This window comes from Protopterus annectens, chromosome 9.part0, assembly GCF_019279795.1.
Source record: "Protopterus annectens isolate FY-2018-M chromosome 9.part0, PAN1.0, whole genome shotgun sequence".
NCBI lineage: Eukaryota > Metazoa > Chordata > Ceratodontiformes > Protopteridae > Protopterus > Protopterus annectens.
In genome coordinates, this window is record NC_056743.1 from 534022851 (window position 1) to 534094939 (window position 72089).

Genomic DNA, 72089 nt, shown 5'->3' on the forward strand with positions numbered 1-72089 from the left:
GGCATTATACTATGCCATTATTTAAGAAAAGTAATAGTTTCTTTTCTTAAATAATGTCATAGTATAATAGCAATAACCCACTTCTGGGTGTGGGTAATGCTGTATTTACCCACAGTTGGCTTTGTTTGGTCCCGAGGGCGAACCACGCCAACTGTGGGTAAATCCAGCATTACCCACACCCAGGCGTGGGTTATTGCTATAGTAAATAAGACTTGAAAATGTATTCATTTACTTAAAGAGGTACTACTTCATCAACAGATGATCCATGGAAGATTGTATGGATAAACAGACAGGACAGGTTACATCTAACAACATATGGACTAAGATTTATGACAGCAGAGAAGATTGTGAGCGGATCACAAATTTTAACCATGGTATTGTGTGTTTGCAGCATGGGTGCCAAGAAATTCACCTTAAGAGCGATGCTTAAGAGGTGAATCTTGACAGCCATGTTGAGAGCACACAATATGTAGTTATGACCAGAGGCCCAATTATAATTTTCTGGAGTGCATGGAGCTTCTTCTGCGCCATGTACCACTACCTACAGAAAAAAAGTACTAATCGAGTTTTACCAGCTTTCATTACAGTGTGATGTGTCTTGTTACAGAAAGAAAGACGGGGAAGATTATTAGCAAAGACAGCAGGCAAGAATAAATCTGTTTTTAATTCTGACACTGTCATTTGCTGGCCACTACTGTCAGGCTTTAATACCCAGTGCATTACTCAGTTTTAACTACTGAAGCAGGGGGTGCTCAACATTTTTTAACAGAGTCTAGTGCTACAGAAGTGCTTAACTGGTTTGTCTTTTTTGCAGTATCAGAGTGCAGTTTCAGGCACTCCATGCTTTACAAAAATATAAGCACATTTTTTTTAATCAATTGTTTGGCAGCCTTTACAGAACGAAGGCAGTACAAATCCCTAAGTCACAGGTGCCTGTCCTATGGTCCATCTTAGTCATAGCAAGGAAAGCAGTTACAAAAAATCAGAAATGTAAAACTGTGTTACCTTTTCCTGAATTCATATATCTGGCTAAAGATGTTTGTAAGAAAGAATTAACAACATTAAAAATGAAAACATCTAATATCACTCATAAAATAAATATTGGCAAAAGTTAAATGACTTACTAAAGAAATATTAATGGCTTTGCATTTTCCATCTAGTTTTGCTATGGACATTTGTAAGTAGTTTTATTTGGGCCTTTTATTTTATGATTAGTTGACCTTGTACAGTTTTGATGTTAAAATTTAATAAAAAACATTTTAAAAAAGTAATCTATGCATATATTAACTTATAAGAGCATGGTCACAGCAGTTCAAATATTGACACATTTAGAAAAAGTAGATCTTGGGATCTTGAGTAAGCTGGACTGGTAAGAATGGATGTCTTATCAGAGGTTTGAGACTCAGTAGTATGAGCCCCAAAAATTTGTTTGAGGGTGATTCTGCAGATAAATAAGCAAAGTGCAAAACTCACTGTTGCCTATTTTTTTCAGAGTCAAGTCCACATGCAATTGCATTTTGGTGGGTTGTATTCCACACAACCCTGCTCCTTACATATGCTAACTCCAAGACCACAGCATCTTGGAGAAAGGGGAATTCTCCAAGATGCCGTAATTGCATACTTTTGTCCCCCCCCCCCCCCAAGTCCAGAAAATCCCTCAGTTCTTCAGAGTTCAAGAACTAACACTATTGGATCTCTTAAAAATAGAACAAGAATATACAAGAATGAGAACAGGTACAAAAGGAAGGAGCTGTAATGATTCCTAAAACTGCAAAGAGGAGAAGTGGTAAAGGTTTTAACAGTAAATAAAAAATGGCAGATGTTTAAAACTAACAAGCTACTCTCAAAAGATTAGAACAAACAAACAGTGGAGGAAAACGGCGCCCAAACGAACACACTCAAGTGTAATAAATCAACATATGCAGCAAAAGAGCAAATGATGTGGATATACTACAAAAGGGCCTTACAGAAACAGATGCCTGGTGCCAGAGCCATGGGCTCAAGCTAAATGCCAAAAAAATGTATAGTTGTCCCCTTTGGGGAAAAAAACGTGCATCTGTGAACTACAACATAGGTGGCAGTACACTAAACCGAACGTGTGATGAGACCTAGGGACACAGGTGGACAGTGGTCTCACCTTTGATAACCACATAGCCATAACAGTTAGAAAATCCCTCTACGTGGCACACCTCATCACTAAGGGTTTTTCATCCAGAAAAAAGGAGGTCATTGTCCCTCTGTACTCATCCCTCATTAGACCCATTATAGAATACCAATGCCTCATTTGGTATGTACCTCACAAGACATCTGCAACAACTAGAAAGGCCGCAGAAATACCTCACAAAAAGAATCACAGGCCTAAAGCAGATGCCTTATGCTGACCATCTAAAGAAACTCCAGCCATACTCTGTCATATATTGCCTACTCGGAGACAATCTCTACCCAATGTACAAGGCCATGTCATACCCAGAGTTGTTGGACATGCTACACTTAAAGTAATCCCAAACCCTCCAAGCCACACGCTCAAGGGATCTCAACCTTGTCATCATAATGAATAGAACATGCTGGAGGAATAAGTTCCTGACCCATAGACTCCCCATACTCTGGAATGGGCTGCCCATACATGTCAGGCAGAGTGCCTCAATGGCCCACTTCAAGAGGAACGCTGACGATTGGAAGGGAGATAGGACATTCACCCTGGGGATCACATCAGTGGCCCTGCTAGACAGGGGTCCAGGAAAGTAAATATTTGTGGGAAGAAATAGCCAGTGAATCATTATGGCTAGGCTTGTATAGGCCCTAGGGCCGACAGCCTAGTACCAACATATGAACCTATGAAGCACCAGACATCAAGAGGTAAAAACCCACTGACTTTATTAACGCTTATCTAGATCATCGTATTTTCATCCTCTTTAAAAGGACTTCATCAGACTTGTTGGTTTATTAGTCTCAAAAGATTGCAAATGCAACTGTAATGTAAGATAGGCACTGACATCAAAAGAATTTAAAATGTATGACATATACAAGTAATGAAATATATGCAGTGAAGATATGGCATCTTCTCCGTATATGTAATATTATGCTGTCAATGTAAATTCTTCTTTTGTGTTATTTTATTCTTCAAAGCATTGACTGGAACACAAAACCAAAAATGTAGCAGGTAACATAGGTTCCCTGAAAAGAATAATTAACTAATAGAACTTAAAAATACAAAGTCTTCCACACAATATGTGACACTATTCGTTATTTGGTTTCTAGTAGCATAGCCAGTGAAACATAACTATCTCAAAGCAGGTAGAAACCATCACGTAATAAAATAAAAACTCATTTAACAATATACTTAAAGTAAAACAACTGGGCATTAATGGGAGTCAGACACGAAATAAAACGCACAACCAAAAATTTAAGAGAAATCACAGTTACAATGCAGTCAGGTTGTACAGATTTTAACAAGATCTTTAATGATGTCATGGCAACAATAATGAATGGTTTCCTATCAGTCGATGTAACAGACACATTCAGTCTGCGGATCTAATGGTTATGTCGCACTCCAGGTGGTGAACTCTTAGGTCCCACCGTCAAGGAAGCCCCTATTTAATTCTCAGTGGTGGTCAAGCAAGGATAATTTTCAGTGGTTACTCAGACATTCCCATCTATTTAGTTGCTACCCCTCAGTCAGTTGTAAGTATTTTGTTTTATAGAATTGAATCAATATTTGTATGGCTTACCTGTGTATTTTAATTTCTTGTCACGACACTCTTCCGCTGCTAGATAATTACACTGTTGGTTTTCTTTTTACATTTTTAAGGATGTTTTGGATTGTTTTATGCCTTAAACCCCAAGTATGCTTTTTCTTTATTTTGTCTGTTACGCTTAAATGGGTCCCGCGCCTCACCTCTTTTTTTTTTACTTTGTTTTCGTAAGACTGGCTGCGTGCAGTACTTTCCCGAGAATTTTTATCGGTTAAACTTCCCAACTGCTCGGCATATACATGGATTTCCCTTCTCGTTCGATAGTCTAGTCTTAAGTTTTTGGCTCTTTTCCTCTGGATTCTGTGTGTTTTTTAATATATAAAAAAGTGTACGTATGGTAAATATTTATTAGTATTATTTATCTGGTAATGTTTTCAGCCACTGGTGCAGCCTACTGTTGTTTATACTCCTGACAAGCTGTTAGTTACAAAAAAAAAAAAAAATTCCCGCCTGAAAGTTAACAGCTGAGGGAAGCTTCCTGACTGAGTTTTCTCCTGCGCGTGTTAACAGGTACCGATCCCGCCCCTGATTTGGCGCGTAACAATTCATATTAATACTACTACTGAAAAGCTTATAATAAAGTTTGTTACGTTTTTTTATGATTGGTTTCTGAACACCTCCTCCACATAGCTCTCAACCTCAATTTAAAAAATGGTGATAAAGCCCTAAAAATAGGGACACATTTTTCATACCTTTCAAGTGTACCTCATTACGAGGAACGTACATTATTTGGCGTCTTAAAAAGTTCATGTTCCTCGAAGTTCCTCAAAGTTCCACATTGAAAGACTCTGTCACACATTCAGTGTTAGGAATTTTTTTTAAGTGAAGTCCATTGTAAATAGAAATGAATCATATTAATTCATTAAAATATCTTCTTTATAATTAAAACCAGCATATTTTAACCATCCTGTGACCTTCCTAGTTGAAGTCGTTAGTAAGCCATTAATGTGTGTTCCACATTATGAGGGCTAGTGTTCCTCATTTTGGACATGGAAGGTTGAGAACTATGTTTTAAATATTGCTCTTATAAACTTAGAACGTTGCTAAAGTCGTATGTTACCATGCATTTTCTAAGAGATATGAAGTCTGAAACTCATACATATTATTTAGCGGATTCAATAATCACTGATTTGTCTTAAAAAATCCAGAAAAAAATCACAGATTTTATGAGGAACAGACAAAATGATAGGAGGCAAAAATCTGGACATTTGAGTTATGATCCTCCACAGTTTCTTTTAATATATAAATAGCTGTTACATCCAAAGCATTTAATCTAAAAACTAACAAAGAAATTAAGATGCTGTTATTCCATTCCATCAGCTCTTACTACTGAGCACATAAATGATTTTACTTTGTTTAAATTAAATTAATTCCCCTAATCCTTACTAAAACGGTGCGCATGCTCTCTCTCTCTCTCTCTATATATATATATATATATATATATATTATGTTTACGTGCATCTATATGTATATTAGTAGTATACTTTTTTGTACTCAACATGCCTCACATTTAGACAGTGCCCAGGTTTGCCAAGTTATTGGTTCGTATGGGCTATGGTGTGATTTTTTTTTTTTTTGGGGGGGGGGGGGGGTAATTCTAAGTTTAATGTTTTTTTTTTATTTAAGTATTTCTCTCTGTTTGTAGAAATTATTGCCAGGAACTTACTGTTTAATAAAAAGTTTATTTAACGGATCTTCTATTTAACTTGGGTGTTCACTTTCATTTCAGTTTCTAGCTAAAAAAAATAGCAACAGAATTAACAGTTTTAAGTACCTAATCATCATCTACAACATAAACAGGACATGTTGGAGGGATGGGTGTAGGTCTCAAAGATTAACCCTTCTCCGGAACAGACTTATCATGTAAAGCAGAGCTCACCCCTAACTCTATTCAAATGTACTTTAAACCAATGGATCACCATAAGGTTTTTCAGCTATATGGCAGTTCTGAATGCCCATGACTTTTTTCCCCTTTTTGTCTATTATGGACAAATTCGACACAGCTAGTGGGGGTTGGCTTTATTGGCCTGAATTTGTCCATAACAGACTTGAAAAGGAAAAAAAAAGTCATGGGCATTCATAACTTTATTATTTACTTATAAATAAATTTATAAACCAATTATTTGCATATATCCTATGTTAACTCTTAATACAAGAGGTTTTAAGGAATTACAAATTGGAAAATCTAGCTTGGTTAGGTTTTTCTTGTAGTTTTTAAATATCGCACACTCCCTCAAAGAGAGGAGGAGTATACCCTTCCCAAATATTTCCTGAAACAAAGTTAGAAGGGATTTTTCAGTGCTTCTCTTAAAATTTATATGTATTGATTGTTTGGCCAGCTGGGGTCTGACACAAATTCCAGATACAGCATTCAAAGCATTTGTAATTTCCTCAAGGAATACAGCATGAAATCCATCACTAGAAGTTGGCAAGTCCTGATGCACACTAGCATAAGAAGTTCTCACAAGAGTCACAAAGTGTTAACAGTTACATCTTTGTGAGAGTTTTGATTTAGAATATGAGATTTTGGTTCCGTTTATATTGTTTTGAAAACTCGTAACATTCCTGGAATTCCTTGCATTGCCCACAACCATAGGGAGGTTTTCTTTATATGTATGCTTGCCTTTCTTGCACATCTGCAGCCATTTCTGCCTTAGTATTCCAATATGCTCTACCGGATTGCCTACTTTAAAACTCGTACTTTTCACACTTAGCCAACAAATGATCACTTAAATTTCCAGCCTTTGTATCCTTTCAGCAACTGTTTCCAAGTATCGTTCTATAGATGCTGCAAGATGAACTTAACTCCAGTTTGCAGCTATGTTACCATAGGTATACAGGCATTCTAGTCATAACACCGCTCATACAACACACGGGCACAGAAAATATCCACCCTAAAAGGGCAATTGGCAAGTTCAGTGAACAACTTTCTTTGTAGTTGCCTGAAATTGAGGTAGAGCAGTGATTTTCCCCACTGTGGTGCAATCTTGCTTTCCCCCCCATTGTGATTCAGTCTTGAAGTTAAATGCAATTAGCACTGAGTGTTGCCTCCTGCATAAAGCATGTATTGTCTTTTTAGTTTTGCTCTTTTGCACATTGACCATTTCAGGTTGGTGCTTTGCATGATGGATCTTATGAATGAAACATGTATAAAGGAATGCTGTATAGGGCAATCTCTGCAACACATCTGTTCAACTCCTGCTTTATAAAAGAAAATGAATCAGATCTATTCATTACCAGTGGGACTACTGTCCAGTGCCTCTGACCCTTGGCAGAAATTTTACTAGGGGATAAGCAGAACTAAACACTACTGTGGTCAGATGAAAAATAGGGATGCATCACTGTTGTATTTACTGCCTAGAAAAGTTATGTAGGCAATAAACAGTGGCCCATTCTCCTGAGGCACTCCCCACTAGGTGTGGGAAAGTATATCTAAGGCTACATTATTAAATACTCTTCCATACAGATATAGACCATTTCTGGTCTCACTCACAAACCACTGAATTCTAACCTGCCACTAAGTTTTAGGCTCTGATCTGACTGTTGTATATTAAATAGGAAAACTAAAATCTCCCCTTACTAAAACTGATTCATTTTCTTTGCTGCACATACTAAAGTCCTGCAAAAAGGTAAAAAGAAAAGTTGGCACATCTACAATAAGTCTACATATTGTACCTAATAATAAAGGGCCATGGGTTGCAGTAACTGTAATTAAGACACATATGCTAGCTCAATCTCATCTGATAGTTAAAGCTGTCCACTGTAACTTGCTGCTAATGAACATTGCTATCCCCTTCTTAGATGATTTAGCCAGACTGCATAAACAACAACACTGCTGCCCTCTTTTTACATGATTGACCCAATCTTCATACTGTGGGTTTACCTATAAGAAATGTAGATACCTAACTTGTTTCTTTAAAGCAGAAAATGAGTATAATCACATTTAGATTTAATTTAATATTAACATAGACACACATAACCCACAAGGCACACACTGATCCAGCCCTGATGAAAATGTTACATATTCGCAAGAAATATTATACAAGGCTAACACATTCCATGGACCTGAACCTTATTTCTGACTCTAACAGAACTTGCTGGAGAGACGGAGTCTTATCTCAAAGCCTGCCTTGTCTATGGAATAAATTTCCTATCTTCTTAGAACAAAATACGACCCTCACTCCAAAAATAATTTGTATAAATGGATGGAGAACCGTAAATTCACACCTGGGGTACTGCCCATGTCCCATGACTTGGGGATCCATCACCCAAAGACCCACTCCCCTGATGCTACCCCATCCCATATCTGGGGGATTAAGATATAATACTGTCATATCCTGGTTATTTGCTAGGCTTATAAAGACTCTTGTGCCATTAGCCTAGTAATCATCTATGAACCTATAATTTAAGTCCAACAACAGAGATGAATGCATGTGTATCACTCTCTCTCTCATATATGTATATGCATATATATAGTTTCACTTTATAATCCCGAAATACTGAAATATCAAATTTCAGTATCTCGAGACTATAAAGCCGCAAACTCTAAAACCCGAAACCACAAAAGTGCGAAATTCAACATCGCGACTTTTCACATACACACACTACCACACAAACAAGCACACATAAACCTTCCTCCTGACACTAAAGCAAACCAAGAAAACACACAGAGACACAACAAACTAAACACACGTGACTACCTTACTTATAAGCAGGGGGGCAAGCCCCACTGCATCCCCACCCCACTACTTTATTTATTTATATATATATATATATATATATATATATATATATATATATATATCACACACATATATATAGTCTAGGACTCTTGCACAAATGCACTTTTCACCGAATCACTAATGGGCGGGCATACTTGCATGAAAATGCTTTTCACCTAAGCAGTATTTTCCCCTAAGTATGCCTGTTGTGCTGGTCATACTACGGTGTGGATAAGGGAAAATAGTAGTGTGATCTCTGAGTGAGAATATTAAAGTAGGGGGTTTGTGGGGGTGCACGCGGGCTTGCCCCCTGCGTAAAAGTAGATTTAATGTTTTTTTTTTTTAACACAATTTAGCAAAAGTACTTTTTTGGTGAAAGTGCTTTCATTAATGTGTGTTCGGTGATAGTGGATTCAGACTGTTGAAGTTTCATTCAACAGTCCTACATCCATATATACTGAATATGAAGGTTATACTAGATCATTCCAGAGCTCCAGGGATGCAATGATTTGAATCTGCCAAGTGCAAGCTTTTCTACTTCTTAAATATTCCAGGTTAGCTGCTTTTTGTTGCAGTAATATAATTGAGGAGTGGTATTTGAGTGGAACTAGGAGTTTCCTGTTTCTGAATGGCATGCAGCAAGGTTGCAGTTTTCAGAAATACCAGTTTGGCTTCTGTGCCTCAGAGGTTTCACTGTTCTCATTTGCCAAGAACTGCATCTTTTGGTGTATCTTCCAAAACTTTCCTAATAAATGAAGTTAAGTTTTCTAAATCGATACTCTCCGTGTCTTCTCAGTACTACTGCTCATGCAGTCCCTGCCACATACTCTCCTGAATGAGGACAGCTTATCTAAGGATCTATTATCCTTTACTACTATGTTCTAGAGTTGCAATTGATGCCAGACTATCAGATAACAAATCTGCTGCTAAAGCCCACATGATACCATCCAGCTTTAATTCAACCAAATAACTATGTAATGAGATGTCAAATTTTAACACAGCCTTGGGTATGAAGCAAGATAATTAAGCAACCACCATCTTTCTTTTTTTGACTCCCCTGTGTCGGTGTTAGTAAAGTGTGAACAGGCTGCTAGTATTGGAGTTAACAGCTATGACAGTTTTATATTTGTACATGTCTGGCACAAACTTACCACTCAACACTAACCTAATCTGCCTAAACTCACACAGATGTTCCTAGCACCAATGCCAAAACCTTTACAATATCCAAGTGTTTTTGGCTCTACATTTCCAAGCCTACACTTACCTAACCTGGCAAACATTCTATATTCTGTTCATCCAAAATCTTAAAATTTTGATAAGTGAAACAGCTGACTGCATTTCACTGTCATTTACACTGTATATCAACAACTGATTTGGATAATACAATGGCACCCATATACAGTTTAGGTGCAGGGCCAAATATAGACCAGTTGGAGGAATTTGGGCCAAGTTTCCCTCAGGGAACCCCACATTAGGCTTTGACAGGAGTCTTATACTTTGCATAACCCAGAGATTTGCGTAAGAAATACTACAGCAAAGTGCAATGCATTTTCCTACTGTAGCCATGTGCCTATAATACCTGGAAGTCCAGTAGCATTAGGTACCCTATTATTAGTAACTGCAGCTTCATGCCTCATGTATGGCTCACAGTGTCAGCTGCTTTCACTCCCAAAATAGTAATTTGCTGTGGATAAGTGCTCAACAGGGTTTTCAATCCAAAATTAGTTGGACTCACTGTCTGGTTTTGTGTACCACTCAAGTTTCTTTATCAGAAAATAAGACCAGGCTTATTTTGAAAACTGATAGACACTTTTTTATTTAGCTTCTCTTGCCGATATAGGGATTACAAATAGTTTTTATTGAATAGTTTCAAGGGATAACTTTGGGAATAGTCGGTCTCATAGGGCATGAAAACAAGCACCAGTAAGCGTAAACAATACAGATACTGTGGTTGTGAAGTAGTGTCTCATCACTAAAAATGCCACCGAGACCAAATGGCCAAATACCCAGACGTGCACGTACAGAGTCTGGGATTGCCATTTCCTTAAATATACCCTTTTCTCTGAGGTACAGTGATCTTGGTGTTGGAATTTATAAGTTCTGGGGAAGTGTGGGACTTACACCCCCCTCACAAAAATGTTCAAGATTTGCTATTCTCCTGGAGTTTCACTCTTTTGTTTCCAGTGTGTCATCACTTGGCATTTCAAAATCGAGCACTGGTATATGTACAATTGTCAGAAGTGATGTGAAGGAACATAAACATGAGTCAAATGAGGGCAAAACAAGAAAGGTAAAAGACAGAAAAATAAACAAGTAAATAAAACAAAAAAAGAATGGGGGGGGGGGGGGCAAAGAGGAAGCCATCTCCTATCAAGGTTCAGGATATCCTGGCAGGACTGCAGAAATGGAAAACGTGTACTGGTAAACCAGAGTGTACCCATCTAGTGACACACTATGTAAACCCAGGAACTCAGTGACCCATCGATCAGGGTACCTGAGTGAGATGAGCAGAACCAAAGAGAGGAAGCACATGAAACAGTGGATCATGGGTAATGCAGGAGTCCAGTGGTTTACTTCTGTTTTAACACGTTTTTATGACAAAGTATAAACTAATAAATGTGTTTTATTTTAATATACACTAACACACATTCCTGAAGTCTAATACAAAATAGTCTTAAGTTCAAGAAGCCAGCAAGAGGGAGAATTGTATTGAAAGATTGGGGGCAGATGAACGCCTTTAAAACTGTCCAAATTGGAGCCCTAAATTGCTAAAGCTGGCCCTATTTATTGGGTGTGTCCTCATACTGGGGGTATATTGGGGTTTACCTGCTGGAAAAAAAAAAAAATATATATATATATATATATATATATATATATATATATATATATATTTTATAGGGTCTATGTTAAATCAGAAAATGCTTAAAACAGTGAATGCTAATTTATCGACCCTTTAAGAGTGAAAGCTGACAATCTTGAAGACATGGAACAGCTGTTCTACAAAAAAAATGTTCAAAACACATAATAAAGTGGGGGCTGTGCCCCCCACACCCCCCTACTTAAATATACCAACTCCGAGATCGCACCACAGTGGAGGAAATGGCAAAGTCCTGAAAACGGCCCAGCGATTTTTTTTCCCCTGGGAAAAAAAAATTGCTGTTCCGTGTCTTCGAGATTGTCCGCTTCTGCTCTTAAAGGGTCAATAAATCAGTGTTCGCTGATTTAATATAAACCCTGTGTGTGTGTGTGTGTGTGTGTGTGTGTGTGTGTGTGTGTGTGTGTGATATATATATATCACACTGTGTTTTCCATTACCTTTGGTTTTGCTGTTTTTACTAGCGACCTATCAGATTTTAGAATTTTTGTGTTTAAATTATCCAGTTTTGATTAAATGAGATGCGACTGAAACCTAGTTTGAAAAAACAAATAATTTGAGCAATAATTCCACATTACTGGTTCTATCAAAAGGTACATTTTTTCACATCAACATTCCATGCATGAAAATTGTTACAATATAATACACACTGAGAATTCTTTAGAAAGGGATCTGGCACTGTTAATAATTGAACGTGTGTTTATCATCTGGGTAGCATACCCATTTGAAGACATCCCAACATACTGTCTACTGTAACAGCTTATAAACAGATAAATCTTGTGAAAAAAAAATGACAGTTTACAAGCTATGATTACGAGACTGCTATTGGGATCAGATACAGACTGCTTGTAAACTGTTCACCTGTTTTAATACCTTGTAAAGTTAGTTCTCAACTAATTGAGCATGATTGGGATCACTTAACTGCTTAATTGCCAGCTTGTTTTTTAAAATATTCACCATCCCATACAAATGGGAATTTAGGGCAGGTACCCCCAAGTCAGCCTACCATACTTATGGTGTTGTCCTTAATCCACCGAACTGCTGATTTTTAAAGAGAATAAGAAGTTTAAGTAACCAATTTTACAAATTATACTGTTACATGACAGGGTATGGCCACCTAAGCACCAATCTTAGCTCTGACACTCAACCTGAATGACATTACAAACAATCATGTGTGTAACTGCAGTAAAGTGTTCTCAACGCTGTTACATTTATAGGAATATTATGATTCTAAACAGCATGTATTTAATTTTACATCTTAGCTAGCACACACTGTAGAAATATATATATATTTGCTCTCAACTCCTCCTGCAATATATAAGGGCATGTAATTAGCTTTAGAAAACTTAATGTTACAAAATAGGTTTTATAACTAATATAAGCGACAGCTTGCTATGAGACCAAGTCTCTGTGTTATCAAAACCAACACTAATGTGGCAATTTGAAAAAATCTACCTAGGATTAATGTTCACTCTTTCAAAAGTTTTGACTACTTATTTTATTTGATAATTGTTACTTTTATTTTAAAAGTGGTTGAGAGGAGATACTTGGTTATAGAAATCATGACCTCTTGATATTGGTAGACAAGATAAATCAGTTTGTTTCCTTAAAGCCATTTCACAGTTCAGAATATCCTTTTACATGGCTCTTGTCACACGCTCCCCTCTCGTATTATTATTATTTTTTTTTGTTCTTTTTGAAGTTTTAAGAGGTCTTAGCTAGTTAGAAAAGAATTCAGTGAATAACATCCAGCTAACTAGTGGGAGGAGCTGAGAAACATCTTTCCTCGATGAACTACAAATATTTATAGACATCTTTATTTAGCTGCAGTGCTGTGCTTGTTTGATTTGCTATTCTCGGTCTGCATTTGATTTTTCCCACCCACACACCATGCTGCTGTTGTACTTTTAAACTTGGTGGCTTTAGAGTTGCCCACCCCTATCATAAATCTGATTTTGATCACTCCTCCGAGTCTCATCTCACCAGATCATTCTACTGAGCACGGTGAGATCAGCTAGGAAGGCCCTCCACCTTAGTCTCTTAAAGATGAATTATCTAATGTTTCATACCTTCTTTATTCAGCTGCTTTTACTGTATTTTTCCTTCTTCCTGCTTTATTTAGCTTTTTGCTGCATGTTCTTAAAATGTTCAGTTGCATTTAATCTGCTGCATTTATTACTGCTTGCTAGTAGCCTGGTTATACTGTAACTGTTATTCTAAGCCTCAACGATTTGATTTAAGCTAGTTATCTTACATAAGGAAGGTTTGTGTTCTCCACTCTTGTGGCAGGACAGGATAGTCTGCACCCTTCTGAGCTGAGAATTGATGATTGAAGGCTTATTGTGTTTATTATTCTAAAAGTGTCTTAGCTGTGGTTTAAGCACTCGGGCTCCAAACCAGTTATTTTATATTAGGAAGGTTTGTGGTCAACACTTTTGTGGCATTGCTGTCTAAACAGATGATGTTATGTGATCCTATCTCGCCTACATTCTGAATGATGGGTTCGGAGCCGATCCCTCGGCTCCGACTCGGCACGCTTATGCCAAAGAGCGAAGTCTCTTATTGGCTGAGCTTACTATATCCCAGGATGCACCACTACCAGTCCCCCAGATCTCGTTTGCCGCTTCCCTGCGAAGACGTGGTCTCGAGCTGGCTGGGCTGAGTAGTTTTTATTAACTAACTTTTCTGTCAGTTTTTTGCTGTTTTTGCTCACAAAAGCTGTTTTAACGGCTATCGCTCATTTGTGTACGATTTGGATTGTAAAATTGTTGTGTGTGATTGGGTTGAGTTTGTTTTCGCCCTCCATCCAGGGCCTTCCCGGACTGTCAACCTTTAATACTTTACAGGGTCTCTAGTAATTCTATAGTTGGTTTAGAGTTCCCTGTCCTTTTACAGGAAGTGTTTGCATTAAGCTATAACTGTAAGCTTAGCTTTATCATCAGTAAGAATTTAGTTGTTTACTTTCCTGTCAAAGTGACTAGAATTGTGTAACATCATGTCTCAAACCCCTAGGCCTTCGGGCTTTAAAAAATGTTCGAAATGCGGGTTTAAAATGTCTATCACAGATGATCATTCGCTCTGTGTATATTGTCTCGGGGCAAAGCACTTGCAGGAGTCATGCAGCGTATGTCACGCTTTTTCCTCAAGGGTCCTCCAGGAGAGGAAAAATAAATTGATTCTTAAGGGGTTAGTTAAACCTTCCTTTGAAGAAGCCTTGGCATCCTCTCCTGCTCCGGCCAAAAAGAAAAGGGTTTCGGTTCCGACCAGTCCGTCGGATCCGACTGCCAAGAAACTTAGGCAGGCCTCTCCTTCGGCTCCAAAGACTTCGGAGCCGAGGTTGGAACGGTCTGCCTCGATGCCACCAGTATCGACTCCTCTGGCTTCGAGCCGATGGCTGGGGCATCGAGAGGCGGGACACCTTCGTCGGCTCCGCTGCTCCGGGAGCCGACAAGGGTCGCCCGCTCAGACACTTCCTCCTCGGCGCCGAAGTCTACCTCGGCACCGATGGAATCTGCTGTGAGTATTCCTCGGCGCCGATACTCATCGAGTCGCCTCGAGCCGGTCCCCTAGCCCTTTGGGGCCGATGGAGAGGCCTTCGAACCCGTTCTGTTTCCTCTCGGTCTTCGAGAATGTCGGATTCTGATATAGACAGGGTGCTCCAAAGACTGTTCCAGTCCCCAGTCTTCCAAAATTTGTTTCGGTTCCGACCCAGTTGGTTTGAGCCGATGACCTTGGCCCACCCATTGCCATTCCTCCTCCGACTGCTTCGGCTCTGTCGGAGCAGGTTCTGTTGGAGCCGGTGGAGATCTCAGGGTCGGCTCCGACCCTTACTCCAACCAGGCCTCGGGTCCGAGTTTGGTACGCGGACTTCTTCGGCTGGACCCGGGGTGATGTTTGGGACCTATGCTTTCGGTTCCGAGCCTCCCCTCGGTGCTTGACTGCGGGACTTCCGTCGGCTATCACGGCTCGAGTCCGGACACTCCCAGGATTCTGGGGGTCCGGCTTTCAGGGCCATGAGGAGTGCCTTGGCCAAGTCCTCTTCGGCCATCTCTCCGGTTTTACCAGCACCTTCCCTGGGCGTGGAGACTGGGTCTTTGGCAGTTACTCTGTCTGTAGCCAGCGGAGCCCGAGGCCTGAGGTTACCCCAGTGGGGTTCCCCTCCTCCTGAGGGTTCTTCGGAGTTGTCTTCAGAGGAACCCCCAAGGAAGAGATCGTGCAAGAGGAAGCACGTGGACTCCCCCGAGTCTATTACATCGGACACTGATATGGATGATGCAGAGGGGTCCCCGAAGTCGTCCTCGGATGATGTCTCATTTGCAGACATCTTAGAGATCCTCAAACAATGAGGCGGCTGGATATCCAAACCCCCCTCTGCTGACGAGTCAGTGCTCCTCAAGGCCTTTGGGGCTCAGCCCTCCGCCTCCTGGGTGTCTCCGCCCTTCGACGAGCTTCTGGATTTAGTTTGTCGAAGGGCGTGGGAACATCCAGATACCGTGGAACCAGTCCCTTCTCGTCCAAATAAATTTTTGTCTGCCCCCCCCGAGAAGGAGTTCCTTACTAAAGGCATGGCTGTAGATGCCATGGTGGTGGCATCTGCTACACAACAGGACGTGGCAGAGGCTTCAACGTCCGTCCATCCTCCTAATAAGGAGTCTAGGAGTATGGATAGGTATGGGAAGCGCACCCTGACTTCAGCGGCCTTTACCTTAAGGTCTCTGAATTATTTGGCACATTTTACCAGGCTTCAGAGGGATCTGGTCAAGGAGTTGTCAGATTCCCTCTCGGGTAACCTACCTGAGCAGCTAGCCCAGTCGGTTAGCTCTCAGTTGGCTATCCTTACGTCAATTTCTAACTCGTCCATGAGGCTCATTTCCTATGCGGCCGAAGGCGGGTAGAGCGGCAGGCACAGGCGTGGCTCTCGAGACAAGCCTGACTCCGCTTGTGTCAGTTTGCGGAGGCCTTCAAGTCTTCCTTCGCCGACGCTCCCTTTGATGGGTCCTCATTGTTTGGACCCAAGGTGAAAGACACCCTTACCGCTGTGAGCAAGAGGGAAAACGTTATCTGCCGTAGGTGCCCGTTATTCCACTCCCTTTCAGCCTTACCCCAAGGCTAAAGGAGGGGAAAATGTGGTTCCATAAATCTGCAAGTTTTTCTCCCAACAGCAGGAAGATTCCCGTCCAGAGGCAGAGGCGGGAAATTTTTCAGGGAGACGCCGTCCCAGAGGCGGCAGAGGGCCCCGCAATTCTGGAGACCGCGAGTCCTTTCGTGGCTCTTCAGCCTCCCACACGTCATGAGGGATTGCCCGGCTGTGCTGCTCGAGCCAGTCGGGTGTCGTTTGCCAAGCACCTAAAAGCCTGGGAGTCAATCACTCAGGACAGATGGGTGCTTCGGATCATTGCCGGAGGTTACACCATCCCATTCAAATACTCACCCCCACCGTCCAAGAGAATCCCGGACCCACCACCCAGTCAAAGGGAAATAGCAGCCGCAGAAGCTTTAAAGCTGCTAGAAAAAGGAGTCATCCAACCGGTCCCCACAGACCAGATCGGATCAGGAAATTACTCCAGGTTCTTTTAGTGCCAAAAGACAGGGGACCTGAGACCAATATTGGATCTCAGCAGACTGAACCAATCCGTCCACGAAATCCAAATTCGAATGGTCACGTTACAATCCATTCTCCCGTTGTTGGAGAAGGATGTTTGGATGTGCTCCATAGACCTCAAGGACGCCTATTATCACATACCGATACATCAGGCGTCCAGAAGGTATCTGCGCTTCAGCCTGGGAGTCAGTCATTACCAATTTTGTGCTCTGCCCTTTGGTCTCACCACAGCCCCAGGGTGTTCACCAAGTGTTTGGCAGTAGTGACGGCTCACCTGAGAAGTCTTGGATTCCAAGTGTTTCCCTATCTCGACGACTGGCTCCTTACTGCCACCACCAGGCATCTACTAATGGACAACCTCAAAGCCACCATCTCCTGGGTGTTTCCTGGGGATTACATTCAATTGGTCAAAGTCTGTCTTGCTGCCCTCTCAGCATAAAGTTTATAGGAGCAGAGATAGACTCAAGATTGATGCGTCTTTCTTCCTGCCGAAAGGATCCGAACTTTACAGGGCCAAGTTCAAGCTCTGATCTCGAGATCCAAAGCCCCAGCCAGGATGGTCCTACAGGTTTTAGGCTCAATGTCTGCCACGGTTCTTTTAGTTCCTCTAGCAAGATTACACATGAGGATTCTTCAGTGGCTCTTGTCAACTCAATGGTCCTTTCAGGATCTTCCCTCAATCATCACATCATGATTACGGAAATATGCAAAAGGGACCTTCGCTGGTGGCTTCAGACATCCAACTTGGATCAGGGAAAACCCTTTGTTCTCCCCTCTCCAGTGGTTACCCTGACGACAGATGCCTCCCAGATAGGGTGGGGGCATTGTCTGGGCAGGCTAGTTCAGGGCTCCTGGCTTCCGGACGAAGCTCTTCTCCACATCAGCGTGTTGGAGATGAGGGCTGTACTTCTATCCCTACAGGCCTTACACAAGTTTCTTCCTCAGGGCATCATCGCCATCCACACAGACAACATGTCGGTGGTTTGGTATCTGAACAAACAAGGAGGGACCAGATCGTATCCCCTTTGCAGAGAGGCCATGAGAGTGTGGGAATGGGCTGTAGCTACCAACCGCTTCTTGGTAGCGACCCACATCCCGGAAAGTCAAATGTATTGGCGGACAAATTAAGCAGGACAATTCTCTCTCCTCACGAATGGTCTCTAAACCGCACAGTAGCAGCCCAGGTTTTCAAGAGATGGGGGACGCCGTGCTGCGACCTATTTGCAACTCCACAAAACACCAAGTGCCAAAGGTTCTTCTCCTTGATTCCACATCAGGAAGTACCAGCCATGGATGCTCTAGCACAACCTTGGCCAACAGGGCTACTTTATGCCTTTCCTCCAATTCCACTCCTTCCCAAAGTTATTCAAAAGCTTCTCAATTGGGGTCTTCAATGATTCTGATTGCCCCATACTGGCCTCGTCAGATATGGTTTCCTTACCTGAAAAAGCATGCAGTGGACGATCCGTGGACCTTAGACCTGATCCCGGACTTGCTAATCCATCAGTCGGGACATTGGCATCAGTCCCTTCAATCTTTGAAATTGACAGCTTGGCTCCTCCACTTCCAACCTTAGTTAGAAGGCACACACTAGACCCGGAAGTTGTTCACATTTTATCTTGCCCACAAACCCACCACTAACAAATTGTACCTCAGTAAGTGGAAGAGGTTTGCTATCTGGAGCTCAACTCAAGGGCTTAGACCCTATCACTGCTCCTGTCCCAGAGGTTTTGAAATTCTTAACATCCCTGTTTAATCAGGGATCTTCTGTCTCAACTATTAAAGTCCAACTAGCGGCTATCTCTAAATTCCACGAATCCACGGATCCTCCTTTGATGAGCAGCAGACTATGCAAAACGTTCATTAAAGGTGCGAGTCTGTTAAGACCACCAGTTTTTCATCCTGCACCTCCGTGGGATCTTGATTTGGTGCTTCGCGCATTAACATCTCCCCCTTTTGAACCGGCTGCTACATGCGAATTAAAATATCTGTCTTGGAAAACGGCATTCTTAGTGGCTATTACTTCTGCAAGAAGAGTCTCAGAGCTTCAAGCCCTGTCTATTAAACCACCGTACTTGATTTTCCACAAGGATAGAGTATCACTTAGGCCTAATCCATCCTTTGTCCCAAAGGTCTGTTCTAGTTTCTGTCTTCAACAATCTCTAGAGCTACCAGTTTTCTTTCCAAAATTCTCTAATGAAGCAGAATACACTCTCCATAAATTGGATGTTCACAGGCAATTACGCTTCTATTTAGACAGGACTCAGCAACTTCGTAAGTCAGACCAGTTGTTTGTGTCCTTCTCAGATAATAAATTGGGCCAAACCATCACAAAAGCTACAATTTCAAAATGGATCAGAGATTGCATAACTCAGGCCTATTCTTCTTGAATAAACAACTTACATCATCTATCAAAGCTCATTCTACCAGAGCTATGGCTACTTCTATAGCCTTTCATTCCAAGCTCGCTATATCGGAAATTTGTGCTGCGGCTACTTGGTCCAACCCGCACACTTTCATTTCCCACTACAAATTGGATGTGGCATCTAAAGGACGAGCATCATTTGGTTCCACGGTACTCAGGAGTGTTTTCCAGTGAGCCACCCAGGATTCAGGTGCTAGGGACGCTGTCCCATCATTCAGAATGTAGGCGAGATAGGATCACATAACATCTTTTAGTTATGTACTCACCATAACTTCAGATGTTTGGGATCCATCTCGCCTACATTCCTGATACCCACCCTCCTTCCCCTGCCTTGCAGATCAGAAGAGATTGAACGGTTTTGAGTTCAACTGTTTTTATCTTGTTACATCTGACGATGTTATATAAGCAGGGTATGCGTGTGTGCATGTATGCGGACAAACTAGATCTGGGGGACTGGTAGTGGTGCATCCTGGGATATAGTAAGCTCAGCCAATAAGAGACTTCGCTCTTTGGCATAAGCGTGCAGTCGAGCCGAGGATCGGCTCCGAACCCATCATTCAGAATGTAGGCGAGATGGATCCCAAACATCTGAAGTTATGGTGAGTACATAACTAAAAGTTTTTAACTACTAGAGCAACTAGTACGCATATAGCTGAGTATTGCTCATCAAGTTGATTGTCTTACTGACCTACTCAATATTTAAATTTCCCTTACTCTTGCCTAGTAGAGCAGTAACCATGGATATGCACTTCCCAACTCTCTCTGTGGCCAGTATGGTTGAAATGGGTATTCTGAGGCATTGCAGCAATTGTGTCATGTACACACATACCACATATTCCTAATAAACCAGATAAAGTATGCAAGAGGTGTAAATACACTAAATTTGAAGGCAAAACTCTCTCATAGAACCAAAACGAATCCTATAAAAGTTGTCAGTGACATTTGCACCCCGCCTACTGCACAGGGTAAAGACCTACATATTAAACTACTTGTACTTAAAAACTAACAGGTAAACCATCCTAAAACACTAAGACCTCCTGCACAGTACAATCAAAGAAAGGGTCCTCAGCCATCATGAAAACACTCCATTAAAATACCATCCACAGCTACACACAGTAGCACTGTATCCAATGCCACTACCTCTAAGCGCTTAAGGCAAACAAGCACACAGCCAAATTTTGTGGTCATTGGTGATTCTATAGTGAAACAGACCAATGTCCAACTAACCAGACTGGTTAAGGTCAGACTCATGGTTAGATGCCTTTCCATGTCCAGGATTCAAGTCTCACAGGCACCCAGGTCATTTTATACCACAGGTACCAGTCATAGTTCATGTGGGTGTTAATGACCTGAGACATACCTCCCACAATCTACTACTAGCTTACTGGTAAATTAGCTTCAACAGAAAATACCCTTTCCCCAATTTACTGCAACCACACAGTTGGTATATATAATTAGCAGGAAGTGGGAAGGTCACAACCCCTACAACAGAAGGATTTGCTGAACAAGGAACATTACTTATGTTTGGACTTTGCCCCCTGTGCCCCTCACAACCCCCCCCCCCTGCTAATTATATATATACCAACTCAGAGGTCTCACTAAATTGGGGAAAGGGCAAGTTCTGTTAAAGCTAAGTTACCAGTAAGCTAATAATAGATCATGGTCCCTTTATGTTGGCCAACTATGGCCATTCATTGACTATTTTTGATGACATCCAGGTTCATTAAAAGAGCTCTTCATTGATAAACGTTCAATGTACAGCTGTTCAATTTAATACTTTTTCGATCGCTGAACATAGACCAGTTCTGAAAGCCCCCTGTCCAATCTTAACAGGCAGCTAAGGGGGTTAATTAATACTTCAAAGGCTAAATTTGAAGAAAAAATAGCTTCAAAAGCAAAAGACAACTGCAAAGCTTTCAACAGCTATCTCCATACCCTCAGGAGTAATACACAACAATGAGCAGAACTTACTGTAAATGGCATCACCCAATCAACCACACCGAAACAGAGGCCATTGTCAACCTTTTGGCTGACAGGTTCAGCTGAAATTTCTCCCCTCATTCGCCCCCTATAGTCAAAAGGAAATACTGCATACCACAATTCCTCAACCATTACTAGGGGCAGGTCATCAATGCACTTTCCAAGGCCAAATAACATCTCAGGATGTTTAATTAATAGCATGAAACATGACCTCTCTAGTCCACTTGAATCACTTTTCAAATGAAGCCTACAGTCAGGTTTTGTGCCCAAGGTATGGAAGATGGCTACAGTCATTCCCCCTTGCACAAAGGAGATCCAGCCACTGATCTGGGTAACTGCATGCCCATAAGTCTTACCAGCCTCATATGTCAGGACATGGAAAGAATCATCATGGACATAATAAATGAGGTCATTGTTAACCTGCAAACACTGGAACCATCACAGTTCAGCTTTGTTAAAGGAAGATCATACCTATTAAATCTGCTTGACTTTTTTGAGAGAGTCATCAAAGCACTGGATGAAGGTAAGACTGTGCACACAGCTTAACCTGACCTGGTCAAAGCTTTTGATACAATACCCCACTCAGGCATTATAGAAAGACTCACTAATTTAGGTATACACCATTTTATCATCCTGTTGGACAGCAGACTACTCCAGAGATCTTAACCTAGATTCTGACATGATCAGGTCATACTGGAGAAATAGATACATCTCCTAGAGACTGCTAGTTGTTTGGAACAAACTTCTAATGCACATGAAACAAACCCCTCCCTGACTCTTCAAACATAAGCTAGATCAAGGGATGGGTGATGGCCAATTCACTCCTGGTGTGGTGCATATGTCCCTGCTCGACAGAGGAAGTTAGTATTAACTAACGCAGACACGTACCTCTGTGAACTTCACTCATCTAACCACTGACAATTAGGGAAACTGAAGATAAATATAGCTAGGCTTGTAAAGGCTCTAGGGCCATTAGCCTGGTAATCTCTTATGAACCTATAACAGGACCTAGGAGGTCAAAAGAAGTGAGGCCACCTCCACCAAGAGGCCAGTTACTAGTAGAGTACCCCAGGGCTTGGTAATGGGTCCACTCCTTTTTGTCACCTATTTCCCTGAAATGGAAACAAATGCTAAAGGTTTATGGCTCACTAAATTTGCAGATTATTGCAGGCTGGAGGTTATCATCAACTCCCCTGCAGACACTAGCAGTCTTCAAGAAGGTCCATCTCTGACTAACAAATGATGCCAAAGCCATGGTCCTAAACTCAATGCTAAGAAATGCATAATTGTACCCTTTGGGAAGTACACCACCCCAGCTAATTTTTATGTTGATAATATACCCCTAAGAATTGATCCAGTGGTTCCAGATCTGTGTATGCACATAGACAGTAGCCTTACCTTCGACCACCATGTGGCCACAGTGGTGAGAGAATCATTTTGTTTTGAGCAACTTATAAGTAAAGGCATGGCATATAGATCCAAAGAGATCATTACCCCACTGTACTCCACCTTTATCAGATCAGAGTATAATGCTCCCTTTGATAAGTACCTGACCAGGCATAAGCAGCAAGTAGAGTGATCTCAGAAGTTCCTTACAAAAAGACACAAGGCATAACAAACCTGCCTTATGCAGAGCACCTTAATACCCTTTCCCTCTACTCAGTCTCCTATAGATTGCTGACAGATGATCAATCCTGGCTTACAAGCCATCCACAAGCCCCATACTTACAAATCTCATATATATTTGTAAGTCAATGAGTAACAGAAATACAAGGTCTGGGGACCCACTTTTTGTCTGTGACTTGAACAGAATATGCTGGAAAGAGATATGCATCCCAGAGACTGACCCCTCCCTTCCATTTGAAATCGAGTTAATCTATTACCCAGTTTAAGTGCAACCTAGACCACTGCATAGGGGATAGAAAATTTATACTGGGCCTGGCACCCATGTCCTTTATGGACAGAGGTGGCTTATAAATGTCTGGTTTCACTGTCCTATTTGGATACAACACATCATTATTCTTATAGGCTTACAAAAGCGCCCCCCCCCCCAGGTCATTAGACTAATAATCTATGAATCCATATACTTTTTACTTCACTTGTCTGTTTTCCCTCTTTCGGACCAAGATGTACAAACATTCCCATAGGCTTGAAGTCACTATAGTTTCATTATCAAAGACTCTTAAGATCAGTATGTACAAAAGCAATCTCCTAAGTGTAATATCATATCTCTACAAAACTAAAATGCATCATAACATCTAAAAAAAACAGGTGCCCATTGCATGTCTATAAAAAGAAATGAGCAACAAAAAGAATTCAGTTGTTTAATTCATAGATACTACAGAAAAAGTAGCTTAATTACAATAACTTGGCCTTTTGCAGATTCCAGGGACTTTCGGCCTAGTCCTGAAACCTTGACAAAATAAATAAATACAGATATTATTTATATGTTGGTTTGTGCTCAACAAAGAGTGGTTTAGTGTACCAATATATTAATTGCATGACGTCCATTTAAGTTTAAAATTTGCCTGACCTTTCCACCACTGCAATTTTATTCCACAAATGATTTTCAGTGTCTCTACTAGGACTTAAGAGTATGTGTGGTATCATGAGATGTGTCCATTATTGTTCAATGAAGTGTATGCTTCTTAAAGTGGGGAAAAAGGAAAGGTAAAAATGGTGGTGTCCTATTACTTAAAAGAAACCAGTATTTACATTGAACAAGCAGGAGAACATTTGGAAATGGTGAAGCAAGTTGGGTACGAAAGGATATTAACTAGCTCTAGAAGATTCCCAAGAATAGGTCAAAGGGGAGCTCCTTACCAGTCTGACATTCTGGGAAGTGACATACTTCTGGGGAGTTGTGTTTCTTTGTAGCCACATTCTCTAATACTATATCTTACAGCTCCTCTGAGATCAAATAGTTGGTCCATTGGATGAAACAAACTTTATTAGCAAGTTATACTGACATTCTGGAGAAGTTTGCCTTTCCCTGACTTGACCTTCTCAGGTACTAACTCTGTTTTCTACAGTAGTCCACTTGGATTATTTTAAGTCTCAAGAAACCTTCTACTCAGCCACAAATGCATTTCAAAAAATGCTGAAATGAGAACATTCATGTTTTTTATTTTTTTGAGATTAACGAGTAGGTACCAATATTATTTTGATGTTGTTTTCTTCTCAGCATTTCCAATCAGTACAAAATTACGTTTAACTGTTATGATTTATAAGCGGCAATACTAACAATCATGCTTTATGCAAAACTCTGTACTAATTCAACATAAATTAGAAACTGTAGTAATTTATCTTACAGTGATGTGATGCAGGAAGTACATTGATTAGATGCATAGTTATTCAGCTTGCTGTTAATTTACAATCTGCAATCCATACAAACTGATGCCATTTGACTAGTTTATCTGAGATTATTGATTTACAGCTGAATAATTTGCTATCAAAGCTAAGAAAAAGCTATACTTCTAACAATATGGCCAATCATACCTAATCACAGACATTCAGTTAAACATGAAATTTTAGTGACTATATCAGTCTTTGCATCTTATGTAGTCCTTTAAAATAATACTTTTTTTAGACCCCCTAAATTACTGCAATTATGCTAGCATGTGTTAAGAAAGAAACCATGAAAATTGTTTTTCAATATTTGATGCTTATAAATAGTATGCATTTCACAGTGTTACTGGATCACAATCTACACAGACAATGCTGAAAAGCAAAATGTAAAAATAAATAAAATCTACAAATTCACTCAAAAGATGTAAACACATTATATACCTTTTGGGTTCTTAAAACAAACATTAGGTGACAAGTATACAAATAAGTTTACACATACGCACACACATACACACACAAACATGCCCATCATATGCCTTTGATGTCAAAGGAAAACATTTTGAAAATAATTTTGTATTAGAAATTCAACTAAGGAAATGGAAATGAAAGGTGCTAGAGGAAAGGTGATGTGAAGATCTTTGGCTGCCCTAAAATTAATAGAGGATTAAAATTAAATATTAGTACATTAATGTCAACTGAGTGCATAGCCTACAGGCAACACTTTTCAAAAATATATATATACAGTGAAGACCAAATAAGATAAAAATGTGTGTAAAGAATTTAACAAGTTTACGTGAGACAGAAAAATTCAGCGACTCGATATTTCTATATCAGATAAGCCACTTGTCTGATTCTAGGCATGGGAAAGGAGACAGAGGCCTTTCAGGGTGGAGAACTATGATACCATAAGTTGCTGTTAAGTATTATTATACAGTCATGAGTTTAATTATTTCAATATACTTATGCAAAGTGAGAGACTGACACCATAAGCAGACAAATTCCCCTAGGTCATCCCTGAATATAAGCATTTGCATGTAGTGAGCATATTTGGTTAGCAAATGAATAGAAGTAACCATGAATTGGCAACATGTAAAGATGGGGAATCTTGGGTTGTCATTCTGTTTATTTAACAGATTCACTTTTTTCCAATCCTAGAAATTAATGGAAATGTCTAGCTTCTATACTAAAACAGTATTAATAACTTACAACCTAAAAGAAATATCATTAACATGAGAATGGCACATTTAAATGTAATTTCCCTTCAAATATTGGCATTTCACAGTACTTCTAAAATGCAATCATTTCATGTTATGCAATGAATGGACAGAAAAAGCAGCAGATACTTTAGTTATAAAATAATAAACACATTTATGTTTTGTTTTTTTAAGAAATTAATTGTTTGAACCAATACCTGACAACATAAAAATGAATAAATTGAAAGGTTTTTCAATCCATATACTAATTCTGGAAAAAATGAATTTCTTGTATTTGTCCAAGTCCTTTGAATATGACTTGTAGTGCTGACCAAGAGTGGAAAGAAGCCATTTTAAAAGTTCCCTTGAAAGCAAATACTTTTATTTTATTTATATCTATGGTAGTGCAAAAGAAGTCTGCAGCACAATCAAATTAGATTTACAGGTTCATAGGTAAGTACTAGGATAACTGCCCTTATGAGCCATTTTAAACCTAGACAATTTCTCACCTGGTGCTTGAATTAACATATCCTGTTTGTTTTTAAATTGGCCATACCCATCTCATTGTTGATAATTATATATTGTTCCTACTGAGAATTAGTGGAAACATACCACAGATAATTTCAGTGGAACCATGGGTGGAATAAAATCATTTAGGAGCTGTCTCTATTCTTAGTACTGCAAGAGGAAGTCCTTGGGTAAATTTTCTATTATCCATCCATCCATCCATCCCAATTGCAATTAAATATGGACAGGGATGAGTTTTGTTTTACATGAATCTGAAGTCTATTCCAGTGCAGTGATGTTGCAGAAGAGGCTTTGATCCCTGGAACAAGTATTTTTGATGCCAATGACTTGTATTAGGTTCATCAGTACTGGGTTACAGAATACCTTGTATGTCAGACACAGATCACCTCTTAGCAATCTGTAGGATTCCGAGTATAGTGAAAGGACCTTGTGGTGGTCTGTGCTGGAGATACTGTTTAGACCTTATATCATTTTATTAAGTTATCTCATGTGTATTCCTACTGTTGAAAATGTCTGGACCGATATGTGCAAGAGACGGCATTATACTCAATGACCAGCCTAATGATGGCTGAATAGAGGAGGACAATGACCCTTCTAGATCTAGTTGCAATCTCTTTGTTTATAAGCTGTGCAATACAGAAGGATTTTCTTATGGTAGTGGACACATTATGTAGACAGTGACCCAGCTATCAACCAATTTCCTAAATCCCAAACACCTTGGTCATCTCTCAGGAACATATTGTCAATGTGGTAGTATCTATGGGTAGATGAATTTTCCAAAGGATACAATAATGCATATTTTTGCATTTCTTTTTAGTCCATGATTCTGGCACCAGTTACTTGTCTGGGACAAAACTTCCTGCTGGACGGCCAAGTCATTGCAGACTCAGTAACTGCTCCTAGCTAACTACCAGATGGCTGCACGATCAACAACAGTTTAATTTCAGCTCTCCCGTTGTGAATAAGGAAAATGAGAAGTAAGCGCTAGTAACTCCACCAGCTTGAGAAAAATTCAGTTACTGGCCAGCAAGTACACTGAATGCCAACAAAGAATAAATTTAGAAAACCTAAAAGAAAATCAACTAGAAAAGGTGAAGACAAAACACTAGAAATAATCCCCAAGTGTTCAGTAAAAATGAATTCAAACTTTTGCTCTGGTGCAAGAGATGGCTTCCAGTAAGTTAGAGGAAAAATAAATCAAATGTACTCAGAGGTGATTAGAACAAACTAAACGCTTAAGGAGCATGCCAGTTCATGTAACAAAAGGCTGAAAAAACAGAAGCTTTAACCAACTACTTAGAAGAACTAGTAAAACTGCAAAAATATGAGGATGAAATAAAATAAAGCCTTGAAGAATATGATACTTCTCAAGAAGAAATGTTTCAAAAAAATGGTAGATTTAGAAGACAGAGTATGCAAAGAAACCTAAGATTTTCTGCTTTACCAGAGAAACTGGAAAGAACAGACTATTACGTTTATGAAGCACAAATAAGGAAGTGGACTGGTATTCTACAGCAGGATTTATTAATTGAAATGGCACAAAGTGAAGCTCCAAAATTGGCCATGAGAAAGTAGTTAAGACCTGTATTAATAAAGGTGCAATGATACTAGCAGACAGAGTTGATCCTAAAAAAAAAAAAAAAAAAAAAAAAAAACACTGTGGCATAATGGAAAATACTGGAGACAGCAATGTGTTTGTAAAAATGATTATTTACTGTAAGCCAGGCAGAAGAAAAGTATATTTATCACAGTAATCAGGGAATGTTGAGAGGCAGGTGTTAGATTCTAGCTGTTGTATCCAACTGTCTAAGATATTTGTTCCTGAAGAATCCATTTTTTAATGCAGAACGGCCTAAAGAAGAAATAAAAAAAGTTTGTCTAACAAAAAGAGAGCCATCAAACAAGATGGGACTCTGCTTTGCATTCTTCTTACAATAAAGCTCCTTGAGAGACTTTGCCAGTAAAACCTTTTCCAACGTTCCAAAGAAAAACACTTTAGACAGAGAAAAAAACATAGGAGTTAACTGGAAGAATCAGGAGTACCTTCAACTTGAACCAGAGTCTGGTGTTGGGAGATGGAAATAAACAGGAAGACCAACAACTCTAAGATTAATGAATCAATGCAAGATAATAAAGTACTGATCACATTTGTGAAATGTGGCTTTGCAAGAAAAAGTGACTGAGAAAAATTGGATTTTTGTTGACTCTGTCAAACTTGTGCATGGATTGTAAAGCATGTACCTCACATTATGTCATTAATGTTTAGAATGACACTCAAAGGTAAAAAAAGTAAGCAGAGCAGTTTCTATTCTTAATAGTATTTTTACAAAACATTTCATTGTATAAACTGCATTATATAGTAAAGTAGTTTTGTGTAGTAGGTCATCAAGAATATTATAAATGTGGGGGTGGGAACTCTTTTCAGTTATTGTTGTATGTGATAAAGATATTAAAGGAAACCACATACATTTTCAATTATAAGAAATACAGGCTTTATAATATAATTAGAGAAGAAAGGCTGGACAAAAGCAAATTTAAGTTAATATGCTGTGATCTCAGGATGCTAGGGTTGAGCTGGGGTGAAAAAGTGAAATGATTAATAGTTTATGTAGAGCTGAGATGTTTTCTTTTATTTTTTGCATGGCAGAGGTCTGGATTAATGCCCTCAGTTTGATCTACGAACAAGTATTTTAACTTGTTCTTCCTTGAAAGTAGTCTAACTCTCAACTGTTTTCCCTTGAAAGTAGTCTAACTCTCAACCTAAGCACTTAAAAAGCATCCTACAGTCCAGCACTTGCTCAGACCTAATAGCAAGCACTAATATACCACGACACTTGATTGCCAAGCAGGGCAAGGCTCATTATTCACCCCTCACCAACCAAGCGACTAAGCAGCTCACCCTACTATTCAGGCATGACCAAAGGGATATTTCAGGTATACTCTCCAGTCCAGTTGGTGAACCTGGGTATCCTGAGGCAATGTTACAACTGCCTCATGTACACAGACAACGCTCTCCTCCTTCCACAAAACATTAACATATGCAAGAGATGCAATTATATAGCTAAATTGGAGGCTAAGCTCTCCACCAAAGACTGGAGCAGGCAGTCAAGAGGAGAAGGTTAACACTTGCGCCATACCTCCAGCCTCACATAGACATAATGAACCAGCACTGGCAAAAAAATACACATAAATACATGAAATCATACTCACAGGCTCTAAATAAAAACCTGCAAAAGCATCAGAGACCTCCAAAGCAGACACCCAGAAAACCTGCACCTCCCATCACAAACCAGACAACACATAAAACACAATATCAGTGTGCCGCACAATTACACACCTTAAGGTGAAATAACATACCTAACACATTAGTAATAGGTGACTCTATAGTCAGGCACACTGATGTCCCACTCACTAGGCAGAACAAGGAGAAGGTTACTGTTAGCTGAGCCAGAATCCGCCACATAACACAAGCACTCGGGTCACTCCAGAACAAGTACAAATATGACTCTGTCATTGTTCATGTTGGTGTGAATGACCTGACAGTACTTCCCTAGACTACATGACATGGAAGAGCTCTCTGATCATGTAGCCCAGGCGTGTATGACGCTGACCCTGAGTAGCATCCTGCCCTCACCAAGAATGATACCGCAGTATAAAGAAAAAATGATCAATTTTAACAATTAGCTAAGCTTCTGGTGTCATTCAAAGGGGATCCAGTGTCTGTCAGCCTGGGACAACATGCTCGACAAGCCTCATTGCTTCACAAGAGACGGCTTGCACCTGTCACCCCTAGGCTTTTGAATACTGGCCAAGGCTCTTGCTACCCCCATAGTGCCTTTTTTAGGCAAGGCTCAAAAGCCAAATCCACCTCCGTAAACATCACAAATAAAAGAAATGAGGGTTATGCTACTCAACGACAGGAGTTTAAATCTCAAAATGCACATGCTCAAAGCACTCCTCCGTACAGAGGATGTCAACATCTGTGCAGTAACTGAAACCTGGTTCAAGGTTTAGAGCACCCCAGCACTACCAGGCTAGAACTCGTACCACATATTTTGACCACATAACATGGACCGAAACACAAAAAGAGGGGGCGTATCCATATTCATCAAGGATACCTACACCTCCAGGTTAGTGGCACAGCATGATACCTCTGAGATCATCTATGTGCAACTAACATCAGGCAAATCTGCAATGCAAATTGTGGTCTGTTATAGATCACCCTCCATGACCCAGGATCACCACTCCGCCTTTCTGGAGACAATGGAAAACATGAAGGTCCTACCAAACATCCTGATATTGGGCAATTTCAATTACCCTACCATTAACTGGGAAAACTACTCAAGTACAAACTCCCAGGTCCAGCGCTTCCTGGAATTTATCAATTCAAATGCCCTGGATCACCTGGTAAACTCCCCTACCAGAGGTGAAAACATATTGGACCAGTTCACCACCAACATGGGTGACAGGTGCTCCGCACCAGATGCCAACCCATCACTGGTTAGATCAGACCATAAACTAATCATTCTGGATGTCCTCACCACACCACCACTCCCAACCACAGTGAAAAACTTTTCTATAGCAAACTTCACCTTACTTAAGACAAAGGTGGAAAGTTTCACAGCCCCCACGCTAAAGGATAACAGTGTCCAAGATGCAAAAACCTTTACAAATGCACTCTATGAGCACCTGCAAGGATGCATGGATTGTGCCATCCTTAGCAAAACCAAGACTCACCTCACCCCCAAAGAGAAGGAGACCAGTCTCGGGGACCCCTGCCATAAACAGGCTATACAATAGGAGGAGGAAACTAGTTAAGAAAAAAAAGCAAATCCCTCATAAAATCATCCAAGGCTAACTTCGAAAGAAAAATAGCCAAGGATTCAAAAGATAACCACAAAGCCTTCTTTAGCTATGTCAAGAATCTAAGTGGCAAATCACAGATATGCTCTGAGCTAGTGCAAAATAGCACAAAATATACTGAACCTACTGATATTGCCAACATCCTGGCAGATAGATTCAGTACAAACTTCACCCCCCTCTCACCCCCAAAAGGGCCCACAACAGTACCAGAAAAGTGTAGTGTCCCAGAAATCACAGACGCACAGGTGAAAACAGCCCTTTCAAAAGCCAAATGCACAGCGTCAATGAGGCCCAGATGGTGTCCCAGGCTGCATCTTGCACAAACTACAGAACAAACCAACCCCCCACCTGAACACACTGTTCAAACTCAGCCTCTCCACAGGCTACGTGCCAATAGAATGGCAGACAGCAACGGTTATTCCGCTCCACAAAGGAAGGGCCACAGCTGACCCTGGTAACTATCACCACATAAGCCTGACTAGCCTGGTCTGCAAGGCTATGGACCGCATCATCATGGAACTCATTAACAAAGACATTGGGAACCTCCATACACTTGACCTGACCCAGTTTGGCTTTCAGGGCAGATCATGCCTACTAAACCTGGTTGACTTCTTCGAGACAGTCACCAAGGCCATAGATGAGGGGAAGGTGGTTCACACAGCCTACCTTGACCTCGCCAAGGCTTTTGGCACCATTTCCCACTTGGGAATTATAGAAAAACTCACCAGCCTGAACTTAAACTCCTACATCATGAGATGGGTTGCCAACTGGCTTATAGACAGAACTCACACGGTAAGAATAGCGGGCTCCAGGTCTGACTCTATACCCCATCACAAGTAGTGTCCCACAAGGCTCTGTCCTGGGACCCCTACTGTCCGGCATATACTTCTCAGAAGTGCAGGCAAACACAGGAGGACTATGGCTAACCAAGTTCGCCGATGACTGCAAACTGGGAGTCATAATTAACTGTCCGGCTGACAAGGACAGTCTCCAAAAGGGCCTTACTGAGATGGACACCTGGTGTCAAAGTCGTGGTCTCAAGATAAATGCCAAAAAATGCATAGTCATCCCATTTGGGAAAAACAAAACAGACATGAATTACTACATAGGTGGCAGCCCCCTTAATACAGAAGAGGTAATAAGAGATCTGGGGACCCAGGTAGATAGTAATCTCTGCTTTGACAATAATATTGCCAAAGTAGTTAGGAAATCCTTCTATGTAGCCCATCTAATTACTAAAGGGTTTGCATCTAGAAATAAAGAGGTTATAGTGCCCTTCTACTCATCACTCATCAGACCCATCATAGAGTACAATGCCCCATTTGGGTTGTACCTCACAAGACACTTCCAACAGCTGGAAAGACCACAAAAGTACCTCACCAAGAGAGTTACTGGCCTCAAACATATGTCCTATGCAGCCCGACTGGAAAAACTCCAGCTGTACTCATTGGCATATCGCTTACTCAGAGGTGATCTGTGCCTGACTTACAAAGCCATGTCCAACTCAGAATTGATGGACATGCTCCACCTAAAGAAATCCAAGTTACTGGGAGCCACTCTAGTGAGCTAAACCTTACCACAACAATAAATAGAACATGCTGGAGGGATAGATTCCTGTCACAGAGACTCCCCATGCTTTGGAACAAAATTCCTAACTACATTAGGCAGAGCCCCTCACTAACACTCTTCAAGAGAAACCTTGATGAGTGGATGGGTAACAGAAAATACACCCCTGGGATCACTTCATTGGCTCTTCTTGACAGAGGCTCAGTTAATTAATCAATGGGGCAGTGAAAGTTAACACACACTGGCTAGGCTTGTAAATGCCCTCAGGCAGATAACCTAGTACCTACCTACGAATCTATAAAAATATAAGTTTAAAAAATTAGACAAAATGCTGAAAGCCATGAGACCTGCTATTTTGCTTGCAGATATAATGATATGCACTTGTTTTTCTCCATTAACAAATGTTTGGTAAGAGTCAGGAAGTCTGCAGCTGAACGCAGTTGTACATTCTTTTCTCTGCTAAGAGAAATTGACAATAATTCCTTCATGCATCTGCAGAGTTGTTTGCTGTTTTATCATTGCTGACTATGTTTCCATGTAGATGAGTGGTCTGCATGTGAAAGCAATTAAGCTTGCAAGTTGCAAGCACTCTTTGCTGAGGGAAAGGGAAAACTTACATGTACAAGTGACAAGCAGTTCAGTGAAAAATAAAGTTCAAAATTTTCAACCGAATAAGAGATAGCAGCTTCCCTGGGAGTCCTAATTCTTTAATGCATTTAATAGAACAGTGCATAATTTAGTTTTAAGGATAGCCAGTGAACTTTTTCAAACGGTTAAAAGTTAATAAAATGTGAATGCTTAAAAGTCACTTTTCACATCTGAGAGGGAATAGAAATAAGAAAAGAACAGAGACTAATCGGTGTAAATGAGAGGATGGGCTATAACATGCATTTTAGCATGAATAACCTTAATTTCAGGTTATGTAATGCCTGCATGTGCAGCTGTTGATTTGAGGCAACTGTTCCTATCCAGAAGGTAAATCTTAATTTTTTTAAGATGTTCAAAGTTTTTTGTGTTTGTTCTAAGTCAATAGGTTATGGGGGTGTTCTGAAAAAAATATATATATATACGTTACATATATACACACACGTGTGTGTGTGTGTGTGTGTGTGTGTGTGTGTATTAGTTTGAGGTTTTTCTTGAAAACAGTCTTGAAAATGTTACCTACATTCAAATGGAGATGACAAGAAATAACTGTATGAAAGTTCAGCTTGCCAAACATCAGTGTGTGCATGCAATACAAAAGTTGGAAATACTAGTTCAAAACATTTGTCATGTATAACAGATGGGAACAATAACTTTTCATCAAAAATGGCTTCACTATCCATATTATTTTGGAATGTAATTGGTAATATAGGTATAGACAAAAAGGAAACAGTATTGAGTTATATTAAGAAATGCAGACTGCAAATAATTATTTGGCAGGAGACATATTTGGAAAGAAATGAGCACACGAATTTGATAAAGAAAAGGGATTTCAGGAGGGATATTCAGCAGAATACTAGGGATGAAGAAAAAGGGTAGTAATCATACTAATTGCTAGATGAACTCCAATAGTGATACAAGACGTGAAAACATAATAATTGTAGATTTGTTGTAGTAAGGGCTATTGATAAGGGAGGAGGATTACGCTGGTAAGCATTTATACTCCTCCAAAAACTGCTGTTACAGAGATTTAGAAAATGTTGAAAGAACTAATCAGCTTACAGCAGAGAATATTACTTTTAAGTGGAGAATGCAACAGTAGTGTGTTTCTGTGGGACTTAGAAGGGATAATATAATAAAAGAGGTTTAATTTATGAAGAAATATATGTAACTCTTGGTATGGGAGATACGAATTCAGTAACAGGAACTCCGAGAGAATTTATAGATTATTCCCCAAGTTATATTTCACAGAACACATGCATTTAACTGAAAGCTTTGTCACACATCCTATAACTATTTCACATCATGCTATAAGACTAAGAAAAAGGCAGGGTAAAGAAGCAAAACAGAGACTGCTGCTTTCCCACTTACCTGTTAAAAAGAGAGGAATTAATTTATCTATCTATCAGGAAATTCCAGTGGGACACAAGTCCTTTTTCAGTGGAGCCCCGGGGAGAAAAGCTGTACAGAACAATAAATGAGAAGCAGAGTACATGAAGAACAATTGAATATACATAAAATAGCAAATAATACATACTGCAGTAAACATTAGCTATACATACATTATGAAACATAGTAATGAATAGATATACCAATATCTAGCTAAAGGCTAGGAATAAAGGTAGGATGTATATACAGATGGTACTAAGCTCAAATGGTACTGTTCTAAACTCATATACCTAAATCTTATATACAAATATTGCAATAAACTCAAGCAGATATAAAGCAGAAGCTCCACACGAAGGTGGAACAAGCTAGAAGGGCTAATGGGATGGAAGGGAAAGATAGAGGAGTAAGAGAGGAGACAGAGTGAGTAGTATACGTGGCAGTGAAAGGAAGTTAGGTGCAAGTCAGTTTTATATGTATTTGGAGTTGAGATGAAGTCAGGTAGTTAAGCATGTTATAACATGTCTGAGAGATTGTGTGAGGAGGGAAGGGGAGGGTAAAGGGTGAGCCAGAGCCTGCAGATCAAGGAATGCAATGATCAGACGGTGTGAGGCAGAGTGGCAAGGGGAGAGGAAGGGGAAGTAAAAGGAGGGTTACTAGTCGGGATTGGTGCATGAGCATAACCAGAAACTTTTTAACTCAGCTTTTAGTGCAGTCTTGAAGTAATTGCAAGATGGTAGTGTAGTTATGGGGGGGGGGGGATTGTTCCATAATTTGGATATGACACAGGAGAATAGTGCTTCTCCCTCCAAGTACTTGGATTAGTTCACTAGAAGTACATTTTTGCTGCTGGAGCACAGTGGTCTAGTGGAGCAGTAGGGCTGGAGAAGGTTTTGAAGGGATGGGTCTTTAAGAGGATGGTTTACTAATTTGTGGGTGAGAGATAGTTGATTCAGGTGAAGAAGTGGAGGGAGTTTAAGCCAGTCAAGTTCTCTAAGTGAGATACAGTTGTGTTTGCAATAAGATGCACCAGTGGCAGACTTAGCAATTTTATTGTAGGAAGCCCTGAGCTTGTTTAGGTCTGTTTGTCTAAGGTAGGTATGAATACGAGAGGCATAGAGTAAAGTGGGGATTAGGTGGTAATTGGCAACAGGAATTCTGGCTATCTTGATGAGGAATTGTTTGTTTTTGTACAATGCACCTAGCTTTTTGTGAACCTTTTTTATGGTAAAAGAAATGTGAGTGTCAAATCTGAGATTATCAATCTCAACACCAAGTAGTTTGGTGTGTTCTGTTGGGGAGATGACGGTACTGTCTTTGGCTAGAATATTAAAGTGGGGGATAATTAGGTTAGATTTAGTGGGTTGGAAGATAAGGAGTTTAGTCTTGGTTGAGTTGAGTAATAACTGGGCATTAGATACCCAGTTTTCTACAGATGAAAAGGCTTCCTGTATGATCTTGTGAAGGTCAGGTATAGTTGAGGACAGGCTGAGCAGATGAGGGTGGAGTCATCTGCATACTGTATAAGAGAAGCATGCTTGGTGGCTGTGAATAGATCATTGGTGAACAGTGAGAATAGTAGGGGACCAAGGATGGAGCCTTGGGGAACACAGAGTGTTACAGGAAGTCGAGGAGATAGGTCATTATGCCAGACAACTGATTGTTGGTGGCCATTTAGATACCAGAAATATGGCAGAGGAGAGCAGGCCATATTTTTATGATGAAGGATAGCATTAGTGAAAGAGAGCAAGGCAGTAGTAGTGCTGTGATATGGCCTTGAAGCCATGCTGAGTGCTGGAGAGGAGGTTATTAGCTAAGAGGTAGTCTAAGACTTGAGGATGGATGCATTTCTCAAGTAACTTGGAAAGTGGAGAAAGGATGGCTATGTGGCAGAAATTGGAAAGTTCAGTTGAAGAGCCACCTTTATGGAGGGGAACAATGTGGAGCAAGCTAGAAGGGCTAATGGGATGGAAGGGGAAGTTAGAGGAGTAAGAGAGGAGACTTATCCAAAGTGTGGGGACATAGCTTTCTGATAAGGACCAATTAAGATAGAGACTGGATAAGCTCAGGCTTCTGCTGCTATTTTTAGGTATTCAGAAGGGAGATTGTCAGCTGCAAGTTTTGTAGGCTTATGTTTCAATAGAAGTTTTTTTATATAGGAGGTAGGTACTGATGAAAAAGAAAAGACTGTGGGCAGAGTATTTGATTTTGATGTAGGGAGGGTGGGTAGAGGGTTGTGTTGCTTAGTCAAAGACGGAATGGTTTCAGTAAAGTGTTTATTGAATGAATCAGCAATACTGCTGGAGGAAGGGGGTGCGGCACCTACTTTAACTGGGTGGAGAATGGAGTTTATTGTGGACCAGAACTGCTTAGGGTTGTGATGGGAGTAGTTTAGGGCAAACTGATAATATTGGGTTTTATATTCTTTTATTTGCTTTTGACTCTAGGAATGACTGTCTAGAGGAGGGGGGTTTTGTTAAGCGCCAGTGCTCCCAGGCCTTACCTCTGATTTTCATTACTGCCCTAGTGCTTTTTTTTTGTAGCCAAGGGGAGTACTGTGTTTTGACTCTGGGATTTTTTATGGGGGCATGTGTGTTTAGGATGTTTTGGAATGTGCTATCGAAGAAGTAGACGGCTTCATCCAGATTGAGGTACTTTAGTGGTGTCCAATCACATTTTTGAAGGGATGAGATAAAGGAGAGAGGGTTAAAATTTATCCTATTTCTGATTTGTCTATAGATGATGGGTTTAGCACAATTTAAGTGGTGTCTCAGAAGTAATGTTGGAGTGTGGTCACTGAGGTTGTCTGGTAGACAGCCAGCTAAGTATGAGTGAGCGTCTTTATTGACTAATATCGAGTCAAGAGTAGTATGTTTGTTTGAGTTTTTATTTATCCGGGTAGGAGCTGTATTAGTTGGGAGAAACCATGAAGGTTTAGGTGTTGGGCTGGATGATTGTTACTACAAGATAGCCAGTTGATATTAAAATCACCTAGGATTATGGTTTCTTGGGGTAGGGAATGGTTAGCCCAGTTCAGGAGGTTTTCCACAGGTGAGATGTTTTGGCCAGGTATGAAGTAGCATCCTGTGATGTTGATTGTTTTATTTGGAATTAAAGGAATGGGTAGAAGAAATTATTCAAGGGTTATTAGGGAAGATATAAATCTCTTCAGAAGTTATAGCAAGTGAGTGTGGTAAAATGAAAATGGAGTTTAAAAGTAGGGTAGAGATGAAAAATATATGGTTAAGAAGTAATATAAATTATTTAGAGGGGCAGACAAAGGTTAACATAGTGCAGAATAAGGGGATTTCACTGAAGAACAAGTTCCACTACAGTGTGCTAAAGAGAAAGAAGGGAGTATCTGCAAAATAGACGTAAGATTATAAAGATTACTGTTAAAAAGGTTTATTTAATAACACTAGAACAGAAAACTTTTAGCACAGCTTAGGCAACAGAAAGTGAAAATAGTTGTCATCAAATGTAGGGAGCCTATAACAAGAAAAATAACCACAGATTCTATACAGGTATTAGACATATTTTGGAAAATTTATGAAAATTTGTGTAAAGCAGAGAAATGTGGAAATCAAGACAGAGGACAAAGGGGAAATATTTACAGATGGCTTAATTATCATAAAGTTATAGGTAGATACAGCTCAATATTTAACACTTACGATAGGAGGATATCAGATACAGTGATGTAGAATCAATCTGCAGGAAAGTCACCAGCAGCAAATGGTATTCCTGAGGAAGTTAGGAAGGTAGAGGGAAGAAAGTTATAAAGATGCAGATGGTTTTGTTTAACAGTATTTTAAAAGAAGGGGAAGCACCAACATCTTGGAGGAAATTTGTGGTAAAGATGGCAAAGATTCATCAGATCCAGCTTCATATAGACCCATTTCAGTTCTAGACTCTGATTATAAAGTTTATTTCTATACAAACTAAAAGAATGGCAAAAGTATTGCCCAAATCAATAGATCTGGATTAATGTAGTTTTGAGCAGGAGTGGCTAACAATTGACAACATTAATAAAACAATGACACACAGGGAAAACAGCATGTAAGAAAATACATCGGTTGTTGGTAGGTCTTGATGAAGAGAAAGCATTCAACAGAATAAGATGAGATTTTATGAGTAGGGCATTTGGAAGCATTTGCATTCTTGGTCACAATAATGAGCTTAATTAGAATGATATATGAAGGATCAGAGACAATAACTCAAGTGGGATGGTTCCTCTTTTGATGAGTTGTGTTTGAAAAGAGGAACAAGACAAGGATGTCCTGTTTCCCCTTTATTTGCTTTAGATTTAGATCCATTGGAAGGAAAATAAGGGACTTGGAAAGTCTAGCATATAACTGGTATGATAATCAATAAAAGTTGGCTTTAAGTGCAGAATATATTAGTTTATACCTGATACATCCAGAAAAAAAGACATCTCATTGTTGTGGAACATTTTGAGACAGGTTGAAGTATTTTCAGGATAAAAAAATGAATGAAGATAAAACAAAGGTTATAGCTGTAAATTATGTACCCCACACATGAACTGGTTCAGCAATACCCATATATGTGGGGACATGATAAAATGAAGTATTTCAGAGTATGGATTAAACAGGCTTCTGTTATGACAACTAAGGATATGTAGAAAGAGACTAAATAAACAATGAAACAAAAGCTGAGAAAATGTAAGATCTTTTTATGGATATGGATAGTAAGATACAAGGAGTGAAAATGTTTTAGTCTCTTTAGTTTCATTTACAGGTCAGGAATATTTTCTTAAACCAAACAAGAAGTTGTGGACAGTAATTAATAAAGAGTGGAAGGAATTTATCGTAGAGGAGAAGATGGCAAAAGTTAATTGGAATAAGTTTATCCTGCCAACAGATCAAGGTGGTTTAGAATAACTTGATTTGAAGGAATATTTTAGAGCTACACAAGTAAGGGGTCATATACATAGCATAAGCCGAAGTTTACAAGTCAAAGTGAAAGGGGGCAAAGATGAATGGCAAATTTAAGAAACAATAAGAGGGTACGATTTTGGATGCAGATCATTGAGGAGGATAATAAAAGCCATGCACTACGTTAATTAACTAGCAGAAAGTATTCTAAGAAATAAACCAAGGGAAGAATGCAGAAAGGGGATTTTGCTGATAGGGAAGACTGCAAGTTGCAGTACATTTATTTATTTTTATTTTATTTTACATTTGTTGACCGGGCTAGTCCAACTGGATATATGTCCATTTTCAGTAGAGGCCCGGGGAGAAAAGCTCCAGTACAGTAACAAATAAAAAGTAAAAATAGTGTCTAATAAAAAGTTTACATAGAGAAAAAATATAGTAATACATTTTGGTGCACACTGGTTAGTTAGAGTTTACAAAAATATCAAACACACTGGTATGTAACAAATAACAATCAATGGTTTAAAAAAATACTATTTACAAAATTATTAGATATGACATTTATATAAAGTAAGACATAGTAGGTTACAAGTAAACAGTGCTACTTACAGATGAAATAAGAACAAGTTATCCTAAGTGGAAAGTAGGGGGAAAAATTAATAGAGTTAATCAGTTAGTCAGGGTTGTTGCAAGGGCATAGCCATTTTGTTCTGAGGAATATTTTCAGTTTTTGTTTGAAGAGAGTTAGAGAAGGAAGAGAGGTAAGTTCAGTAGGTAGTAAATTCCAATTTTTCCCAGTGGTGTTTGAGAACAGAGAGTCATAAAATAGACAAGAGTGAAGTGGAAGTTACTCGGGAAAACCAACAAAGGAACCTATGTATTAGGAGCAAATAAATAGAGGGGGAAGGGTAATATAATGGGATGAGGTCAAGAAGACATTTGCACTGCAGGTTAGAGATTGCCTTCTCTATCAGGGGTTGCTACAGTACAGGCAAAAAGAAATGGCTAGAAAGATCCTAAATGAAATTCTGCTCTGGATGAGTTTTTAGTTGAATCTAGAACAGAAGCTGTTGTGAAAAAGGAACAATTATTAAGTCATGTAAGATTTTTCAGATAACTATAATAATCAATCACAGGAGGTTAGAAAAAATTGAGAAGAGTGATTGGATAAGCAATGTACAAGGGGAACAATGAGAGGACATATGTATAGCGCCCACATATTCAACAAAGTCCAGATGGTTTAGGATTTTTGCTTTTGAGTGTTTGCATAATTATTTTTATACCAAAAGCAGAATTCAAAGAATCTTTCCACAGGTAGATGGCAAATATTAGAGGTGTGATGGCGAAGAAAGAGGTAATTGGGGAAACATATTCGAGAAGTATGAGTTAGGTTAGAAGATATTAAAAATTCCTTACCGGGTACTCTGTCAGAAATATTGGGTGAGCAAATGGGCGTAAGTAAGGAAATGATTCTTTTGAGTTGGGACATGGGGTCTGAACTGATTAGACATAGTAAGACCTTAAGTTTAATTCTGGTGGCTGCCAAAAAAAACAATTAGTAGAAAATGGAAATCAAATCCTAAATCAACTCTATTTGAAGTGTTGAAAATTGTTAACGATAAAAGAATGGAAAGAGGGATCTTTACTAAATGGAAGGAGCAAATTACATAGAAACAAGTGGAAACAATACAAGCAGAAGGAGAGTTTTAAGGGAAGGCAGGAAATGAGCAATTTATGTAATGTTGGACTGATGATAGTTCTAAAAAAGAACATATGTGAAGTATAATGTATGTAAATGGAAACAATGTTAGTATGGTTTGTCTTACTTTATATTAATGTATGTTTGCCTATGTCTTAAGTGATAATTTAACAACACTGTTAAAAATAAATCAGTACAATAAATAACTGCTCCAATTTGCAATCATCTACAAACTTAGCCTATCAGAGCCCTTTTATACTGGATTTTACTTCAGAAAAATAGATGCCAACCAGAAGAGGTCTCAGCACTGAACCCTGGGGGACTCTGCTTGTGACTGGTCTCTCTGTAAAGGTAGTTTTGATGATCTGTATCCAGTCTCTCAGCAGGATGGCAATCCAGCAGGTGACACAGTAGTTTATTCCCAGTTTATTTAGCTTTTCTACTATGCCCAAATGGGTCACTGTGTCAAAAGCCTTGACCATGTCTAGTTAAGTGGTGTGTACTATTTTACATTCTTCCATCACTTTTCTGACCTTTTCAAAGAGGTCTTCCATGATAAGTAAGCTTGACCTGCCCTTGACAATTCCAAACTTTGACAGGTCCAGTGTTTGTAGGTTCCTTATGTCCTTATTGATTAGTTCCAAGACAAGTCTTTATATTGCCTTTCCTCAGAGGCTCATCAGGCATAAAGGTCTATCACTGCCCGTGTCTGTGGAAAGTACTCCCTTATGTAGCATAATGACTGCAGCTGTTCTCTTTACTTGCCACAAAACCTGTATGGAGGTTGAATTTGAACAGTGTTGTTGGGGCTGGGTTAAATTGTGCTTTATACTATTTAAGATGCATTCGGGAATATTGCCAGGACCTGTTGATGCAGTATTTTTACTTTTTGATAGCACTTTAAGTGAGAAAGGTTCAGCTTTATCTTGTTGGGTGAAGTATGAGTTGTAGTCATTGGCCAGTAGGTTAGCTGTATCTTCAGTCTCAGTGTAAGTGACATCATTCACAATTAGTTCAGCAGATTGCTGCACTGTTTGTATTAGACTGCAAACATAACCAAAAAAGGTCTTGGGTCACTATTTAAGCCTCAAACTTGTCTTTGGTAGACATTATTATGCTCCATACTTGTTTATTTCAGTAATGATGGCTCTATCATTTTGGAAATATGATTTTTACATTTGGTCAAAATTGTCTAACTTTTATGGTAAAGTTTATTGATTATAGTTTCATCAGGGGGTGCTGTTTCTGAGGATTGCCCTGTGCTTGTACCTACTAGGTACAGCCGCATCTATGCAACTGTTTACATGCTGGCATAGTGTGGTGGTATATGTTTCTGCATATTCAGAGTTAATTTGGCTTGGTGGGGCTTTGAAGCTTGCCAAAATTTCATATAGTACTAGACAGTTTGTCTTAGAGAAATTTATAATGGTAGCTTATTTGGAAGGGGTCTCTGGTATGAATTTTATTTTGAAGGAGATGGCTTTATAATCAGAACTAGAAAATGACAAAGACCGGCAAGAGATCATTGCAAGATGCCCACATATTAGTAAAGACATGCTCCAATATGTTGCTCTCCCAGTGGGTACTCTTACTAATTGTTCCAGGGTTTTTGTATTGACAACAGTATAGGAATCTCTGTGTGCTAGATGTGGTGTAACATTTTCATCCAGTTCAATGTTTGGGTTGTCGGATCCGACCTTTTTTAAAGGTTCAGATCCAAGGCTTTGACTCTTTCTCTACCTGCAATTTCCTCATCCTACCTAAATTACCTCAGATTAAGTTTGTTGACTTTTACTAATAATAGAGAAAAAAACTTGATAAGTATAACAGCTTATATAAAATAAAATTAACAGCTTACTCAGAATGCAAAGCTGAGATAATAGATCTGTCCAGACACCAGAAGTTTGCAAACAACAATTTGAAAGGGAGAGGAGGGAGGAATGTTGAATCAGTTGAAAAGAAGACAACATGGATCTATCATTACATATCACCCCACCCCTTCTCTCAGTCTGCTAACTATCTTATTGTAAGCTTCCCAGCCCTGTCAATCCTGTCTATTTCCTCCCTTTTCCACTTGAGAGTTTATTTATTCCTCCCCAGAGCTGCGGCACCATCTTTAAATACTTGGACCATCTGCTCCCCCCTCCAGATTTCTTACCTTACTGATTAATTTTCTTTCCACATAGCAAATCCACAGATGGTTTCAATCTGCTCAGGCTCACTCCACTCCCCTGTCCTATTCCCACCCACCCCCACATTAATTACATTTATAGTTATTATAGCTCCTCCCCCCAACCCACCATTGAATTATCCCCCTTCAGTTCCCCTCTCATTACACCACTATCCACAACTCTTCACTTCTCCTCACATTACACCATTAGCCACACCTCCAACCAAACTTACACATACCCAACATCATAATTCACCTCCTCATTACCCCATCAGTACAACCTCTTCTTCACCACCACATCTTACTATTGCACACTAATTCTCACTACTTTATTCACCCACATCCCATACTACCAATGTCCATCTCTGCTATCACTACTCTACTTTCCTTATCAATTTCCTTCAATATCCTACTACATATAACCTCTCTACATCATTCTTCTACCTCTTCCTCCTACTACCCATTATCCTCTCTCCCCATACAGTCTGAACACACCACTTCCTTCTCACAAATTTCAGCCAGCCTATAAAAGACGAGTATATTATTCTCTACCAGAGTAAAAATCCTCCCCCACCATCACAACAATATTTTCTCTCTAAATTATCCAATCAAAGTAAAACAGAAACTAGAATATACAACTCTCCCATATCCTGTAACAAACCTATCACTATGCGGGGACATACATCCCAACCCGGGTCTCATCTCCTCTCATCTGCAACCCCCCAACTCCCATAAATCAAATAACTTCACTACAATTAACCTACAAAGCATCAGAAATAAAATACCTGACTTCCATGCATGGATAGCCCACAACAAACCCGATATTGCCGCAACTGAAACATGGCTAAAACTCTATATTAAGGATACATAATTCCTTCCACCAAATTTTGCCTGTCTTAGGGCTGGCAGACCCTGAAAAAAGGCAGCGGCATCTCTCTAATATACCCCATGTCCTTCACTATTTTCCCATATACAAAACCCATCCCACAGTTCTCCACAGCTGAACGTCTAGTTTCTTTCCTAAAAATGAATAATTGCAAAAACCTCTGTCATAGTTACTTACATTCCCCCAGGCAATAACATCCCAATTCCTGAGGAAATCCTTGTCTGGGCATCTTCCAATATAGAAAATGAGACTATCATACTGGGAGACGTATATAACTGGCTTGACATACCCCCACACCACTCTAACTGCAATATCAATCTATGTAAGTTCACTCAGCTAGTTAACACCATAACCAGACCTAATAAAATTAATAATGGCTCAATCCTAGACTGGATTTTAGTGTCCGACCCAAATAAGATCACGTCTGCTGGTATACTCTCCAATAGTATAAGTGACCACTTTGTACCACAACAATTAATAATCAGTACAGGATTACCAGAGATGAATCCAAATTCTGTCCATCTAGCTTTAACCAAAGGTTGCTTAGCATCAACTGGGATTCATTAAAATCACTTCCCCTTGATGAGGCAGTTGAGTTTTTCAACTCAACCTTCCTCAACATACTAAACAATCTTGCTGCCCTTAGACAAAAGAGAGTAATGACCAACCATACCAGTTGGCTAACAAGATTCACTAAGGATCTCATTAAATTCAGGGACAAATCATGGAAAATCTGGCAAAAAAACAAAAACCCATCTGACCTCGCCCAATACAAACAGCTCTGAAACCAGGTTAAGCGCCTAGTACTATAAAACATAGAACAAGTGCCTAGTACTACAAAACATAAAAGAACACTACCTTACATTACAAAAATCAACACAAGCAAAACCCAAAGAAATTCTGGAGCTCTCTCAACTCTTTATTAAAGCCAGGCTATAGTAATAATCCTTGCCCAGACCCAAATAAAACACCTATTGAAATTGCTGCAACCTTCGACTCCTATTTCATAGATAGAACAGCCAATCTAACCGCTACCTGTCCCAAGACCAACTTGTCCACCACGGACCTGTCCACAGCTAACACCAGTACAATCCCTATTCCCAACTTTACTCTGTCACCTACACCTACCTTGATTATTAAAAATTGCTGCTAAAACTCAAACCATATACAAATGCTCCTGACAATATACCCACCAAATACCTGCAAATCTCAGCCAACTCAATCACTTACAATATTGGCATACTTCTCATCAGATCTATCGAAGAATCCTATATACCCATCATCTGTAAAAAAGCTTGTATCCTCCCTCTACACAAGGGGGGCCAGCAACATAAACAGCACCAACTTCCACCCCATTGCTATACTATCACCCATCTCTAAGATTGTGGAAAAATGTATTCATTCTCAACTTCTTCACCATCTGACTCACAACCACATCTTCTCCCCCCATCCAACATAGATTTAGGCCAGGAAGTAGTACCACCACTGCCCTCATATCCTTCATGGACACTGTCAACCAAGCCCATGATGCTGATAAAATCGTATCCTCACTATTTCATCTTTCTAAAGTTTTTGATACCATACCCCACTCTCTCCTCCTAACAAAACTCTCTAACATAGGTACCTCACCTCAAACTCTAAACTGGCTCACTAATTACCTCACTATCAAATAATCAACTAAATGGCACAACTATTACTCCCCCCTTTCTTAAACACCACCACTATTGTTCCTCAATGCTCCATTTTAGGCCCACTTTTGTTGAGCATATTTATCAATGACTTGCATATCACACTCTCTCAAGGCTCAGTCATCCAGTACGCAGAAGACTCCACTATCATCTGCACTGCAAAAAAGTCCTTGGAACTATGCCAACTCACCCAAAATGGCCTCACCTCCACCAAAATTTGGATGTCTAATAATCATCTTGCATTGAACGCCAACAAAACCAAACTAGTCATCTTTGCCCCCAAAAAGTCCACACTCCTACAAAAACAGAAATTCACGATTCAATCCCTAAATGGTACCACCATCAACATTGCCCCTAGCACAAAACTCCTAGGTGTCATCATAGATAACCTCATATTCTACCTGCACATCCAATTCAATGTCAAAAAAACACATCAAAAGCTTGCGCACTCTACCAACACAAGCGTCTACTCAGTGCATCAGCCCAGCTTTCCCTTGCCTCTTCTTTCCTGTTACCCTCTCTTTTTTATGGTGCCCCCCTCCTCACCAACATTCAGTCCTCTCTAAAGTCCAAACTAGACCCATGCTACAAAAATTGCTAAGTTTGTAACTAATGCCTCCTACTTATCCCACCACTGCTTATCATTACCCAACCTAAAATGGCTTGAAGTGCCCAACTATCTCACCTTTATCCAACTAATTACAGCTCACAAACTCATTCATCATCCTTCCTTGTGCCCTGGTCTTCTATACTTACTTTATACCATCCTAAAAGACCACTCCACTCCAACAACCAACTGCTCGTAAATGTAGAAAAACCAAACCTTCAGCTGGCCAGATGCTTTATTCCTTTAGGATTGCAAAACTTTGGAACTCCCTCCCCCAAACACTTAGATCCACCTGCTCAGTTACCCTCTTCAAGACATATCTGAAACAACACCTCTCCACATCTCATATAACCTAACTTCAACCATCACAACTATTCTCACCCCCACACTACTACTCTGGCATCCTCCTTTCACATCCACCTGTTTTTTTACTTACTCTGCCTCTCCATCCTGTCCATTTCCCTCTTCTACTAACCCTCATTGCCCTACCATTGATCCCTCCTACTTCCTTCTCTTCCTAACCCTTATAGACCTACCATTGAACCAGGCAAGACATTCAGGTACTCTTGCAGCCTACCTTAATATCATACCACCTCTTATATCTGCAACAATATCCACCAACTATGTTGATTCCTGCAACAGGACTCATATAGCCTATCGCTCAGCTATTACACCTCCTAAACGTGTGAAAAGTTTTAGTACCTAGTCTCTAATTCCTATATCTGCTTTGCACTCACTGCATGAAGTGTCCTATATAAATTTTGCTAGCCAAAAACTACTCATGGAATGTTCTCATGTATATACTCTGTACTGCTTGTATAATATCTTTGGTTTGAGAATGATTACTTATGTACTTTTTTTTTTTCACCAATTGTATAAGCTGCCAATAATCTGTACTAAATGTCTTTATTAATGTAAATTCTGTATTGTATGTGAAATGTCTTATGTAGAGCTTTTCTCCCCAGGACTCCACTGAAAATGGGCACTTCTGGCCAAGCTGGACCATCCCGGTAAACAAATGCAAATAAATAATGAATTGTGGTAAGTATATAATCTTATCTGATCTTGTCTATTTACATCAGATTCAACATTTGGGACAGATTCCCAAGCTGACTAAAAGGAAACTGGATAGTTTCAATGATAGACATTCCTGAAAATGGTAGATGCAAAAGATGCACAAAATTTTAGACTATATATCCGATTTTTAATACATTCATAGGTGTGTTCTAGGCAATCTGCCCTAGTGGGTCATTTTAATCCTAGCCAGTTTCCATTTCTATGTTTGAAATAACCTATCCCATTTGGTTATAGATTGGCCATACCAATTCTGTGGCCAATAACTGTATAGTAACCCTAATAAGAATAAATGGAAACATACCATAGATAATTTGAGTTGACCCATGCATGACAAAGCATTTAGGAGCTGCATCTTTCCTTTTGTAGAGGTAGTCCTTGGGTACATATTCTGCTTTCTATCCACAGATCTAAGTTGTGCATGGGACAACTGGACAGGGATAAACTTTGTTTTATGGGAATGGGGAATCTGTAATGAGACAAAGGTATGAACCATGGACTAATTTCTGAGGTGAAAATATCAATAGGAACTCTCTTCATGGTTGCTGCAGATGCAGAAATTTACTTTTGGTTTTGAACGTGGAAAAAACCCTTGAGTTTTATATACAAAAGAAACACAGTCTGAAAGCCACTTACAAATTGTAACATTTGACACACAACTTTCTAATTTTGATGTAGAAAAGGAGACAGAGTTAATCTGATATTATCTTTGTTGTGATGTAAGTAGCATCTACTCTGCCTGTGAGCAGCTAAAGTATGACATGTATATTCCCCTTATTGGAGAAATTGGAAAAAAGAATGGAAAAATCAAAGGATTGTTTCAAATTTGCTTTAGATGAGATCTTTAGGAAAAACGTAAGATTTGTTCTGAATGTCACCCACTCTTTATGGAAAAGAAAAGATGACTTGCATGAACTCACTTGCAATTCCAAAATTTGTTTTGTGGATGTAATGGCAATTAGGAAAAGAGTTTTCCAAGAAGGATACTTAAGGTCAGCTGATACTGGTACAAAAGGTTTCTGAGTAAATGATTGAAGCAAAATTGTGACATCCCACAGAGAAACTGGGTCTCATATTGGAGGCCTCTGCAAATAGCTCATTTTAGGAATGCTTTAGTTATTCTAAAAGAAGCAATGTGAGTATCATTATGGCCTATGAGAAAATTTGAAATGGCAGCCATATGAATTTTAATGGTAGAAAAACTAGATCCTTTGTGAAAAATTTCTGAAAGGAACTCTAATATCAATGGGAAGGAGGCAGAAAAGGGGTCCATGTCCTTTTAATAAGCTCATGGACTTTTTGTTCGTGTGTGCGTACACTATCTTATGGACACTAGACAAGCAACTGTTAATCTTTCCTTGCTTACCTTGGTAAGAGGTATCTCTCTCTCTGTCTTATGAGAGTCACCTACAATTTGAATGTTCGGTTGGGTAGATGGCTAGTTTTCAGACTCAGCATCCTTGACTTTGCTACTGTTGTGGTATGTGAGTTGGTAGGCTGAACTTGCTGAATGAGCTTTGTGCCTTTGCTGTGTTTTTGAGGTGTCTAAACTTTAGACAAGTTAATATTTAGAACCACAGCATATTGTGTATTGTGAAGGGCTTGGAGAGGTGTGACTTGTGGTATACAACTGAAGATTTTGGTGTCTGCATTTACTGTCTATGAGAATTTTGCTTCCAAGGATATTATATATATATATATATATATATATATATATATATATATATACACATCGCTCACTCACTCTGTTATATTGTTTGAATAGTACATGATGGCCAGACAATATGAGACAGTTTTTACACTGTCTCAAGATATCAGTCTCAGGCTGGTTAAAGAAGCTGTGGGGAATTACTGCCCATGGTGGTTAAAGAAGGTGTGGGGAATTGCTACCCATGGTTGCAATAGGAATGACTTAGGGTAAGGTGAGAGTGCAGAAATGCCTAGTTATTGGGTCAGATGTGTACTGCAATGCAAGGTGTGTTTATTTGCATTTGGCACAGGTTATTTGAGCCTAAGACCTAGATTTCTAAGATTGTATAGATTGTGTGCGTCTCAGGTAGGGAAAAAAGCTCTTGCACAGACAACCCACTGTAGATCAAGTCAAACAGCAGCATATTTTCTTTTTCTTCCCATTTTGATGAAAAGCCTGATTCTCACAGGTCAAGGTTTTCCATACTTCTCTTTGTCTTGAATTAAAGAACCTGGTTGAGTCTAGCTCCAAGCTGGTTATAACAGACTAGCTAGAAAGGGATCCAATCAAATAAAGCCAATAGTGAATCTCAGTAATTTCAGAACTTGTAGTTTGTTGCAACTCTCTTAGTTCTATAACTCTTGAGTTGTAGGGCAATGAACCCTGGTAGGTTAGAATTTCAAAGGTTTTGTCTATTAAAGTGGGTGCAGAGGGAAACTGTTAATTAGTGTACAGACAGCAGCGATCAGCAGGTAGAAAAGTAATTAATGATCAGTGGGGGCTGGGGCAAACAAAAACAGGAATAATGGTAGCAAAGTAGTAAAAGAAAGGCACCAAATCAAATTTAAGCAGGTAAATCATAAGTCACATTAAGACTCTAGCTGAAAAATTAGAATGTAAACAGCAATGGAAGCACAAATCCTTTATCAAAAAATTGAGTACTGCAATCCTAACTACAAGCTAAGACATCACATTTACCAGTAACACTACTTATGGAAACAAAGTAATGAATGACTAAAGGATCCTGCAGTAGTTCACAATTCTCCCACTACTGCAAATCAGGCTATAGAACTAAGGGCCCAGAACTAGTTTTGGCTAAAACATGGAGAAATGCAAAAGACTCTAAAAACAGGTCACTATAAGTGCAAATGAAAATATTTAAGCAAAAATGAAATATTTTTTTTTCTTCCCTTTTTGGTAAGGATATATTTTTTTTTTTTTTCAAAAAACTTTTTATTGAATTTTTAACAAGACAGAACTATATCAACAACAACAAATTTAGAATACATATGAGAAATGAAAAATGAAACATTAAGAGATATTTATGAAGATACAATTTGTAAAATGAATGTTTTGTCACAATGCATTTTGAGAATATACATTTAACTATTTACATTATATACAAATGTTAACCAAGGAATATATCTAGGTAAGTATTAGTCTAAAATAAAAATAAGTATAAAAATATAAATGAGACTGAGGTCTACAACTCCCAAAAAGAAGGTGGCCATCTATACGCTATTAATAATATGTAACACCTTTTCTATAGCTTTGCTAATAAATGTTAACTTCTTGGGACTTTGCACTATCATTTTCTGCACTGATGTATGTGTGAACCAAAATTTTAAAATTATTCCAATTCAATTTGGTACGATCCAACCAATTTTGAGTGATATATAATTTCATAAGTGAACATATGTATATTAACACATGCATATCCAATTTAGAGAGATAAGTATTTGGTAAGTGTAGTAGTGCAGTTTCCCAAGATAAGGTAGATTTATGATATCCCATTTTTTGTAAACGAACTTTAAGGGAGGTCCAAAGTTTGTGTGAATGATGACAAGACCAAAAAATGTGTAAAAGATCTGCATTAGGATGTGAACAACAAGAACATGAGGGTGATTTATTAGAATCAAATTTATTAAGTTTAGAAGGAGTAAAATATGCATTATTGTTAATCATTAGTTGAGTGTAGAAGAGTTTTTTGAAGGGTGAGTATTCTAATGTAATTTTGATAGCTGAGAGTTTCTGATTTATAGATATGTGAGAGTTGTATTTGTCCCAATAAGTGGAAAAGAGACACACTGCGTTATGAATTATTTGATTTATAAGATTATAAGATTTAGATAACATTTTCTCTGGTAGCATGAGGACTTTTAAAAACACTTTATAGTTATTAATATCTGTGCTATCTACAATGATGTGTATGGTAAGGATATTTTTATGTCAGACCTTTGCCATGTATGTCAGCCATATGCTAACATCTAGTGGGTCTGTGATATTATACTGCTCCCGTCTTTTATTTTTCTTGGCTCCACAGTTCAGTGTACCATGAAAAGACTGATTTATTTCATTTTGCTTGATTTATTTCATTTTGCTTAATTTTCCCACTTTCATGTCCTTCAAGATAATTTTTTCCACTGAGCAAAGTTATTCTTTATATCTTCTTAGCAGCATTTCACTTAAGAAATATTTCCTTTAGTGATTTAAATGTGCTATTCTTTTGGAATCTTATACATTCAACTGTTATTTTGATCTTCAGTGTCTACAACATCTTTTGTACTTTCATCTATTAGTGTGTGCTACTTTATTTGCTACATGTTTATTACACCATTCCACTGTATAATTTTGTAATGTATTATCCATGTTGTTGTTCTTTCGGCTTTTCCTGGTTAGGGGTCGCCACAGCGGAACTCGGGTCCACTAATGATTGGCAGTAGATTTTTTACGGGTGCCGAGGTGCAGCTCAATGTCCAACCTTCAACGTGGGCACGGCCATTCTACGCATGTCTTTCGAATGCCACTCGACCATGGGAAGGACATGCAGACTCCACACAGAAGGCACTCCCGCCGAGAATCAAACGGGAGAACCTCTTGCTGTGAGGCAACAATGCTACCGCTGTACCGCCACGTAATGTATTATCCATGTAATATGTCAATTTGCCACTCTGTCATTCTTTCAATGTTTCAGTTTGTGACAAGTGCTAAAATTCACTTGGTATTATCATACTTTTTTTTTTACGTGTGTCTCGCACTCACTGATCATCAGAAACAGTTCTGTTTTCTTGGCACTTAACTGGATTAAGCAGATAATCAGAATGAATGATACAGACTATATGTAATGGTGGCTGAAAATCAGTTGAATTTAGCACTTCATAGTTATGACTTTTGATCTTCATGCCATCATAATGGACTCTACAACTTTGCTCTTGAAACAGATTGAACCAGCCTGTTATTTGTGAAGACTGGTAAGGTCAAATTTGTTTCTAGGATGTATAATTTCCCTAACAATATGCTGAGATTTTGAGACCAGAAATTATCCCCCCTGTGAATGCCTTGTGGTAGAATTAAAAAAAAAGAAAAAACAAAAAATCCTGGATCAGGGACTTTCTTCCAACCAATAACCACTCAGTCATTCCCATTCTTCAGCCCCTTTACACCTTAACCATTATAATATCCATTGACAAGGGCTGCCTGACATGGGGCTTGACCCCATGCAGCTAATGCTTGATTATGGCATTGTAGTTCATCATTCCAGGATATCTGATGAATTTTCCAAAATATAGCTCACTTTCACAAACCAGCAGCCAGAAAGGTAATAAATTCCACAAATATTGCTAGATATCAAAAGGAATGATGTCTTGAGGATTCCAGATTTACCTGCAGAGCCAACAGCAGCCTTTACGCAGCAGTTGGGTCATTGGATTGACATCTTTTTTGGTACTTAGGGGTTTGGCCATATTTGGCCTAAAAAGTAAGCAACAAGATTCCGAATATTGATAGGACTGTCATGGACTGCCAGTGCAGTCCTACAGCATAGAACTGATATATTTTTCACTGGCTGTGGGCAGGCACACTTGGCATTAGCGAATAATAGGAAGCAAGTGTTGCAGTAGTCAAGCAATAAGAACAGCAGCATGTACTGCTATTTCCAGGTCATTAATTGCAATCATATGTTTAATTCTGAATATGTTCCAGAGATAAAAATGTAGCGATTATTAAACAACAGCTGACAAAGTAATGCAGGAACATTCTAGGGCTGTGTGCAAGTGCTGTAACATTCATCCAATTTTTTCCTTTTGAAAAGTGAAGACAAGGTCCCAGAGAAAGGCAGTAAGTGTATTGTACCAGCATCATGTAGATCTTAGCTGAGAACAGTTATGATCAACTTTGTTTAAATTAGAATCTAACCATTCCATCAAAAATACCAAATTCTGACACACTATCATAAAAGATGGCGAGGGAAGTCTGAATATCATCAACCTAACAGTGATACTATATTCATCCAAGTAAAATGTGTGACATACCATGTTAACGACTAGGTACGAGGTACCATTAAAAAAAAAAAAAAATGTAAGCTATGAACTTCATGACAGGAACTTCAGATAATTGTCACTTTTGAAATGTTGTGACTTAAAAGTCACAACATGCCAAAAAATGACTGAAATCCTAGGAGGAAAGATCATATCAAACATCCCTCTTCTCTTATAAACTTATTTTTTGCTGGGGACATGCGAGCCACAACCCCAAACTTTTATATACTAAGTCTGAGACTGCATACTTCTGAGAAAAGGCAATATTCAAAGAAATGGTAATATCAGATAGTGTGTGTGTGATATATATATATATATATATATAAATATAGGATCACTACTAAATCCTGAATACTCAATACCGAAGACCAGAATCCTGAGACCAAATACCCAAAAGATGAAAAGACCAGAAGACCGAAATCTAAAATCCCGAACACTACACTAAACATACACCACACACATGCACACACCTTCACCCAAAACACAAACACACAAAGCTATGTCCCCCACACCCCCCTTACTTAAATATTCTAACTCCAAGGTCGCACTATACAGAGAGACACACAAAACCACCACACACCTACATTCCCCTCACACACACACATCACAGTCACAACAGACACTTGCATGCACACTAAAGCCCCTAACCAACACAATCAAATAAATACTTACCTGACCTTCCACCTATCCATTTACAAACCGCAACACCAGAAGCGCTACTTCAACATCTCCGAACTTCGGGATTTTGAAATTCGTGCTTCTGGTCTTCCAGGTATCTTGTCTCGGGATTCTGGTCTTTGGTATTGTGAGTATTCGGGATTTAGTAGTGATTTTATAGATATATATATATATATATATATATATATATATATAGATATATATATATATATATATATATATATATATACATACACACACACACACACATATATATATATACTTTATACACTCATTTGGAATCAAGGCTCCATATATATATTTTATTTTTGCTAGTATGCTTGCACATGTATATGTTGGTTTTAGTATAAATAAATAATATGAATATCTGTATATATCAGTGTTATATGTATATGCACATTTTTTAGACCACCAGAATGTCCTAGACATTTATATATTCATTCATTTATTTATTTATTTATCTATATATGTCTATATATTTATTTATACATATGATAATATTCTGCTTATACAATAGAGGTTTTTATTTGATCTAATACAGGTGTTCTAAAGAATTAGGTCAGTATACTTTACATCAGTTATGCAGTTTATATTTTCTGCAATAGTTATCTGAACTTATTTCTTAGCTGGAAGTCATCTGCATATTAATTGTCTCAGAGTTTTAGCAGCACTTGCAATATTGCAATATTGTTGATTTATAAGTCATGCTTGATGTTTTATACATAGGCTGTTAATAACAGTTTATATTTTATAATTTATTTTTAGTTTTGTATGAAAGACACATTATGTAGCAAGTAAGCAGAAATGTGCCTTTAAGATAATGGCCAGGTTTGACAATTAACTTCATAATTATATGGTTAATTGAATAATAGATGGTTCTGTACTAGTATAAAAAGGAAAGCCTTCATTTTAACTTTGATCTGAAGAAGCGTACGTTACTAGTACGCGAAAGCGCTCATCCTGTTTTATTGTTTAATAAACTGCCTTGTGGATTTATGCTTTGTACCTTGACTGATTTCTCCAGCGTGGTGGGTCCTACAGTGTTTTTTCTTACAACACACATATATATATATATATATATATATATATACACACACACACACACATATAAAATGTGTCTCTCTCTCTCTCTCTCCAGGTTTTCATCCATTCCGTTTCCACATTATGGGACACAACATTTTGAGCCCTGAACTATCAAATAGCTGCCATCAAGGTATGCACAGTTAAACTTCAGTAGATATGGCAAAATAATGTTGTCCACTATAACAAGCATGGCAGAGAGATCAAGGAGAATGGAGCAGAAATAAAAATTGTGGCCTTTCACCACCAAGAAACCATTTATGACCAACAAAATTGATGTCTCAGTAATACATCTGGGGAAAAGTCTAGGTCTCATGGAACAAGATTTTGATGATCATGAGATATCAAATAGAAAATCATATTTCCATAAACCATTTCACAATAACCTGTCCACGAAATAGAAGGTTAGAGGATATAAATTCTCCAGATTAAAGGGATTCAAAGATGGTGGATAATAAGAGAGCAGTTAAATCCTCTTTTGTAAAGATGCATTCAAAACGAACTAAATAACTGGCCCTTGCCTGTGAATGAAGACACACAGGTGAGGTCTTGTTCCTGTCTGTTGGATGGAGATGAAACCACATTCATATTCTTTTTAAAGATGACATAATCCTATTCTATCAGATATAAATCTAAGTATTTCACTGCTTTAATGCAACTAAGCTCATTTAAGACAAGTGTTGAAAGGGTCTAATTCTGGACACCTTGTACTCAGAGTTGTGCAGACGTCTTACACTGAAAGGATGAAAACTTAGCTGCTAGTGTAAATCAAAATGGATGGCAGAGGCCTCCCACCACTCAGTCAGCATGGTGAATGATTTACTCTGGGGAAAAATCACACTGTACAGGACTAAAGCTTTCTTATGTGACATTTCTTAAAGATATGCAGCCTAAAGGACACCCAGACAAAGTTTAGTGACAGGTATAACCAGTGTTCTACAACTGCACTCTGTGTGATATATCCTGCAATGCCTGTAAAGGCCACATCTATCACACCATTAATAAGTCACAGTAATGGCCAGTCTCACACAAACATTGGCAGTTTGATCCAGTGCAGCAGAGACAGCAACAATTTAAGCATCTACTAGAGCACCAAGATCATGTGAACTGCTGTCCAACTGATCTTGGGTCAAGACTTGGCTGAGGTCAGTTCTAGAGATGTTTAAGTCACTAAACTGAATCAGTTCAATTTCTGGTGAAACCAAATAACAAAATAATAGAGGGTGTATTTGTGCTTAACCCACTACTTTATTATTTGTAGTCATTACTAAATTCATTTTTAAGAGTTATTTTCTGGTTCCTGGTGATTTCTTACCAATGGACTGAGTGGCTTTACACTGGGTTTGTTACAATAAGTGAGCTCTTCAGTTTCTGGTGACCTAATTCAATGAATCTTATAGGCAGATTTAGACTAATGTATGGTATGATCATGACAGTGTCCCTTTACAGGTTAGTTACACCCACTTCAAATGAAAAGACAAAATTTAAGGAATGCCGTCAGATACAAGTCAAAGAGAAAACTTCCTGAGCAAAGCTGAATCTTTCCACAGTTTCAAATAATTGCATTACAGCTCCACAAGATTGGTAACTAACCTCACAAACTTAAGTATCAGTAAGTCATCTCAGGATACTAATCACTGAGCTGATGAGGAAATCACTTAACACCTACTGAAAAATCAGTAGATATCCTAGAATATTGGTCAATACAACAGTCTACTCCTTCCCCAACAACATAGGCAACTCATTCATTCATAATATCTTAGTGGCGGGGTCTCGATTACTGGACATCCAAGTAGAATAGCTATATGCAAGGATACTTGTTCATAATGGTAATGTGTGATTCATTGTACTGGTTTCTCTAGCATGCTTTCACAGAGATGGCACTGTGATAACCTTACCAACAATGAAAATGAATTACTGAATGCAGCATTCAGACAGTATGTGCTTACACCTTTGGACTAATGTGTGTGGGGGGTGAGGGGGGAGCAAATATCATAGTAAAACATTGTGGCATATCCTAGCAATATCAGTAATGTGTCATGGATATTGGTGAGCATCGGTGGGGTAGCAGTTTTGCCATGAGAGGGGCTTATACTTCTATCCCAGTGCTGAAGTTCTCTTTGCCTCTTCCTGTAACTACAATCCTAATTTCAGAATTTTAAGTAGGCTTTGCTTGTACTTCAGATGGTTACACATCCATTAACATAAGCAAAAGAGCAGTGATAAGTGTCATCAGAAACCCTACTATAACACCTACTGATTGGCACATGGTGATCCATTTTACCCGTGCCCACTGATGAGGAGTCCTCTACAGAGATCTATGCAATTCCAACACATGACTACTTGGTGAGTTTCATATCTCTTATTTCAAATATATTATCAGTAGCCGTCCCTTTGAATGATAATGTTGGGTCATCAATATAGAACTGAGAAAAATTCACATTAAGTGAGAAATAAAGATTCTGAGTTTGATGACATATTTAGACTACAGTACTCAATTTCCCAGCTATTACTGGTAATGAGGTTGCAGGTGCTGAAGAGGGCAAGCTGAAATACTGAGAAACATGATGATGATGATGGTGGCAGTGGTGATGTCAGAAATGTGATGCAATTACACATGCTTGTGCAGACCAATGGACTCTTGAAACAGCAAGTTGTCTCCTTTCATGTAAGCTACTTGATACAGAGAGTGAGCACCTCATTTTGCACTGAGACAGAACATGAACTTTGCAGTCCCTGTATTAGATACTGAAAATGTGTCAGTGGCTCAAAAGGTACCCCTCTCATCAAAGGTGTGGGAAGACCAGAAGCTCTGGGTTGTATTTCCCACTCCATGTGATTAGATTCATTTTTAAATAGCTGACACTGCAGTATAGTATTAGGGTGTGCTGCACTCGAGTGTGCCATCCTTTCAGTGAGATATTCGACAGAGGACATGTAGCCTTGAAAAATCTGTTTTCTTACACGTTATGTACATGCGTGCTGTTCATAGATACACTTACTTGCTAAATGTCCTGCATATATCACCATTTTTAAAGGCACGATCCTTTCAGACCACAGCGTTTTGTGTATCCTGACAAGATATATCACTGATAGTGGGAGTATCATGCTATGTGATCATAACAGAAAGTTCGCAATTCACAGACAACACAATTTATGAATACCTCAGAAATGTCCTCCAACTACTGATTGTTGAAAATGAACTTGTAGAACCTTTCCTTGATTTTCTGCTATTCAGCTGTTTCTAGACCCATACTGTAGTTCTTAGCCTCATGACACTTAACTGATTCAGTTGGTGACTTTGAAGGACAGTAGCATTATGTTCTCCATATGTGGCTGGAATATTCCTGATGTCAGTATACCGAACAAAAGACTAGTTATGTATTTATGTAGTTATTTGTAGAGGTACTTTGTTACCTCAGAGCCAGACTGGGTTAGGATCAAGTTTATATATCCTGCACAGTATCTTCATCTCCTCTTTATGCAAACGGTATATCATCTTTCAGCTGCCTAACTGTTAAATGCTTTTTAAGGGGAAGGTGAAAATTGATAGGTTTCCCTTATTAGCGCATTCACCTTGTATACTATTGTAGCTGCTGATTCTAGAATTTTGTCATCTTTTTTTTTCTGAAGGATGTAGCAAAACATAAAAGTGGAATGCCTATCTTTACCTGTGCATTTGAATATTTCAGTGCCCACCTGCTATTTTAAAGAATTACATGGAGGATGCAGATTTCAGCTCTATCATTTGCTTAAGTTTGCAAACCTTCTTTTGCAGTTATGGACTTTTTGATTACAGTCACAAGTTCATAAAAGATGTCTACAGCCTGCATAAATGTTTTGTAACAACTGCTGTATATTTATTTATATTTCTTTACTTGAGCGGTGCACTGATCTCAATGGACCCTTTGCAGGCCCAGCCCAGGTGAATAAGATGACATAAGAAAGTAACAAAACATATTTACTGACACAAGAATATGCTTAATTACAAATGCAAGAACATGATACAGCAATGTGATATGATGCATGATACATCATTTAATCCATAAAGAAGTTTACAATATCAAAATATGGATGGGAAGGAAGAATTATACTTAGTAGACATTTTTGGATAAGATTTAGCCATAGTAAATGAGACCGCTTATGCTACAGTGATAAGCAGCATATCAGTATATAGAGCAGTATGGAGGCATTAGAAGATGCAAGCGATAATAGCTGCAGGAGAGCATACCATGGGGAGAAGAGAAATAGTGAGAGAAGTACCATTAAATAGTGGTCTGTTTACTTATATTAATATTTGTAATGATTTATACTCAATTTATGGTGGTCAAAGATTTTTCAGCATAAATATAAATAAAAATCTTACATAGTAGAATGAGTATATTTTATGTATCATTTTAGGAATGTGGTTCTTTCAGTAGAATTAGTATATATTAAGAATTATGAAGTGCAGACCGTCTCTCCAAATTGGAGATACATGAGCTATAGCAACTCTTAAAAAATGTTTGTGGTATTTTTAAATGTTTTCATTGCACAATTAGTTAACATTATGATGTGAAAGTTAGATATAGTCATTGTGATATGTCTTTAGCTTTTAGGCAGAACAGAAAGTTCTGCTAGTCTCACTGATATAAACAAACATTTATATGAGATGTACAGATTTGCGCAATAGGCATGCTCACTTTACAAACTTAAGATGCAGAATACAGTTTTTATAATGTCAAAAAGTAAAAAGAAATAACTGGTCTCACTAGGATACAAGCCAACCACAAGGTTTAATTATTGATCCTATTTGCATTAGGGAGCCAGTAATAAATGATTGTAAGGCCCGCAAACCAGGACAAAATGAAAAATACTATTAAAAAAGAAGAATCTCAACTTTTCCTTCTTTTCTCAGTTGTGTAACCTCATAACTAAAGCAAAACATATGATAAAGCAAGCTATTCTGCACCAAGACATGGATAACATATAAACATACTAATATAGATCTACATTCTGTGATCTGCCATGAAATCACATGATTATTTGTTAATGGTGATCTCAAGTTCATCTGTTGATGATACTATTTCCATTCTGCATATGCCTACTTTAAAATAAGTTAGCAAACAATAAAAACATGTGCACTTTGTTTAGAAAAAAAATTACGTTTTATAAATATCTTGCTTTAGTTCTTTTCAGAATATTTTGTGAACATTTAATCTAAGCAAGCAATAATGCTCTCAACAGTGTGTGTGTTAATGTGTAATTAACTCCTGCCCATTGGTGTTATGAGGCCCAACGCCACAGGCAGAGGGGCCTCTACACCCTGGAAGGGTGTTAATTGCACATTAACTCACACCCTGGAGGGTATTATTGTGCTTAGACTATGAGCTCTCTATAAAATTGTGTTTTACTTACTTTTTTTTTTTAAGTACTGTATTATTTCTTTCATATATTTTTGATGTAAAATAGTTCCTCTGATTAATGTTTCAAACTTGCTGTAGTATATGTTACTGGTGTCGGAGGAAATTTTTTATATCCAAAATATAACACTTAAGAAAATATCCAAGCTTTTAATTTTTTTGGTCCCTTGCTACTAAAACGTTTTTTTTGCCAGTCATTCGAGACTGGCATTACTAAATAATGGCATACATTTGAGTTTCATACCAACACAAAGCCTTTTAATTAGGCAAGTTTGTAATTTTACAAAAGCATTAATTAAACTATGTTCCTGTTTTTGAGTCTTTGTTTCCTCTTTATTTTAGACTTTATCCCTATTTCTTTAGCTGAAAGGTCCAGAGGTATGTAACCTCTTTACTGTCGCTCTCACTCAGGTCTCTTACACATACATCTGTTTCAGAAAATGTATGCTAACACAAATCCTAATCATCTTCTTCTTCTTTCGGCTTTTCCCAGTTAGGGGTCGCCACAGCGGATCATCTGCCTACTCATGATTGTCAGTGGAGTTTTACGGTGTCGAGTTGCCAGCCCGGCGTACAACCTTCCACAGAAGGCACACACACATATGCACACTCTCACACCTAGGGCCAATTTAGAGTGTCCAATCCACCTGCTGCATGTCTTTGGGATGTGGGAGGAAACCAGAGCACCCAGAGGAAACCCACTCGACCACAGGAAGGACATGCAGTCTCTGCACAGAAGGCACCCCAGACAAGTATCAAACCGGAGAACCTCTTGCTGCGAGGCAACAATGCTAACCGCTGCACCACCGCGGATGCCCCGCTAACACAAATCCTAATAATCAAATAAAATATGTTCCTATTTTGGGCCTTTGTCCCCCATTTATTTTAGGTTTATCCAGATACTTTGAGCTGTGAGTTAATAGAGCATGCCTTTCAACTGCAGGTAGCACAATGGTGCAGCAGTTAACGTTGTCACCTCACAGCAAGAGGTTTTCCTGTTCGAATCTCAGCTGGGGTGCCTCTGTGCAGAGTCTGCATGTCCTCCCTGCTTTTATGTGGGTTTCCTCTGGATAATCTGGTTTCTACCCGCATTCCAAGGACATGCTTTCTGGAGCATTTTCCCCCAGGCCTCTGCTGAAAATAAGCTCCGTCATAGTTGGACTTTCTCGGTCAACAAATGTTAATTAAATATGTAAATTAACTAATTAAAAAACTGTTAGATTTTTGGCTTGTATGTTTGGTCCCATCCTCATAAAATGCGTACTTTTCTGGCAAATCACTGGGATTAAAGTCACTAAATAATGACAGATATTTGAGTTTCAGACTTCATTCATATACTTCAGATAATGCATGCTAATGGAAACCTTTTCTAGCAACTTTCTAAGTATATAAAAGCAATATTTAAAATCTATCCTTATTTTTCTCTTGTTACTTGTGGCTCTGTCCAGATTTCTGGTGCTGAGAGGTTGAGAGATATGGTCAAGAAGTACACAAACCTCTTAACTGATGGTGGTGTTGCTAGGGTCGATCTCACTCTTCATTCTCTCACGCGTGCACACAGTCTGTTCTGTTTTCATGCGCGGATTCACTCACACACACAGAAAGAAAGATAAACACAAATACACACATTTTTTCAGTTTCATCTCTTTTACACTCACTAAACAGCAAAAGTGTTGCTTAGTGATCAATCAATCCATCCCTCTCATATGCACATATACTCTAACACAGAAACATGAGCACTTGCACGTTTTTTATTTTCATTTTTTTTATTTTACACTGGATAAACATCAAAAGCACTGCTTAGCAAGCATAAAATAATGATGGTCGTTAGTTTTTTTTTCAGTGTGAGCTCCACAGCAGCTTGATATGCTGCCGTTTAGCTGCGGACTCATTTTTCAGAAGGTATTACTTGTACATTAATACACTGCTGGAGAACATTCTTTCTCCACTCAGGGTGCTGATGTTCAGTTTGCCCATTCGCTAATAACCAATAATAATGTAGAAACCACATGCACAACATAAAATGCAAGAGTCCTTAATACTGTATACCTTTATACAAATTTTAAACTTCATCTGCTTCAAGATCTGCAAAGTTTTTCCATTTTCAAATATTGCCGTGTGTGTTAAAAATTGCCACTTGTAATGGGGTCTATATTACATGAAGGAACAATCAAAATGTTGAGTATGACATAATCGACACACACTGATTGAACATTCATGTAATCGGAGACTGAAAATGTCGAAATGTGGAGTTCCAAAATGTTTTAGTCGCCCTTACTAGTGAGTATAGCATGTGACGTGAACAGACTACACTGTTCGGAATGGCTAGGTAAGAGGCTGCTTTACTTTTATATACCAACTCCAGGATCGCTGTACATTGGGGAAAGGGCAATTTCCCGGTAATCACTTGTATACAAAGCCACTTTGCGATTACCGGGAAACTTCCCTTTCCCCAATGTACAGCGATCTCGGAGTTGGTATATTTAGTTAGGGGGGGTGTGGGGGGCAAAGTAGATGTGTTTGTGTAGGTTTTTAGGTGTTTGAATGATGTGAGTGTATAGTGGTTTGTATGCATTGGTTGTATGTGTGTTGTATGTTAGTATAGGGAAGGTGTGGGGTGAACAAAATCTTTCAATTTTTCATTTTTCAGGGTTTTTAGGTTTTGATTACATGAGCGACTGATTAAAGTGTGTCGAGTATGTTGTACTTGACATTTTGATAATTCGTTCATATAATATAGACCCTTGTAATGTCAGAGTTTTTAATACTAGCCATCAGGTCAAAAAGGTTCACCATAGTAGAGTAACCAAATGACTTACTACATATCTTCTTTTCAAAGCTTTGCATGTTTAAGCCATAACTGCTAACCAGATATTACCAAACTTATGTAAGAGTCCAGCAGATGGGGTTTGGCATGATGAACATACTACATATATTTTCTCCCCTGTGGTCTATGTTAGTAATGGGAAATTGGTAACACTGGTGTAAGAAAATAACTTTTTTTTCACAGATCCATGTATATGGTTTCAATTTTTTTCAATTAAATTTTTACAATTATTTGACATTCATATCCTTTCTTTTATTCAGTTTTATAGCAAGTACTTCACCCAGCTTTCTAAAGAGACTGATTAGCTTTATAAAACTTGATGTTATTAATTGCTTTTACCCATTAAGAAACCTTAAAATGTATAGTCCATCTCTCATTTTATGGTAGTTATACTATCACCTCAGTTAATATAGAAGGCATATGGTTCAAATATGGAGTTAATCAGCACAATATATAGTTGCAAATTAATCAGATTTCTTCTTTTGGCAGAATAAATCACAATAAGTGGGAAATGAAGCTAAAAGTTAGCTCCCCTGTATTTTTTCCTTTAGATGTACTAATTTCACGATATTTCTGTTAATTGTAAGATGAAGTTGTTTTGTTTGTTGGAGTAGAGTACTGCTCAGTATGGTCCTACTCTGAATTCAGATCGGAAATATCATACAGATGAAAGTGAAAGATAAACTGCAGTTTTGTGATGTTTACAAAATAATGTTTGTATTCAAATAACAGGAAGAAAATATAAACCTATAAAAAAGCAGGGCATACAATACTTGCAATATGTTCATGTTTGTTTAAATCAACATCCATAAATATGGAATAGAAATTAAGATAAAAATACAAGGTACTCTTAAACTCTTGAAATCTAGTGCATGTTATGTTGGATAAATGTTATGTCATATGGCCTGAATTGAAACTTTTATATTCAACTCGCTCTACCAAATGTGCTTGTATTTGTATCGAACATGCAGGGCATGAAGTTAGATTTCTCAGATATCGGGGGAAGATCGCTTCTCCATTTGCAATCAATAAAATTTCCTTTGATTCTTTAGTGCCGACATTATCCTGCCTCAGAGATAAGTGCACTAACTGCTTTAAAAGCTCACACCTACCATAGACAAAGTTGTTTGTATAAACTAATTAATCCTTTGGCTGTTTTCTTTAATTCCAAAAGTACCTTAGGATTGTAGGTAGGATTCACTGGATTTGCCTTTTTGTCAGTTATGCGGGTAGAGATTCCAAAGGTTTATAGCCAGGACTAGAGAAGCCATGGTTAGTACATTTCAGATGGGGCATCAATATTTTTAATATTTGTTTGCTGTCTCAGGTTGTTGCATGGAATATCCATGGTTAGTTTAACTATACTCGGGGTGGGGGTATACATCCAACAGTTGAAATAACTGGAAGCATGGTAAGACTATGGGCATTTGCTTTTTACTAGTGATGTTGTATGCTTGATTTCTAGGCATTGATGGTGTGATAAACTGAAAGGCTGTCAGCCGAACCAGGTAGAATCTTGTAAATAATTCTATGTGATTCATAAATATTAATATAATCCGCAGGCTGGTTTTACAAATGTAAAAGAGAACTATATGTTATAATTAAACTATATGTTGTACTGGGCTTCAAAAATGTAACCATAGTGCACTCGGCTGGAAGAAAGCTGATAAGTCAAGCATTATGTGACTGCTTGATCTCAAACTTGGAGATGTGATGTCTGGACCAGCAAATTCTTTCTATTGTGTTGTGACCAGAGTTAATTGCTAGATTTTACATACATAATTGTCTTTTACTGCTGTTGCTTCCTGCAGGTGCACATTACAAACAGAAATGTAAATTTTGAGTTTGTTAGCCTGGGAAGTTAAATCAGAACTGTTAAGAGTGATGTACTCTGAAATGAGTCAGCAGTGATGTATTATCAACATAAGACTTTCTCAGAGAGAGAGAGAGAGAGAGAGAATCAGAGCATTTTGCATTTGTCTTCAGAACTGACATCACCAGCACTCTGTCTTTACTCTGTATGTAAGTTATTTACAACACTGTTTCTCTTAGAAATAAATAAAAAATAGTAAGCTTAGTCTAGCTGTTTTCTATATGTATGTCAGACTATTCTACAGTATTATTTTAAATATTTTCCTGTGTCTGAACTCTTGACTAGCACTGTGCTGAATTGAGGGGATTTGTCCTGTGTTTTTATTATTTATTATTAAATATTTTTAAACCTTTCAACTGTGGCTGTTTTGTGTAGAGATAATTTAAGCTCTAGAGTACATTGCATGTATATAGTGATACTGTCCAAGCCACTCCAATAAGCTTTGCTGTTCGTCATAATTACTAATTGGATAATAATATTGCACAGTAAAATTGGACACCATTTGGTAAGGGGCTTATTAGTAGCTGATATTAGTGGTTGATGGCAGTGATTTCTAGCTTATAGCCTGGGCAGAGAAGGGGGCATAGCTGGAGAATCTGTGCCTGCATTCCCCAGGAGTATCTATGTGTTTGTATACAACTCATATCTTGAAGTGTGTGTGTGTGTCAGCTACATGGGCAGGGACCTGAAGCACTGGTTGGACAGAGGATGCTAGAGGTTTTAGCTTGACCACTAGGCTGAGACATGTACCCTATAGCTGTGCCAGTGGGGAGTCTTACTGGGGATCTGGAGAGAAAAGGAGAAACCAGCCCCGGACTGACTGTGATCTCTGTGTGCTCATAAGGCAAATTGTACTTTACTGTCTGTGTACTTATTATCCTTCCTATTGTGCATGCAGATCACAGGTGTTAGTGGAGATGATTGAAGCTCTTTGATTACTGGGCCAGTGCACGGGCATCACATATTAATTGTTTGGCAGTGGTGGGATATCCAGACCACATATTAATTGGTTGGCAGTGGTGGGATATCCACATCAAATATTAATTGTTTGATAGTGGTGAGTTAGCCACATCACATACAAATAGGCTTGTAGTGGTTTGGATAGAGAATTCCTGTAGCTTGTGTACAGTGATCACTGAAGGTGTTTTGTACTCTAAATCAGCCATGCAGTGAATATTCAGAGTTCCAATCACAATTGTTTTATTTCTTTTGTTAACTTAATTAATCAGGGAGAGCAAGCAAGCATGTCAGCAGATGAGTATGGCAAGCTGACAAGGAGCCAGTTGGCTATGTGCCAGGCTAAAGGACTGGTGCATGGAAACCTGACTAAGGCAGAAATGATTGCAGCTTTGGTCACAACTGCATCAGAAAACAGCAAGCAGGAGGGCATTCAGACTGGCTGTGGAGGTGCACAACACTCAGAGAATGGACAGCTCAATCTTTCTGCAGAGGACTTAAAAATCCATCTGGAGCTAAAGAGACTTGAGTTGGAGGCCAGGCATTTGGAAAGAGAAGCAGCAGAGAGACTGAGATGTCTACAGGCTGAGGAGAATGAGAAACTGCTACGCCTGGAAGCTGAGGAGAAGGAGAGGCAGCATGCAAACAAGATGCTAGCTTTTCACCAGAGTCATGGAGGTAATGAGGAAGGGAGTAAATGGACCCTAGAAGCACAAAAGGTCAGTAAAATTCTTCCGCAGTTTACAGAGGGGCATAATTTTGATAGTTTCATTCAGATGTTTGAGAGGGTATGTAAACAGCATGATGTTGACCTAAGGCGCTGGGTATGGTTCCTGGTCCCCTTACTCCATGGTAAAGCTGTAACTGTGCTGTCTAAATTATCTGATCGTAAATTTTTTGATTATACTGCTGTTAAGAATTTGTTTGTTTGAATTTTTTTTAAGCTAACACCTGAAGCTTATAGGAAAAAGTTTTGTGAGCATAGAAGCAAGGCACACGAAAGTGTGTGTGAATATGTTGCTGAACTGAGCACTTGTTTTCATAGGTGGGTGAGTGGATGTCAAGTCATCACTTTTGAAGGGCTGGGAGACCTTTTGGTGAGGAAACAAGCTGTTAGCACTTTGCCTGAGGACACGAGGATCTGGTTAGCTGATAGACAATATGCTACTTCAGATGACTTGGGGAAGAAGGGAGACCCATACATAACAAGCAGGGCATCCCTGCACAGGAAAGGGACCCCAAGTACTGCTCATGCCCCAACAGAATCTGCCAGTAGCAGGGGAAGCCACTAGTCTAGGTATACATCCAGGACCTAGGGTTAAATGTTATGAATGCAACCAGTGGGGCCATGTGGCATACAGATGTCTATTGAGGCAAGGTGGGGAACAAAAGGTGAGGGAGCCAGTAAGAGAGAAGGACAAAATGCCAATAGTAGGTTGTCTTGAGACAACAAGGGTACCAAACTACCACCAGATGTTATATCCTATCATAGTGAATGGCAAAGAGGCCATTACTAAGAGAGAGAGGGCCTCTGACATAACCATTGTGAAGCCTGCAATGGTTACAGAGGAGCACTACCTGACTGGGCAGTCTACACCAGTCAGAGCTTTAGGAGGGAACCCATTCAAAATACCCTTGGCTAGGGTTCATCTTGACTGGGATGGTGGAAAAGGAAGCAAGCAAGTAGGTGTGTTTGAAGATATCCCTGCAGATGTCCTGATAAAGAATGATTTTGATAATGCAGTACCATGTACTCATACAGTTACACACAGTCAGGCTTGGAGACAAGCATGCGAGTCTGCTAGCCTAGAGGGGACCCAGTCAGGCCACATACTTGCAGCCATGACTGGTGAGGTGGCTACTTCAGGGAGGGAGCAGTGAGACTGAAGGTGAGCCATAGCTGCTTGTCGGTACTGATGCTCCCTTGGACAGTGACTGCAAAGGTAGAGGTGAGTAGCAGTATCCAGGCTGACAGTGAGGCTCGGCTCTCAGAGGATGCCAGACTTCCTGTGGAAGGGGACCTTGAAGGATTACAAAGAGACAGTTGAGACAGGCTCAGCTCTCAGACCCTATATTACAAGGCCTGAGGCAGGTAGCTAGGGAGGCACCTGATTCTAAAGGGAAGGGGGAATCTGTATACTGGGACAAAGGGTTACTGTATAGACAGTGGATCCCTGAGGGAGGGCTAGAAGGTGAGAGGATACCACAGTTGGTAGTGTCTAGAGCCTTCCATCTGGTGCTTCAAGCCATGGCCCATGATATTCCCTTTGCAAGTCATATGGGCATAAAATGTACAAATATATATATTATGCAGAACTTCTATTGGCCTGTAATTTCCAGAGATGAAACAGGGTACTGCAGGACCTGTGAGCAGTGCCAAACATTAGGCAAGGCAGGAGTCAAGGTGAAAGCTCCTTTGATGCCTTTGCCTGTAATTAAAGAGCCATTTCAGAGGGTAGCTATGGATATTGTGGGGCCTCTGAGTACCCCAAGTTCCACAGGAAAAAAGTATATCCTAGTGGTAGTAGATTATGCTACAAGATACCCTGAGGCAGTGGCTTTGTCCTCAATTGAGGCAGAAAAGGTGGCAAATGCTTTGTTAGAGATTTTCAGCAGGGTAGGTTTCCCAAAAGAAATACTGACTGATGGAGGTGCCAATTTCATGTCAGACCTGCTGGCTTGTCTGTGGAAGCACTGTGGGATGAAGCACCTGAAGACCACCCTCTTACCATCCCCAGACTAATGGTCTTGTTGAGAGGTTAAACTCTACAATCAAGTCCATGCTGCAGCATTTGCAGACCAGTTTAAAAGGGAGTGGGATACATATTTGCCCCATCTGTTGTTTACAGAGAAGTTCCCAGGAATTCACAGGTTTTTCACCCTTTGAGTTGTTGTATGGGCATAGGGTGAGGGGACCTCTAGATTTAATTTGAGTTGAGTGGGAAGGTGAGTGTGAATCTCACAAGGAGTCTTTTGTGGCATATGTCTAAACCTCAGGACAAGGCTCAGGGAACTCATGGGCTTGGCCCAGAAGAACCTGGCAAAAGCCCACCAACAGAAAAAGGTCTGGTATGACAGGAATGCTCAAGCTAGAGAGTATGCTACAGGGCAGCAGGTAATGGTTTTCATTCCTGTCAGACACAACAAGCTGCAAGCAGCTTGGGAGGGACCCTACAAGGTGGTACGAAAGGTAACTGATGTTAACTACCTGATAGAACTGCTAGGCAGGGGAAGAAATTGTACTATGTTATCATGATGAAACCTTACCATGATAGGGAGGCCCTTGTGCTGAGTATTTGTAGTGGATTGCAGGAGGAGTCTTAGGGACATCTGGTGACTGATGTCCTCAGTGAGGCTCGGACTGACACCTCAGTGGAAGGGGTAGCAATGTCCTAGCAGCTATCTCCTACCCAAGTTCGAGAAATCCGATCAGTGTTACAGGAGTTTGGGGACATGTTCACTCGGAACCCAGGGTACACCCACCTGGTGCAGCACTAGGTGGATACAGGAGAGAGTTAGACAGATTTGGTGGGAGGATATAAAGGAGATGTTGGAACTAATGGCAATTCAAGAGTCCAACAGTCCCTGGGCTTCCCCAGTGGTGCTGGTGCCAAAGAAGGATGGCAGCACCAGGTTCTATGCCAACTACAGAAAATTAAATAGTCACACAGAGTCAGATGCTTACCCCATGCCTAGGTCGGATGAAGCCCTAGAGCAGCTTGGTGGGACTAAGTATCTTACCACCACTGATCTTACCAAGGGTTACTGGCAGGTGCCCTTGACTCACAGTGTTAGAGAGAGGTCAGCCTTTGTGACTCTTTTTGGCTTGTATGAGTTCACAAAGATGACTTTTTGGATGAAAAATGCCCCAGCAACTTTCCAGAGCATGGTAGATCATATCCCAGCAGGAGGGTTTGCCCTTGCTTACCTAGATGATATTGCCATCTATAGCCATTCCTGGCAAGAGCACCTTCAGCATGTCAGGGGGGTGCTGGACAGACTACAGAGGGCAAGGTTGACCATTAAGCCGAGCAAATGTCAGGTGGGCATGGTAGAGATCTCTTCCCTGGGACAGAGTGGGGAGTGGTAAGATCAGGCCAGAACCTACCAAAGTGGAAGCCATTCAGGCATGGCCTGCACCTGTTACAAAAAAGCAGGTGAGGGCATTCTTATGGACAGCAGGGTACTACAGAAAGTTCGTCCCCAGTTATAGTACAATAGCTACTCCCCTCACAGACCTGACAAGGAAGAACAGTCCAGATAAGGTAGTGTGAATCACAGCATGTGAGCAGGCATTCCAGAAACTTACAGAAGCTTTGGGTGGACCTCATGTGTTAGCCAGTCCAGATTACAGCAAATAGTTTGTTGGGCAGGTGGATGCTTCAAACCATGGCATGGGAGTTGTACTTAGCCAGATTTCTTCAAAGGGAGAAAAGCACCCAGTGGTTTATCTCAGTTGTAGGCTCCAACCCAGGGAAGAATGCTGTGCAGCTGCAGAAAAGGAATGTCTAGCCACAGTGTGGGCACTGCAGAAACTTCATCCTTATATGTATGGAAGGAAATTCACTGTAGTTACAGATCACAATCCCCTAACATGGTTACACCAAGCCAGCCAGCAAAATGCTAAGTTGCTAAGATGGAGCCTAGGGTTGCAAGCATATGATATGTCAGTGCAGCACCACAGTGGGATAAGCAATACCAATGTAGATGGGCTCTCAAGACAGGGAATGGGGTAAGGTATACTCAGATAGACGTAACCCTCTCAAGCAACGTTTCTCAAGGGTCACTTGAAAAACTAGCTTGAGTTTTCAGGGAGGGGAGAAATGTGAAAAACTGAAGGCTACCAGCCTAGCCAGCTAGAATCATGTAAATAATTCTGTGTGATTTGTAAATACTAATATAATCCACAGTTGGTTTTACACATGTAAAAGAGAACTATATGTTATGATTAAACTATATGTTGTACTGGTCTTCAAAAATGTAACCAAAGTGCAGTCTGCTGGAAGAAAGCTGATAAGTCAGGCACTGTATGACTGTTTGATCTCAAACTTGGAGACGTGATGTCTGGATCAGCAAATTCTTTCTATTGTTTTGAGACCCGAGTTTATTGCTAGATTTTACATATATAATGTCTTTTATTGCTGTGGCTTCTTGCAGGTGCACATTACAAAAAGAAATGTGAATTTGGAGTTTCTGTTAGCCTGGGAAGCTAAATCAGAACTGTTAGGAATGATGTAATCTAAAATTAGTCAGCAGTGATGTATTATCAATTTAAGACTTTCTCAGAGAGAGAGAGAGAGAGAGAATCAGAGCATTTTGCATTTGTCTTCAGAAGTGACACCATCACCAGCACTCTGCCTTTGCTC